Below are 72,089 nucleotides of genomic sequence, written 5' to 3'. Positions count from 1 at the left end.
CAAGAACAGCCGGCATTAACAACATATTTTGACTCACTCTTGTAAGGTGAAGTGAGGGAGTTTTCATGCTGAAGTTATCAGCAGCACGGCCGAACTCAACGTGCAATCCACAACATTCTCTTCTTAAACTCTACTTTCCAAAGCAACTACATTGTTATATCTTCTTTCATTTGTCTATAAACTTTCCAAATTTCTAACATTTGTTTTCTTGTACTAGCACATTGATTCTTGTTTTAACCCTCACCATGCCTGCACCCCTTCGACAATCCCCGACATCATCACCACGACGGTCCCCTCCTCATCCTCCACCTCCACATCCTCCCCCTTCACCACCTCAATCCGGAGCTACAACCACGCCAAACATGTCATTGTCACCTCGAGGACCAATATCCCTCCAAGCACCCTCTCAGAGGAAAAACCCTACTAAATCAAATAAACTCTTAAGAAGGGTACGCTCTGTCTTTAGGTCCTTCCCCATTGTATCCCCTACATGTCGGATTCCAATGTCCGGTAGAATCAACGACGGGCATGTCCATGGTGGGACCCGGATAACCGGGACACTTTTTGGGTTCCGAAAAGCAAGGGTAAACCTAGCAATCCAAGAAAATCCTAGGTGCCTCCCCATGTTATTGCTAGAGCTAGCCATCCCAACCGGGAAGCTATTGCAAGACATGGGCTTAGGCCTAGTGAGGATCGCGCTAGAGTGCGAAAAGCACCCGTCCGACAAAACCAAGCTCATTGAGGAGCCCATATGGACAATGTATTGTAATGGTAAGAAAACTGGGTATGGCATAAAAAGAGAGCCAACTGATGATGATCTAAGTGTAATGCAAATGTTGCATGCTGTTTCAATGGGTGCTGGTGTACTGCCTAGTGGTGAAGGTGTTGAAACCCCTGATGGTGAGCTTACGTACATGCGCTCGTTTTTTGAGCGTGTGATCGGATCAAAGGATTCTGAGACTTATTACATGATGAACCCAGATGGGAGTAATGGTCCTGAACTTAGCATTTTCTTTGTTAGGATATAGGTCACAAAATTATTATGTGATCAAAGATTGTATTGAACTAATTAGGGAATGCAGGAGTTGTTCTAGATTTTCACTTGTCCCTTTGTTACATGTATTTTATGTCTTCATGACCAAGTGTTACTAATTTTAATGTTGTGCAACAAAATTATGTAGTAGTGTTTTACATTGTTATGATCTACAGAAATTTGTAGATATGAATAACTTTATTTGTAGATAGTAATCAGCCTTGGGGTTATTAATAAGTTATTTCATAATTCTAATGGGTGTTAGTTTTATAATTGCGGGTTGTTTAATTTTACATGTCCTTCTTTTACCGTCGCATTTGCCAATGATGAACATTGATCAATAATATATTTAATTATTAATAATATAAATTGTAAAACGTTAGTATTTGAACATTATACGTTGAGACGATGTGCACTCATAACTATGTTTGATCTTATGCATAAAACACAAACTAGAGTAAAAATGGTATATTTCCTCCCTTTTTTAATACTTGCAACTTCGTTTATGTCTTTCATTCAAATATTATTATACTTTCTCCATTTTCTTTTAAATGCAACACACTTTCTTGACACACTTTGAGGAAGAGATTAAACAATGTAAACGGACAAGTTATACAAAATTATTTATACACATAGTTACTAATCCTTCTCTAATCTTGATGCTCAAATTATTTTGATAAAATCGCTCGTTTATTTACCCTAATCAACTCCTAAAAAGCGTGCCAATAAAGTTTAAAAGAAAATAGAGGCATCGGTATTTTCAAAATGTCTAATATATGACTTTTTTTTTTTTTACTTATTTTATTTTATACTTTTAGGTAGGTGGTAACGTTGTTTTTTATAAATAAAATTACTTGGCTATGACACCAATCTTCCCTTTGGTCTGCTGGATTAGACTTGGTGTTTGATTTAATGGATCCTGGGTTCGAAGGTTGGTAGGTGATTATGATGATGATGATGATATGATAATGGAACTAGTCAAGGTATTATGAAATACCTGTTTTTTTTTTTTTTTTTTTCCTTCTTTGTAGTTTGTACCTATAACATTGCACATGTTTTAAAATTGGAGACATGATAAAATATGTGTTGTTTGACTTGTTGTCATAAGAAAATAAAATGTCAAATGATACCTTGTTATTAAGTCAATTTGTGAACAAGTACCTTTTTTTTATTTTATTTTTATTTTTTTAATTTTTTTTTACCTTGAATTTAAATTTTGTTTTAAAAATAGCACCTTAATGACATATTCCGACTAAAAAGTTAAATTTTCGGTGTTTAACATATGATTAGCATTATCTATGAGATTATTATTGCTCGTATTATAATTGTGAGATTATATTTAGTATGATTGTAATTTTAGGTATTATGGCATCTATTAGCATTAGTTATTTTATTATTGATTTGATTGTAATAATATTCTAAGCATAAACATATGTGCAATCTAGTTCTTCAATAATAATGCAAACTGAACTTAACAAAAAGCAAAATTCAGAAATATGCATGCCTAGTTATTCAAAAACAAAAGAGAACGAAGGGGAAAAAAAAAAGCAAAGAAATCATCTTAGCTTAACAATCAATGAAAATTTCCTTAAAAATTGGCCGTACTAGTTCTGCAAGTATTGCTCATCAATTCATCCCACTATTGGACCTCTTAGACGATAAACTTCCAAAGCTCCAAACTAACAATGGAAAATAACGAAAAAAAAATGATAGTGTGATCAAAAGAAGAGATGAAGGCCAAAATTGAACACATCAATCAAACAACAGATTACAAAATCATACAAACTAATACAACCGATCGACAGGATTAGCACTTGTATTTCCACATACTGAAAGATGCAAATCCTAAGTCTACAAAAGCCTAAAGAATATCATCATGCTATTGTCGCTACATTACCAAACACCATGCTACTGCTACAACAACATTGAGGGGATCATCAGAGATCAGGAAACGAGTTTCTCTTGAATCTTGTGTTACTTCCAAATATTATCTTGGATCAAAAAAACCAGGACCAGCCTTTGAAAGAAGCTCCTTTCCAGCATCTCTTCCCATCGCTACCATATCATCGAAAGCATATGAACCCCTTCGAGAAGTCTCAATTACTGCAAGATACCATAAAAATAATTTAGCTCCCTCTGTCCAAATTATTTGGGTACTAATCTATAGTTCGCTATGATGCTTTTTGAACTTCTAGTAAGTCAAAATCTGAACATCCATAATACCCTTGTAAGAATTCTACAGATAGACTACATTGCTAAATTGGTTCGGATGTAAGTTAAGAGTTATAAAATTAAAGAAGTGAAGAAAAGTTATGATACTCTAGCGAGAGTTCCTTACAAATGGCCCTAAATCAAATGAGGTATGTCATAGAGCTAGGTAAGTATGGCTAATGCCATCCCCATCTATCAAAACAACCAGAAAGAAAATGGACAACCAGTGAAATAGATCTACCTTTCTTTCCGTCTGTAGAAGCCACAATTCCCCTGAAAAAGCAGTCCCCATTTTCATCTCTGCAAGCATAACCAGCAATAGGAGTACGACATGACCCATCCAAGGTCTCAAGGAATGCTCTCTCACAAGCAACTGCTAATCGAGTTTCTTCGTGATTTAAAGAGGCTAGGTAGTTTGCCTGGAAAAAAAAAATGGTTCAGTAAACAAAAGAGAGCATTAGTTTGGAAAAAGTGGGATGGAATTTAGCAAATAAATGACAAAGCACTGAAATTATTTGCATAATCACCGCCTGTTATAAAAACCAAAGTAGCTCAAATATTGAGAACATGAAGAAATAAAATCATTCATCTCCATCTAAGAAAAATCGATTGCAGATTTTATAACTTGAAGCATTGTAAATTCAAAACAATTGACAATGAATTAAACTTTAGGAGCCCTATGGAACATATTAGGCAACACATTACTCCTCCAAGGCTCCAAGTATGTGATTGATATAGTTCACGGTTGTGCATTCTCTCTCTCAATTTGATAGGGTACTAAATCCAAATTAACGGGAGTATTGCAAGAAAGTATGGCTTACACGAAGCACAGAGAGCTCAAGGAAACCTGAGTTTATCAAATTATAGTTTCCACCACTGTACCCAATAATTTGGTCTTTAATCAAAACACTTGCAAAAATGTATCTTTTAATCAAAACCTATAAGTCTTGAAATCACATCTGAATGACAAATTTTATATAATTCTCCTTCAAGTCTAACTAAACTCACCACAGAGCTTCCCCACAGAATTCATGTAATTCCAATTGCTTCATCATTCATTTAACAGGTAATAAACACATAAACTCACACAACATTTTCAAAATCATTTCTAGAATTCAAACCAAAAGATGAGAACAAATAAGGAGACCTTCTGATGTGCCTCATCACATTCAATTGCTTTGCACAGGATTTCATCATCAAGATAATTAAGTTCATTATACAAGACAAATCGTATTCTAAAATGATAGTAACAAGTAATACAGACTAGTCCAAGATTAATCTCTGCCCCACCATAAACAATAATTATTACACTTTCAACCAAACAAGGAAAATTCACACATTCCGGATCAATTTTAATTTGAGCATCCCATTTGGACAAGTAGAAAAAGTTTAAGAGTTGATGAGTGAACAAATAGTATGGATAAGCATCAGTGCCCATACTACTGATTACTTGGCATATTGCCCCATTCATGTAAAATCAATGTGTATATATGCTAAGGAATAACTTGGAATAATCAAACTTACCATCTTTTCATCATGATTTAGGCAAGCAATTCCAATTGCTCCTTGAGCAACAGCTGGAAGCATATCATCAATAGAAAGAACAGAAGAAACATTCTCAGTCATATTTAATCGCTTTAGTCCAGCCAATGCCAAAAGTGTTGCCTGCACTAATCCTTCGTTAAGCTTTTTCAAACGCGTCTGTACATTGCCACGGAAGTTATCCAGTACCTGCATAAATATATAAACCAAATCAGTAAGTACTGTCTAGTCAATGAAATTTAAATTTAAATGGATTTCCAAATTGTGAGTAGTCCCCCTCTGAAAAAAGTGATTTAAGAGAAGAAAACATCCATGTCTAAATAGAAAATGCCAGCACGACCAGCAATGAGTACAATACCCAAAGGTTCACAGTATCATTATAGATTAATAAAGTATACCAACTGCAGTAATTATGTTCTGTACCAGAACAGCCAATCAGTATACGGAGTAATAAGGGATTCACAATCCGATCCCAATTTTGTCATATTAACATAAAAAAAGCTTAACTTAATGTTTTCTGTTATTAGTCACAAGTTCTTTTAAATGCTGACACAGTACTTTCGGTAATCTACATTGTATCGATTGAGAAGCTGGCCCTTCAACACAACAAGCTAATTTTGTTACTGGACAGGATTTTATCACACAAAATTACTGCTATCAAATTTGAGCTTACAGCTTAAAAGCACATAGACAAATAATTAAATTATTATACGAAGTACAAAATTTGCAGTCTGCCTTGTTTATTTCAGTACCACCCTCAATGAAACTGGCAATATGCTTTTTCATTTGTGCATTACTTTGTTAAAACAGACGACACCAAAGTTTTTTCTCAACCACTGTAAAAGCCTTTAATGGATACCAAGTTTAAACACTCCTCCATTGGGTTTTGTAAAAGGTGGAAAATCCATGCCTAAACAGATCATAGGAAATATTGTACTAGCTCATTCTCTTGAGGTACATGAGACTATAATGGGAAAAAGGGGTTGTTTTTCAAGCACTGTATTAAATAATTAATTGTATCACTCAGCTATAACAAGCAGGGTATATGAATTTCCTTTAGTTTTCAAGGCATCCTTAGAATGATGGAGAAAAGAAAAATAGTAAGTAGACTTACTTCAAGGGATGGATATTTATGTAGTAATTGAGATTTCCTTCTCAGTGACGCGGTACCAACAACACTACCAGCAGGAAGGTCTGCTAAGGAAGTTGCAGTGGTAGAAATAAAGGCATCACGAACATCCTCACGCTCAAGGTTGCAAGGTAGAACTATTTTGTCTGGCAAATATGTTGGAACATCCTTCATGGAGTGAACAGCAATATCAATATCATTATTCAAGAGGGCCTCATCAATTTCCTTAGTAAATAAGCCTTTCCCACCAATGTCTGCCAATGGTTGAGTAAGTATCTTATCACCAGTGGTTTTTATTATCACAATTTCAATCGCTCCCTCCTCGGCCAGCTCCTCATGAGCTGCAATAAGCTTGGATCGTGTTTCATAAGCTTGAGCAAGTGCTAATGGACTGTCCTACACATACAAATAATGCATATAACTCCAGTAGAAATATGTTGATGAGACTACAACATCAATAAAAAATAAAGCCTTCTCACGATATCATACTATGTAAAACTAACAAGGAGAAGAGAATAGAATTAAAAAAAGACCATCAATTAGAGGATCAACATGGGCACTGAATTGCCAGAAGAACTGATGACCAAAAGATCCCTAGAGCAATTTGTGTTACAGGATATTATATTGATTTCCAGCTTAATCTGGAAGGGCATTCTACAAGTTTCATACATATGACTGAAGAACTTGGCAATGATCATGTAGTTTAGAGGAAAATGTGGATATCCTACAAACCGTGAAACTGCAGAAATTAAGGCATTTCTAGTGTCTGCAGTGATCAATGAGAAATGGACATATTTTTTGTGTATCCAAGGGGGACCAGGATAGACTAAATCCTGGTAGTAGTCATGTGATTATCAAAAAGGATCTAAAAGCTTGTAGAATCCTGCAATCCTTAGTTGTAAATTGCTCCCTCTGCTTGGAAATCATAGTCATGCTGATAATGTTTTGAACTAATAATGTTACAACAAAATCTTGATGGAGGGAGCCACAATTACTGATAACACATAATGCATCCAATAGCGAGGATTCGTTGATTTCCGAATTTCAATCAAGCACATTAATTATTCAACATCCAATGTTACCTATTGACGTCAATGTACTACTTGAACCAATATTCTTTAAATGAAAACAAAGCTCAAACTTATAAACAATGCAACCAACATGCCCCACGTATTGACTTAATCTAATCCTACACATAATTCATTAAGTAAGCAAAATCTTCAATTTTCCTTAACCAAGCCAATTTGTACAAATTTAGCAGCTACATACATCATACAGACCCCCTCTCCCCACTTCCTTCCCTCCTGCCCCAAAATATAAGGGTAATACACATCGTTTTCGTGGATGTCAACTAGCCTAGCGGGTTAAAGTCTTGGGGACGACACCCAATACCTCGAATCGAATCTCATCTACATCATTACCCTAGAGCTCTCGATACACTAAAAAAAACACATATCTCCATCCAAACATTAAACACAATTTCCGGTAAGTGTCAAACAGAACCCAAATCAGATCAAAGACATCAAAATCGAAAATAAAAGGTACATTTTGACAAACCCAGAAAATAAAACAAAAAATGGTACCTTCCTCGAGTTCCAATCCTAACAAGAGCAACTTTAGATTGTGGGGTTTTTTGTTCAACAGCAATGGAGGCTCTGGTAATCATTACCCGTTGTTGTCTTCCGAAATTATGCTTCATAGTTGGGGGTTTTATGCATGGAAAATAGATTCTAGAACCTGCTAATGCCTCCATTGTTGCAGCTTCAAGAATTGAATTGAAGTTCTGCGAGTGAGGAGAGAGAAAGAGAGAAATGAGACAAGTTTGGATTTGGTTTGATGATGGAAAAGATAAGAACTTTGATCTTGAGAATTTGGGAAATTTAGACTTTTGGCATTGGTTAGAAATGGCAAATGGGTATAGGATTCGGATATGGGTCTAATCCAATAAATTAGATTGGATTATTTTATAATTGTTTATGGATCAACCCATGGAATATAGATAAGATACTTAAGATTTTGTGAAATTAAGCACAATAATATGAACATAGTAGCCCATGTATATTGGTCTTGATTCTTGAACCCCCATTGCCCAATTGGCAATATGTTTCACAAATCTTGTTTTCAAGAATTAAAGCATATGATCCAATCTTGGTGTTGGTGATTTGCTTTTAAAAGTATAATCGTTAGTCTAGATAATAACGATAAGGTCTTGGCAAAGATTGAGGGCTGGTGTACAATAGGTAGAGGGGTCAATTTAGATGACTTGGCTAGGTTTGGTTATGTCGGATCGGGTTGGGTTTAGTTCAAGTTTGATTAATGCTAAATTATTGCGCCTGTAGATGTCGAAATATGGATTGAGTAACTTTAAGTCACATCGAGCGAGTTTTGGACATCTCAAATGATTTGTTGAAAGCCCCACTCTTAACAGAATCCCACTAATCCTAAAACTTCCTCCACCCCAAAACCTGCCTAATCCCCACCTTACCATTGAACATGTAAGACAATATTCAAGTTTAAAAAAACCTTGATGCCAATGTCAATGGGTGAAAGGGAAAGAGAACTCGGGTAAGGGGGTGGGGATGTGATAGTTTGGCAAGGAAAGGGGTAGGGTTGGTTTTGGTGAACAAGAACGAAAATGAGGTAGGGTTGGTTCAGGCGGGGGATCGAGGAAGATGGAAAAGAAACATGATGAGGGAGCTGATTTTTTTTTTCAATTATTAAAAAAATAATTAGGAGGTGACATGTGGCAAGTCACCTTCTTTAACTGATTACCAACCCAGTAAAATCGACCAGGAGTTGTTTTGAGCAGATTGATGTTCAAGATGGGATTATTTCCAAATTTCGTGAAAGTGAGATTATTTTAAGCAGACTGCACAAATGTGAGAATATTAGTTTCAATTTTTCCAAAAGATATTAACAAATGCATTATTATGGCACAATTTGTGGTAGCAAATTAAAGGTAGGGCAGCATTAGTATCTAAATTAAATTTTTTTTTTAAGGAAAGTATCTAAATTTGTTTATAAAGGTAAATATGCTCAAAATTATGTCATACAAAGATGTTTTTATAACGGTTGTTTGAAATATGAATAAAATATTATTTTAATGTTAAAATAATATATATGATCGGTTCATTTTTTCACATTATAATATGAAAATAATTAGTCTTTTAATATCTACAATGCAAATATAATTTTTGAAATTTTAATCCATCATAAAAGAGAAAAAAAAAACCCAATTTTTTATATGTGGCTGGCCTGTCATCTGTGTAGTCGGGATTACTTGTAGGGGGTTACTTGTTTGGTCAGGGGTTATTTATTCTAGGATTACTTATTCAGAGGTTACTCGTTTGGTCAGGGGTTACTTATTTAGGGGTTACTCATTTGGTCATAGGTAAATTATAGGGTTACTTGGTCGGTCAGGGGTTACTCTCACACTGAAAACACGCTAACCAACTGAATAAGTAACCCCTACAAGTATATCCCTACAAGTAAACCCTGAATAAGTATATAAATAACCCCTGCCACACAAAAAGTTGAAATGTTTTTCGAGAAATTATAAAATAAAAATTAAAATTACATAAATGAGACTAAAAATTTAATAAATAAATAAAAAATAATGTTAATGGTACTATTTTATACAAAAAATAAAGAAGTATACTTTTAAAAACATTATGATGATAGTCATATTTCAATCGACCACCATAAAAGCTCCAATCATACTAATTAGATATATTTCAAATAAAGCAATTATTTGTCTTGGTTTTAGAGTATCAAATAATTGCTACTAGATCATATTTCAAGTGCTAGATTAAGCTCAATGTCTTATGAAGAGAACGCTAGTAATGCTACAACAAGTATAGTAGAAAGGTAGGAGCTAAAATGGAGAGCGTTATTTTATTTTATTTATTTTTTTGAGGAAAAGTGTTATTGTAGTTGTTAAGTTGTAGTAGTTATATATTTTTTGTAAAACAAAGATGTAGTAGTTATATAGCCTAACATTATATTGTAATAACAAGAACAACAACTACAATAACAATTATGCAATAATAATTGATGTTAAAATCCCAATGTGGATCTTACAATTTAAAAATATGTCACTAATTCCAACTTATTATTTGTAGGACCATACTATCCCAAATCCAACTAGGGTTTAATTTTGCGTGATAGGATTTTACTACGACCTACCAATCCAATCATGCATATAATGATGATTTTATGTAGTTATAAATCTATATTCATTTTACATTCTTTAATTACTAATTAGCTCAACCACATAATTATTCGGTCAATGCAGTAAACAAAATAATTGTCGGTATCCATTAGACTATGTAATTAGGTTACGCTCCTTATTGTTGTCTTTACTTGATTTTCAATTATGATAAGAATTTAACTCAACTTTTGTTACACCTATAAATATTTAAAATCGCTTTGTTATCTTATACAAATTCTTCAAAAAGGCGGGTGTACGTTAATTTATTGTAAAACATGTTAAAGTTATGTTAAAAGTACATATAATGTTACCCTTTATATTGCTAAAGTTATTATTTTTCTATTAATAAATTTTATCTTACAAAAAACTTATAATGTATTAAATTAATCATATTAATCTTTATATTATGTAATCACGTATCTATAAGAAATTACATATTAAAATAAAATTCAAAACAACGACAAATTAAAAGTTACCCTTTAAGTGGTTAAAGTTACCATAAAAATAGTTAAAGTTACGCTCAAACCGATCGTTTTACAATAAAATTAATGTACACCCGTTGTGTACAAACTTAATTAACCTGAACTTATTTACTCTAGATTTATTGTATTTGAATTTATCAGCTATTTATTTATATTATTATATATATGTATATAATAGATTTTATATATATATATATATATATATATATAAAAGTAGTAAAACTAAGGAGATACATATATGTCTTCAAAATGAAACAGTGTGGAACAAATTTGGTCCCAATCAAAAGTTGACAAGTAGAGTGTTAATGACTAAGGTCTAACAATTGTTCTAATTTAACTTTTTTTTTTTTTACAAAAATAGGAACCAGCTTTATTAAGAAAGAAGCAAAATATCACAGTTTACGTCCTCTAAGGCACTCATAGGGAGTTCCTCAATCCATACCCTCATTACATCATAATCCTTACTAATATGCGCAAGCTTATGACCCTCCACGGCCTTAAAAGATAACTTCGACTGAAGCATATTTTGCTTTTCTGGCTCAACATTTCGGCTGAAGGACACCTCAGATTTTTCCATTTTCAATTTCTGACCCGAAGCAGACTCATAAGTAGCAAGAATATCAAGAGCGTTCTCCACCTCCTTATCGTTTGCTCGTATGAACAAAAGACTATCATTTGCAAAATATACCAATTTTAACCCCATGAATTAACTTTTTCTGCTCAGCATCTCTAAGGAGAGTAGAAAGGCCCTCTCCACAAATAATGAGGAGAAAGAGGGATAACAGATCCCCTTGCCGGAGTCCTCTAAAGGGACGGAAACCCCGGGAAGGTTGGTCGTTAACTAAGATGGAGAAAGAAGCTGATGTAACACATTTCATGATGTTCTCCACATAGGCACTTGGGAAGCCTAATTTCCTCATCATACTCTCCAAAAAAGACCACTCTACCAGATCATATGCTTTGCTCATGTCAAGCTTGAGCCCAAGATGACCCATTTTCCCCTTCTTTTTTCTCAAATAGTGAAACACTTATATGCCACCAAAATATTATCAGAAATAAGTCTTCCCGGAACAAAACCACTTTGGGACTCATGAATAATATCTGGAAGAACTAATTTCATTCTGTTTGCAAGCACCTTGGTAACAATCTTATAAAGCACATTACACAAACTAATTGGTCTATAATCCACAAGATTTTCACAAATTTTCTTATTTGGGATTAACACAATGAAAGTATGATTAATAGACTCAATTTCACCAACATTTCAAAATATTCAAGACACGCTTAGCACATCTAAACCAACAATATGCCAAAATTTTTTATAGAAGAGAGCACACATACCATCAGGACCCGGCGCTTTCGTGGGGTGCATTTGCTTCAAAGCCGTGTAAACTTCATCACCTCTAAAAGGTTCAGCTAGCAAATTTTAGCATTGGAGCAGTTAAGCGAGGCTCCACCAAATCAATGATCCTTTCCGAATCAACATGACAAGTAGAGCCAAAGAGATTCTCAAAGTAACCAGCAAGAACTTCAGAGATTTGAGCTTCATCCTCATAGCAATTACCCGCCTCATCCCAAATAGTCTCGATATTATTGCGATGAGCTCTTTGTTTAGCCTTGGCATGGAAGAATTTGCTATTTTTATCGCCATTCTTGTCTACTCCTTTGCTTCCAATATATCTCCTCCCTCTCTTCCTATTCATCTAAACCTTCGTCAATGGCTCTCATTAGAGCCAAAAATTCCGGAGTTTGCTCTTCTTCCATAAGCTAAGACATATGCAGTTTGCAATTTCTCATTTCTTTAACAATTTTTTTGAATTTCCCTTTGCTCCACGAACCCAAGCTACTAGCATCTAGTTTTGGATAAATTTGTCGCAACATCCCCACCACCATCCCATGTATCACAAATTATATTCTCACAAGACACATCCTTAAGCCACATTTCCTCAAAACAAAAAAAAAAAAAATTCTCTTCTTATCTTTCACCTTGTACACACGATTTTCTTCGTTCAAGGTGTGTTACAAAATCCCCAGCAAAAATGTCCTTCCATTCGGTAATCGCGACAAATCGATCAATTCTTTCTTGATCATTCTCATCCCCTCCCCTATTATTATTCCACGTGAAAGTCACAGAAATTGCAAAAATTCAGAGTATCACGCAATATGGCAGCTTCATGAAACTTGAAATCAGCTCCACCTTTCTTTTCATCGGACCACAAAGCCAATGTCCCTGGTAATCACTCTTCAAGTTTTGTAGCAACTCATTATTTTCATCTTGTGGATAGCCATAAAGCCCAGTGAATTGCCACTCGTCCCAATAATCACATTTAACCAGACCATCAATGTGATTAAAAGAATAGGATAGAATGCTTATGTCCCACTCAGCTCGCCACAATAGAGTCACTCCCCCGCTTCTTTTCCTTCCTTACCCACTACATCCAATTGCTAGCAAGCCACTAAACTTAATCTTATTTTTAACCCTCTCCATTTCACCAACACTAAGCTTAGTTTCTTTTTAAAACACCCACCCGAGATTTTCCGTGATAACAATACACCAAAGCGCATTGACTACCTGTGGAGTCCCTAACCCACGACAGTTCCACGAAAGAATGTATCTCGTTGATCACCTAGAGCCCAAGTTGTGGGGCTCGCCACATTTTCAGTCATGATAGTATAGGTATCAAGGTTGTCTATTCCCTCCCTTGGTCCTAACATTCTCTTCTTTTCATTTTTGTTTACCTCCTCCTCCAATAAAGCATTATCCTCCATGCATCCTTCTCCCCTCATTGTGGTTTTTCTTGTCACATGCTCTGTGTTCCTGCTTATATTTCTCTTCTCTTTCACAACTTTACTTTTTGTATTTTTCACCGGGGTTGAAGTTAGAAGAGCAGAAACTTCTTTTATCAGATTTTGGATAGCACACCCCTCGTGAGATGTGAAGCTTTGGTTTTAAGAAAATTCCTCCCCAAAGACTTATCATTACTTTCTTGTGTTCTACTTCGAGTTTGCTCTTGTCGCTCCCTGTCTCCCACCTTTCTCTCCCACTTCTCTCTCCTTTTCTTCATGATTACTCACAATGGAACACTCATTAAGTTTCCCCAACACTTCAGATATTTGGTTTTTTTTCTTTGCATCTATCGACCTAGTGACAAATAAACTACAAGCACAAGCAGAAACCGCCTCACCTTGTTCCACATTCTCATCTCTTATGTTGTTTTTACAGGGAGAAGCCTTTAGTGTTGAGCAATTAGGTTTTGATGATTATAAACTAATGATGATTATCTATCTAACGTGTATGTTAAGTTGTGCATAGAAAAAGCAAATTATGCTTGGAACAGGATACAAGGAACCTGAGTAATGACAGGTATATATGTAAGGAACTTGAGCAATATAGGATAAGCAATAGAGGAACAAGAACAACGATAAGTGTTATGGTTGATAAGCATGATGATGGCTAAGGGACCATGAAGGTAACTATGTAAACATGTGTTTACATATGTTAGCTTCATAAGGTAAGTATCCTATACATATATAGGTTATGTATGTGTAGGAGTCTTTTAATTTAGTTTAGTTTTCTTTATTGTTTTTATAAATAAAAAACTAACCTTCTGTTTTACTTTGTTATTCTCAGAAGTTTGCTCAGTTCGTCATCATCAAAAAGGGACAACTTGTTGATCCTTATGAGGTTTTGATGATGATGTTAAGAATTGAGCAAACTTCCATTTAATAAGGATTTTCTAGTGTTGTGATGTTTGCAGGTTCAGTAAGCGTTGAGGGCTGAAGTAGGAATTGAAACAGAGGAACTTTAGAGGATCCATGAGGATACAAGTAAATTTAGAAGAAGAGTTCCAGAAATGGAACTTCCAGAAGTTTCTTAACAGGAACTTCAAAACGGGTTGTAACGACCTGGTTTCGGTGTAATGCTGGGGAAAACCCTAAGATCCAGAATATATCAAGACTACAGGATTCCAGAACAAGAGTTTCAGAGAAGCAACATGAAGACAGAGAAATAGAAGTATATTGCTCTAGGATTCATGTAAGTATGTTGGACATAAAAGTCGGTCTGGAACAAGTCTATATAGAACCAAGGTGAATTCCAAACAGTCAATGAAATTAGAGTAACTGACTTGTCAGGAACTCAGAGACTGTCAGAGTTCAGGAACCTAATAGGAACTTAAGTATGAACGTCGTTAAAAGTCGGTTTTAATGATATATATATTTACCTTATACGTGCATATCTTTTAGGGATTTGGTTTTACTGAATAAAGATATTTATCTTCTAATAAATCCCTTTTGGAAAAAGATAAGATTGTTTAAAAAGTATTTTAAACAAAAAGATAAGTTTTGAATAAAATCTGATTTTATGCTAAGTTTATCTTATTATTATTGACAGTTTTTATTCTTAACAAAAAGGTATATTTTCGGAAAACTGATTTTTAGAAAATATCTTTTAAACTTATCTTTTCAGAAAATCTATCTTTTTCAAGATGAAATGAATAATTCGAGTGTACTATAAATATGCTCATATGCATTCATTCAAAGTTGAGGCTGACGAAGTGTAGTGGTCGTGCTTAATGGTTTTATCCTTCACCACGAAGCTAAGTCAGTCCTCCTGGTCAAAGTTCCTATCAGGTTTTTGGTTACAATACGTCTAGTGAGTTCCAGACAGATCTTGAGTGTTCAACATATTAGTTTTATACATTATATCTTTTATATGTATTTGAGAGTTGTTTAAGGGTTTGAGTGAACTCGTGTAATGGGGAATTAATAAGGGTTTGAGTGAACTCTTGTATTAGGGTGAGAACTTGAGTGAGTTCTTTGTATGTAGAGAAGGCTTTGAGTGAAGCTTGAGAGAAAGAGAAAGAGTAAGGTTTTGAGTGAAGTCTTGAGTGAGAAGAGAGGTCTTTGAGGGAAGATTTCAAGCTGCAACTATTAGAGGGAATAGTTGTTGGGGATATGAGTTCGTTGAGGAACTCGGTAGAGGCTCAAGTTCCTCATAGGTTGTAACAGAGTCGTTGGCCTATTTTAGTGGAATGTTTTGAGTCAAAATCCCTTTGGGTCGAGGTTTTTCACTTCCTATTTGGCCTAGGAAGCTTTCCTCGTAAAATCTCTCTCGCACTATTTCTCTATTGCGTTAAGTTTCTTTTAATTCCGCAAAAAGTGACTAGCAATCTCCATACTACAATTCACCCCCCCCTCTTGTAGTATATCATCCGAAATAACAATTGGTATCAGAGCCGGTGCTCTTGATAAACCGGGCAACCCCGAGGAGCAAGTTCCAGGCTAGGATGGATACCTACAAGGAATGCAGCGAATGGAACTCAACCCTAGAACGTTCCCAATACCACGTGAAGACCAAAGTCTGCTTGTGAAGCAGATTTGATTCAAAGATGAACATCTTTGAGGTAAGTGTCTCGTCTTTGAAGTCTTGATTATATATGTGTACAAGTTCCTTGTAGTATTTCTAGTTAAATTTTGGATTTTGTTTTGAAAGTTTGCAAATCAATTTTGTGTAACCTCAAATCTGATTTATAGAGTGAAAAGTATTTGTCAAATTTACAAATTGATTTATTTTTAAAGAATCGGTTTACTGGAAATAGTTCAAGGAACGTATTATGTAGAATTATGCATATTTGGTCTCTTGGAACCTAGATTACCCCTGTATGGAAACTTAATTCTTTGGGCAAGGTAATGAACGTATATTTTGAATATTTGCCAAAGAATGACCTTATCATGTGTATGTGTTTTTCTGAATATTTATTATGTAGACATATGGTGTTTATTGTTAGTAAAGATAGTTGGTTTAACCGTAGTTGTTTTAATTATGGATTATTGATGTCTATTACTAACATGAAGGTACCTAATATAAATTGGGTAACCAAAGCCAAAAGATGACCGATTTTGCAGGCTAAGTGAGTGGAGACAACTTATTAATAATGATGATCTTTGGTTGTTTGTATATAAGCAATTATGTGCAAATTCCTCTCACTAGAAAGCCTTTATAAGAGGTTTGTAGTAGGTGAAGCGACAGTGGATAAGTGTGTAAGTCGCCTATACATCTCTCTGTAAATATTGGTCATGTGCTTTTAGTATGTATTAATCCTTCACAAAGTCCTATTGAAATTCAATTCCCTAATATTATGAAGGTTATTTGTGAATGGATGAAAAGAGAAGTTGTTTGGATGTTTATAATGTATATCATGACAAACTAACTTCTCTTCTAGCTTTGTGCAAGTTATTAATGATTGTTTTGTAGGTTTGTCCATTGAGACAAATTGGTGCGCAAAAGTTTGTTCCATTAGGAGCTCAGTGCTTAAATTGGTTGGAACTTGGTAAACTTGGAATGATAAAACGAATTAGGGATACAGGAATAACAAAGCTTCTATATCAAGGTGCTATAGGAGTTAGCGTATACGTTCCTGTAAAGATTCTTGTTCAAGTTCCAGTTAAGTTCTTATTATTCAAAGTTCCTTGGAACAAAGCATTAATTCCTGTAGCAGACTCTTATGAAGGATGATGAGCTAAGATGATTATATTTGACTTCGTGTTAGAAATTCATCATTTCGTTGATGGAACGACATCTAAAAGGGAGTATTCTTACAGGAACTTTATGTTTTAACACTTTTATGCTTTAGGTTTTATCTACCTCTTTTGACTAACCTACTGACATTTTAAAGGCACAAAGGAATCTCTTGGGTTGTGAACTTTCATGTTATATCTTTTGAATGATAATATGAGGGACTTTGACAAGGTGTTGAAGAATTTGAGATTTAATCAACACGTTCCTCTACCCAAGATACAATGGTCTAAAGGACCAGAAGGACATGTTCCAACTTTATGTCAAAAGGAACATGGAAGAGTCGAAGGTTTATAATAGGAGGGAACTCGCATTATCTCGACAGCGAAGTTCCAAAAGAGATGATGATAGCCAAATCAAGGTATCTCTTTCTATAAACCTACAATGGAAGAACTTTGACTTATAATACTAACACGAAAGGTAAAATTTCTACAGAACAGGAAGTTAGTAAGTCAAGTTCCTATCCCATTGTGAATATCTTTCTTGTCGAGTTTTTAATGCACATTCTGGTTTTCAATTGCTTGTAACTCTAGTTGTTTCATGGCTTCAATAAGACATCATCAATAAAGAGTGGAAATGTCACATATGAAGGGAATCAAAAAGGGAACACATCATTTGTGGATCTCAAGGTGATTCCTAACAACAACCTGACATTTCTAGGTTTTATTGAAGATGAGATACTTCTATGCTTCAAACTGTGAACATGTAAACCTTTTCATGCTTGATAAACCTAGTAGGAACTCGATAATAGGTATATGTATATGTAAGTTCCAAACAGGTTAAGATCGAGAAGCATGAGAATCAAACACATGTTACATTCTCTTTCAACATCAGGTATATGGTAAGCAACACTAATCCATTGGATCTTAGTGATATGAATATGTTTACCATGTGATATGTAGAGACTAATTGAAAGATATGTCTTGTTTATAAGTAATGAAAGCAAATGAATACTTGGTTAATTTTCTTAACAGAAGAGATGATGAACTGTTTGTTGAAAGTCTTTTCTATCACAGGGTATGTGGCTAAGCGTTCATCATTTATGAAGGTATAGATCTAAAAATGGAACCTAGTTCCAGTAATTGTTGATGTTTGTTGCAGGAACACAGGATTGACAACAAGTTTCCAACTTTGAATCATGAAAGACACGGAGAAAACAAAGTTATATGCTAATGGTCTTTGCAGGTTCTTTGGAATAGTTTTCAATGTCTCTTGCTACATCATCAACACTGAAGCAATAGATCTTTGATGAACAAGACACCCTATGTTCCACTTAGGGATGTTTGATGATATAAGTTCCAAGGCGATTTATCCATAAACGCCTAGACTAGTAAAACATAAAGAGTCTACACTATCATGGTTAATGTGCAATAAATGAACATATTTTGAGACTGACAGGTTTGTTCCCATCAAACAGGTTATAAAAGATGAACTCATGTGTTCTTGAAGAACTAACGGAGTTCCTAATAAAGAAATATGTCACTAAGGATAACAGCAAGGGCTAGCTACATATGTTGAGGAACTTTGAGATGTTAAGTTCAAACTCATGCAACAAAGGTCAATGAACTCAATACAAGAAAGCAAGTTCCAACAAAGTTCCAGAGCTAAGATAATATTTGTTCCGACCAGCAATATCTCAACAAACTATGGAACTAAAGTGTTTTTCATGCATATATATAACCAAAGGGAAAACCTCAACAACCAAGGATCTGAGAAGAGCCCGAGATATCAATCGAAAAGGATGGACTTTATAACTCATAGTTGTATAAAAGATAAGTCTGTTTTTAAGGTTGATGTAAACATGTAATTGGTTGTTATCAGGTTAGATGTGCAGCAGGAACTTAATAAGCTTAAAAAGAAGAAGATGCATGTCATATCCTGAACCTATTCTAGAACACCTAAAAAGGTTCGGAGATTAAAAAAGGTGTTCTGGCAAAAGCTTGTTGAGTAAGGCACGTGAATGGAACAAGGCCAGGTTGGTTCTTAAAAGAAACAACCAATACAAAGGTATGTATTGTCTTTAAGGAACTTGTTGCGTGTGTAGCTAGACTTGAAGCAAGTTGAATAATATTTGTTCTTGCTGTTTATATGGGATTAGAGTTGTACCACATGGATGTCATGTATGTCTTGATATGAATTTTTGTAGACGTCTATGTGGAACATACTCTAGGATAGAATCCTATCCAAGTTCCTTCTTGAAAATTGAGTTTTAAAAGTATCAATTTTTGTTTTCAAGATTAACTGAGTTATTATTAGTACTTGTTTACATTGATATATCTCTGGTACTACTAACGAGCCATTGTGAATTGGTTTTTGCTAATTTATGATAAGAAAATATATTTGTAAGATTAACCACTGACAATGGAACTTGAGTTAGAAGTGGAAGTTCATATTAGATTCGAGATCATCAAGGAACATAACAACCACTTCAAGAACTCCAAGGTAAGCCATCATACTCAACCAATGCTTTAAAGTTATATTTTTACTGGTAAGAGACTACATAAGATATAAGTTCCTTTTCACATGTCGGCATTAGATGAATTGAATTGATATTTTTTTGGTATGAATGCAATATGTGAATTTGTGAATTGATTCTCTTATGGTCTTGTCTTGATTTGTCATATTCTTGTTTATTGCTTAATGGAACAAGACTTGATGAAACATAACACGAGTATAAAGTATTTTTTCCCATAAGTTATGTCAAGCTGGGGTTCCTATGTTATACTTAAAGTAAAGAATATGCGCTTATTTTTTATGTGTCACACTTAGTTCTTGTGTTGTAAAAGACATACTCACTTGCCTAAGAGTATTAGAGGTCTCATAATAGAACTATGGGTGCTGTCAAACACGAAGTTCCTAAGTTGTCAAAGGAACAATGGAAGAAACTTTGATGGAACAAGACAGGTAAGTTCCCAGACCGTTTGTAACTCACTTGTTTAAATTTCAGAGGGAACTAACCTATCTTTTAGCCAACTTTCAAGCATCTACGCCATATATCTTCGATCGCAACATTATTCTACAACTCTAAGTTGTGTGTCCGTGTTGCATATACTTTAATTGTCCCATATTTAGAAAATCGAAGATTCTTATTAACCCAATTCAATTTCCTCTTTCCGTTCACACACTTTTACTTTTTATTCTTAATTCCCATGTGCTCTAAGTTTGTTCACCATCTTTTTATGGTTCAATGAAACGTGAAAAAGGGTGATTACATGTTGAGGGGGAAGTTGAAGAAAAAGAAAGAAGTAAGTACTTGAAAAGGAAGAAGAATGGTAAGGGACTCAGGGGGAATAAGGTAGGAACCAAGAATTCAAAATGGTTCAGAACTGGTTGTGGAACTCAAGTGTATGAGTAAATATTCTCTTCATTAATTTAAAATGTGTTATACTAGGAAATCATGCAAAATTTGTGTAATGACACCCTTTGAAAAAAAAAAAAAAGAGAAAGAAAAGGAAAAAGGGTGGTCAAATATTTAATTTCCTAGATATCTATATATGAAGAATGTTGACTATGTTGATGTCGTGTACTCGTATACTTGGTGAGCTAGTGAAGAAACAATAATAAACGATGAAGGAACTTGATTATGATGAAACTGAAATCTATTTAAGTTCCAGCATGGAGAATGTTCCTCAAAGAAGTTGGTGGTTAAGGTAAGGGAACTTGGTTATCAATTGGAAAGATGAATATGTGTTGTGTTCAATAGGAGATTCAAGAGTTTGAGATGAAGTACAATGTGGCGGTTCTCATCTCAAAAGGTCTAAACGAAGAGCACAAATTCCACTTCACGTTCCCTCTACTTATTTTGTTCCATATGCTTCTTTATATATCCTTTAAGCTTGCGCTTTAATTGGTCTATTCATGCAATCCATTTCTAACTTTTTAGCTCTGATCTTTACTTGAATTTTAACTTCTTATTTGTCAAGTTCAATTAAGGGTTTTGAAGTTGGGCCTTTGGATTGTGAGTTGGAAGTTAGTGTGGAAATGGTATCCGTGTTTGAAAAGTGAGTACCTTGAGGCTTTTAGGAACAACAAGTGTTTAACTAGTATATACTTACTTATTATATGGTGGTAGGTGTGACATATGACTTTAAGTGCATATAATTTACGAAAAACAAACGTGTGGAACAATACCCTTTTTGATAATGACAAAAGGGGGAAGAATATGTATGATGCTTATGGTATGCAGTAATTAAGTCTAAAGTTATTACATCATGATTGTTGAAAGTATTTATATATTGATAAATGATGTGTATTGCTAAGTTCCTAACTATTAAGTTCTTGTGTATGTTCTTAACTTGTTTAAATGTTATTTCCTTGAAAAACTAAGGGGGAATAAATGTACAACGATTATCCTTTAATATGTGATGAGCATCAATAGTTTGTCATCATCAAAAAGGGGGAAATTGTTGAGCAATTAGGTTTTGATGATTATAAACTAATGATGATTATCTATCTAACGTGTATGTTAAGTTGTGCATAGAAAAAGCAAATTATGCTTGGAACAGGATACAAGGAACCTGAGTAATGACAGGTATATATGTAAGGAACTTGAGCAATATAGGATAAGCAATAGAGGAACAAGAACAACGATAAGTGTTATGGTTGATAAGCATGATGATGGCTAAGGGACCATGAAGGTAACTATGTAAACATGTGTTTACATATGTTAGCTTCATAAGGTAAGTATCCTATACATATATAGGTTATGTATGTGTAGGAGTCTTTTAATTTAGTTTAGTTTTCTTTATTGTTTTTATAAATAAAAAACTAACCTTCTGTTTTACTTTGTTATTCTCAGAAGTTTGCTCAGTTCGTCATCATCAAAAAGGGACAACTTGTTGATCCTTATGAGGTTTTGATGATGATGTTAAGAATTGAGCAAACTTCCATTTAATAAGGATTTTCTAGTGTTGTGATGTTTGCAGGTTCAGTAAGCGTTGAGGGCTGAAGTAGGAATTGAAACAGAGGAACTTTAGAGGATCCATGAGGATACAAGTAAATTTAGAAGAAGAGTTCCAGAAATGGAACTTCCAGAAGTTTCTTAACAGGAACTTCAAAACGGGTTGTAACGACCTGGTTTCGGTGTAATGCTGGGGAAAACCCTAAGATCCAGAATATATCAAGACTACAGGATTCCAGAACAAGAGTTTCAGAGAAGCAACATGAAGACAGAGAAATAGAAGTATATTGCTCTAGGATTCATGTAAGTATGTTGGACATAAAAGTCGGTCTGGAACAAGTCTATATAGAACCAAGGTGAATTCCAAACAGTCAATGAAATTAGAGTAACTGACTTGTCAGGAACTCAGAGACTGTCAGAGTTCAGGAACCTAATAGGAACTTAAGTATGAACGTCGTTAAAAGTCGGTTTTAATGATATATATATTTACCTTATACGTGCATATCTTTTAGGGATTTGGTTTTACTGAATAAAGATATTTATCTTCTAATAAATCCCTTTTGGAAAAAGATAAGATTGTTTAAAAAGTATTTTAAACAAAAAGATAAGTTTTGAATAAAATCTGATTTTATGCTAAGTTTATCTTATTATTATTGACAGTTTTTATTCTTAACAAAAAGGTATATTTTCGGAAAACTGATTTTTAGAAAATATCTTTTAAACTTATCTTTTCAGAAAATCTATCTTTTTCAAGATGAAATGAATAATTCGAGTGTACTATAAATATGCTCATATGCATTCATTCAAAGTTGAGGCTGACGAAGTGTAGTGGTCGTGCTTAATGGTTTTATCCTTCACCACGAAGCTAAGTCAGTCCTCCTGGTCAAAGTTCCTATCAGGTTTTTGGTTACAATACGTCTAGTGAGTTCCAGACAGATCTTGAGTGTTCAACATATTAGTTTTATACATTATATCTTTTATATGTATTTGAGAGTTGTTTAAGGGTTTGAGTGAACTCGTGTAATGGGGAATTAATAAGGGTTTGAGTGAACTCTTGTATTAGGGTGAGAACTTGAGTGAGTTCTTTGTATGTAGAGAAGGCTTTGAGTGAAGCTTGAGAGAAAGAGAAAGAGTAAGGTTTTGAGTGAAGTCTTGAGTGAGAAGAGAGGTCTTTGAGGGAAGATTTCAAGCTGCAACTATTAGAGGGAATAGTTGTTGGGGATATGAGTTCGTTGAGGAACTCGGTAGAGGCTCAAGTTCCTCATAGGTTGTAACAGAGTCGTTGGCCTATTTTAGTGGAATGTTTTGAGTCAAAATCCCTTTGGGTCGAGGTTTTTCACTTCCTATTTGGCCTAGGAAGCTTTCCTCGTAAAATCTCTCTCGCACTATTTCTCTATTGCGTTAAGTTTCTTTTAATTCCGCAAAAAGTGACTAGCAATCTCCATACTACAATTCACCCCCCCCTCTTGTAGTATATCATCCGAAATAACATTTAGCCATCCTCCAAACTTCAGTTTCAGTTCATCATCATCTCTACACCCGTCATAATCTTTCACCCCATGGCCTAGCTTACCACAGAAGAAGCAAAAAAGTGGTGGTTTCTCATACTTTACATAAAAAAAAAACTCTTTTGCTCCCCCTCTCATCTTTACCTTTACCTTCAAAAGTAAGGGCTTGTTCACATCAATCAGAACCCCAATTTTCACTGACTTGTTCATCATGTACACGATCCCCAAGTGAACTGGATTCCATAGCCATGATCAAAACAAAAGAGCAAAAGAAAACCCTAAAAAACCTAGGCAAAATCCTCCCAAGGAAACCTAGAGGGAACTCGATTACTCACTCTATCTTGTGAAAACTGTTCTAATTTAATTTCTAATAAGCATGTTTTAGGCAAATTTCATATAATTAAATAGCTTTGTAAATTGTAACCTTATCTAAATTATAATCTAAACTTATTAGATATTTGTTTATATGTATATGTATATCATATATGTTAAAATAGAATTTTTATTTATTTATTTATTTTTATTATTTTCTTATTTATATATATGATATAAGTAAAAATAAGGTGATACATAGGTGACTTTAAATTGAAACACCGAAAATATTCAAGTACGAAGCATAAACTTTTGCTAGTACTTTTGCGGTCGACCATTACTCTAGCTCTGGTTGGGCCTAGCCGCCTAGTTACGTGCTTGCATATGTATTTTGTCAGCAAATTTAGCCTCATGCAAGCCATTAACATATTAAATTATTCAATTATCAATATTAATAGGGGCCAATTAAAATGACCGATTTTAAATCTCCACTTAAGCAACATGCCTATCTCAATAATTATTTCATTGTTGCACATTGAATACTTTCTATATGTGTGTTCATCTAATTGGTAAGTTAAAATAGTTTTGGTGGTTTTTTACTGACTTTTAATTATTTATTTATTATTTTGGGGCCGACCAAGACCCTTAAAGTGCCTTGCCTTGATAACTACTCCCTCGTTTATTTACATGCAACACTTTGACCCACGCAGAGTTTTATGTGATTGAGTTAAATTTATTAAATATTATGTTATATTAGGGTTTTTTGAAGAGTAAAAATACGTTTTTGGGATTCACCTTTCATACTTTTCATCATTTAAAGACTCACTTTTTATTTTTCATCATTAAGCCACTGTTGGTCACTGAAATTAAAAACTTCGCCCACTTAATTACAAAACTATACTACTTCCTAAATGTGTTTTAATTACAACTGTCACCACAGGGAAGTGTCTAATAGCCTCCAAAAATTCTTAACATATAATTAATGAAAGAGTTATTGGCTCTACTAAATAATTACTTTGCTTTAATTTCCAGAGACATATTTAATTCTTTTTCACAAACAAAATACTCAATCTTCTCCAACTCGGATTATTTCAATCTTGCCTAAGTAGAAAAAGAATTAAAAAATTCTACTTAAAGCCTGAAAAGTTCAGAATTTCTTTTAAAAAAAATAATAGGTGTAATTGTGTGAGTGAGTAATATGAAATTTTAAACACAATAGACCAATATAATAGTGGAACGATTTTCATGGATAATATGAGAAGAGAACAAAATTCCATAAATTCGCTATATTTTAATAAAATTTCCGATGTATCGTCCATGTCAGAAAGTGTAGTTATTAAATTTTTTTTGCCAAATGTAAACCAAAACCGCAAATTGAAGTAGCGATTTCATATAATGTTTTATGTACTGTAATATTGATTGGCTTGCTCGAGTAAATGGGTGAAAAAATAAACCGCTAATTGAATTAGCGGTTTAGTTTAATGAACCGTAATTAGCGGTTTCAAGCTTTTTATTTTTTTTAAAAACATCAAGTTTACAAAAGATGATGTGGACAATACGCCGGGAATTTTATTAAAATGTAGCATATTTATGGAATTTTATTTTCTTCTAACATTATCTATGGAAATCGCTCTAATAGTGCTTTAATTAAAAAAAAAAGAAATTATATTGTAATACATATTCAATTACAGTAGGAAAATAAAAGAAATAAAACATATGAATAACACAAATATACGTATAGAATCTTTTATCATAAAATTAGGAAGACACTTTTTAAATTTCAATATGTATGCATATTTAATTTTAATAGTAATAGAAAAATTTATATGTTAAGCAGAGATTATAGCTGAACTGTGTAAATGACATCAAAATATACCGTAGCCTTTTTTAACGAACCCACATTAACATTATCAATGATGCCGTTGTAAAACAATAATAAATATTAAATTAAAAAAAAAAAAAAAAAAGCAATTTCTTCACCAAAATTCTTTTAATATCCACGGATAGTCCTGAAAAATGAAAGGTGAATCCGCGAATGATAAAAACTATGAAAGATGAGTCCCTAAAAATGTATTTTACTCGTTTGTTGGGGAATAAAAATGATTAAAAGTGATAGTGAGTGAATAGTTTATGTAAAAGTAGAACATTAAAAAAAAAAAACTTCCTCTCGTTATTTTTAGTTGCCACCTTTTATTTATGACGCTTGCAAATGCACAATTTTAACGATTATATCTCTAATTATCAATATTGTAAATTATAAAAAGTGAATATTTATAAACGTGAAAGAACCACTTGACACTAAAGTATAGTCGTGTCGTATTGATTCATTTACTTAAACGTGTAAGAACCACTTGACACTAAATAATCCCCTTTTTTCGTGCTCGGTTGATGTCTTACTATATGAAAAAGTATCAACCTCATTCAATATATTTATCATGAATACTACATATTGTTGTTTTTTTAAGGGAGCTAGGTTGCGTGTTGAAAAATCTCAACACTAATCAACCTGTTTAATAAAACGTATCATGTCGTGTTGACCCATTTAATTAACTAATGTATCGTAAATCCTTAACACTAATCTAATTTTTTTCGGTGTTCGATTTGTGTCATATTGTCATATCGTGTCAACTTTTGCCGATTTTACCTTCAATGAGTGATTTTTTTTTTTTTTTTTTTTAGTGTTCCTTCTAAAGTTGTTAAATTTATCTTGATTCTTGATACATACTACCAAATTACCAATACCAAACATGTGTTCTCAATGCAATAGATTCGACGTACCATGTGCTAAATGTGATGACAAGTTGATAACCCTACTTTTTTGGAGCTAGTTATTACTTACTAAGTTACTAGTACTCTGATTGGGCCTACGTACAAAAATTTGTCTTTATTCTCTACATACTCTCTATATAAGAGAACTATAAAACATCCTTTACATATAATTCTTAAAACCATTTTAAACTCATCTCAAAATATTGCTACATACTTATCATAAATGGATACTCTTAACTTCCAAAAGAAAGAAGAAGAAGAAGAAGAACAAGATGAAGAAGAGTTCCTAGGCATAACGCAAAATTGCAAGGAGCTACTTTTATCCCTTCCTAAAGTTAAAGGATGGAGAACTCCAATGCTCTACCTTTTTCAAAGTTTTTGGTGTCAACCCAAAGAAATTCAAGCCATAATCTCAGCTCAAACCCACTTTGAAGCTCAAGATAGTGATGTGATCGTTGCCACTATTCCGAAATCCGGCACTACTTGGTTAAAAGCTCTTGTTTTCGCGGTAGTGAATCGACGTCGATTTGATGTCAACTCCATAGAACATCCCTTGCAAAAGTCTAACCCACATGACCTTGTACCATTCTTAGAATACAAGGTTTATGCAAATAACCAAGTTCCAAATTTATCAAATCTTGATTCTCCAAGACTTTTTGCATCTCATGTCCCTTACAATTCCTTGCCTAAAACCTTGATTAAGAACTCTAATTGCAAGGTTGTTTACATATGTAGGAACCCTTTTGACACTTTTGTGTCAATTTGGCATTTTATAAGTAAAATTAGGCCTACTAATCTTGGGCCTTTCTCATTAGAAGAGGCCTTTGATATGTATTGTATGGGTCAAGTAGGATATGGTCCATATTGGGATCATATGCTAGGTTACTGGGAAGAAAGTCTAAAATCACCTCAAAAGGTTATGTTTTTAAAGTACGAAGATTTGAAAGAAGATATTAATCTTCAAGTTATGAGATTAGCTGAATTTTTAGGTTGTCCATTTTCAGCACAAGAGGAGAGAGATCATGTTGTCGATGAGATTACAAAGTTGTGTAGTTTTCAAAATATGAAGAATTTTGAAGTTAACAAAGATGGAAAATCTATACTAAATTTTGATAACAAGGGCTTATTTAGGAAAGGTGAGGTGGGGGATTGGGTTAACCTTCTAAGTGAGGAAATGGTGGAAAGATTGAGTAAAATCATGGATGAAAAGTTGGCTGGTACTGGCTTGGAATTTCCAAACATATTCAAGTCTTAGTGTTTTATGGTTTATAATTTGTGAGTGTATCTTTTGAAAATTTCCTTAATATATGTTTGTAATATAAAGTACATAGGCTGTCTTCTCTAATGCCCTATTTCACCTTTATATGAACTAGTTTTGGGTTCAAAAGATGTCATGTATTGTTGATTTGATTTTGGAATTAATATTTTGACTCAAATGCCAATCTATTTTACTTATGGTTGTCATGATCTTAGTTACTTATATGCATTTCTCTCTCTTTAAAAATAATGTAGTACTTTATTAGTTTTAGTAGAAGTATAATAAATATTTATGCCTTTAACTAATTATATTCATAACACAATCCAACATCATTGGTTTTACCCCAAAATAAAAGAAAAAAAGAATGTTACGACGACTTTCTCTTCTTTTCTTCTCTCGCCAAGTGGAAAGGATAAGATCGAACTTAGTACATGTTTATCTAGTCATTTTTCGAATGACCCAGAACTTTTAATGATACGAAATTTAAAAAGCACATTGAAAAGTTTGAACAAACAAATGAGTAGCAAAAAAATAAAAAAAAAGGAAAAAAAATAAGAGCATGAGTGTGTAATGAACTGTCATTGAAATAATACGTGCTTCCCATAATGTCATTTGCCGTACTTTTTTAATCTTTAAGGGATAAATTAACAACAATTAGAAGCTAGACTAGCTTAACTTTATTCAATTCTTTTCCCCTTTGTTTATGAGGATACATTTGCTTCCATGTTTCAATAATTAATTTGACGTATTATTGTTTCATCCACCAAATTTCCACAAAAATGGAAGCCAAGGTTCTATTATTCAGCACAATCTTGATCTTTGCCTATGTCTCTTTTCCAGTCTATTCATGGGTAAGAATCAAAATTTTTGTTTGTTGTTAGATGATCTTTCTTGTTTTTGTTCTCTTTTGATTGATTTAGTTGATCACGATTCACGAGTTAGCAAATACTTGGTATTATTTAGTTGATCTTTAGGGTTGACAACATGCAAAAAAGATAAAGCAACAAGGGTAACAAAAGCAAGAAGTAGAGATAGAAAATACAACATTTTTTTCACGAAATTAAGACTAGCAATAACTTGTTATTATGATAAATATTGATAATTTAGTTACACTCCATAATCCAATCTAATTCAAAGTTGCAATAATTACTAACGTTGATCTATGTTAGTGGACTGGTTGAGGCCCGTGGATATGTTTTTATACTTTACACATTTAATTAACCTAAAATACGTAATTTGTTCAATTCTTTCAGGATGATGATGAATGCACCTACGTAATTTACGTGCAAACCGGCAATGCAAAAAGCGCAACAACGTATGCTAAAGTAAACCTTGAATTACGTGACAAATATTTCAATCGTTTAAACATCACAAACCTTCAATCTTGGGGGATTATGAGCAAGTATCATTACTATTTTAAAAGAGGAAATTTGGATACCTTTGCTGTGAAAGGCAAATGCTTAAAAGGTCCAATTTGTAGCATGACATTGAGTCATGATAACACCGGCGTATCTCCCGGTTGGTACGTGGACTATGTTGAAGTTACGTCTATTGCACCAAGTCGGGGTTGTCGAAAGATTAATTTTCCGGTTAATGCGTGGTTGGCCATCAATGAGCCACCGTTTGGTACCGCTAGTCGGGGTGTGTATTTGTGTGATGATATTATTGGTGATGATGGTAAATGCTCCTAGCTAGAAGATTTTGATCCTCTAACTTGGTTATGCTACAATTAATATAACTTGTAGTGCATTATTGCTTAGTTATTGATTGAGTTTTACCCTTTGGCTGTTATTGGAATGTGAGATGAAAATGAGAAATTTGTTGTCTTGGGATATTTTTCTATTTCAAGTGACTAGATTAATTTGGTTATTTGACACGCATAGTAATTTTCACTGTTTATAACTCTTTATGTTCAATTTAATTTGTTACATTTTTGAATCCTCAATTTGAAGAGAGAAAATTTTACATATAGAAGATCTATAACCAATAATTAATTTATAATTTATGAGCTTTTATCTAAGAACTTGCTAGATCAGATCTTGTTGTGTAGTTTTAAAATATCAACTCTTTTTATATATATTTTTTAATAAAGTGTTGTTAAAATATATATAAATGATGGATCTTATGAAATCAATTTACTAAAAACAAAACACGATTTTACCATACTTTATAAAATTATATCCTTATGAAAAACTATTCACCCTTATAATATGGGGCCGACCAAGGGCACAGAAATACCTCGCAAGATTCTAAAAATTTCGAAATGCCAGAAATTAGAATTCTTAGCGTTGGTGCTCGCTCCCTAAAGCCATTGACCATCAGTAATGGAGGAGAAATTACTAAAGGTGAGACAATAAAAGCAGGGGACTATTAAATTTTCTGGCTATAAGAGTTTATAGAAAAAATTCAGTTTAATAATCCCAACTTCGAGTGATTTACTTTTAAAATTCCAACGTTGATGTGTTTTTTTAAAAACTATGTGTTAGCATGTGATTGCTCTAAATTTTTTTTTATTTAAAAAAAAATAAAATAAAACCCATCCCAGCCACCCCCTCTTCCCCCCACCGTGAAACCCTAGCCCATCCCTAACCCCACTGGAAACCGACCGGCCGCCCCCCTCGTCCCTCCCCTGACCCCCCAAAACCATCCCTCCCTTCCCCCACCCTCGAAAACAATCCCCCTTCCTTTCCCCACTGCCAACATCGCCTGCCAAGCCGAAACGACCGGTTTGGGGGATGGGAAAGGGAGGAGGGACGGTTTCATAACACAACATTTGATAAACAAATGATAGAATAAGTGAGAATAAAGGGAATTTCATAACACAACATTTGATAAAAAATTCCTATCAAATATAATTCCCTACGCACGTAAGAAACTGTATTTGTACATGAATTAATGGAAATCAAATAGACGGTAAATTCACTAATAAATCTGAAAAATTAGAATCTGTATTGAAAATCCAACTTAACGGAACTACCCAACAAACAAATAATACAAAAGGCTCACAATTTGTACAAAAAACCCTCTAAAATAACACAAGTTATGAGGGTAGTTTAAACAGACTATAAATTACTTGAAAAAAAATTAAAAAAGAGACTAGAATTAGCAGTGTATCTTGGTCACACTGTTGCTTAATGTATAAACAAGGTTGAAACTTTTAAGCTTTGACAAGCTTCTAGAAGGGTAGAATCAATATGATTGTCACCGAAAATATTTGCCAAACTCTGCTTGAATGAATGTCTGAACTTGGAGAGGCTTTCTGCAGCTCTAGAAGGGTAGGACCAATATGTTTGTCACCTGATATACGAAGGTATGTGCAATGCTATTAGGCTAAAGATTTTATATGCCATTGTTTTTTAGTCCAAACGCGCAATAAAATAAAGTGCTAGATCACCAGCTGAATCAATCATTCTATCAACATATGGGAAAACATGATAAATAAGTGAACATAAAAACAGAAGTTTATTGTAAAAAGATGAGAAAGCATTTACTCATAATTCATTGTCCAAAAAAATGCAAAATGATAAAACCTGAAAATCATAGAATACCTAAATGCCTATAAACCATCTACTATCAGTATGCAGAAGCCAACTCCATTGTCCTTCATTCCGTAACAGATAATAGTACGCAATGCCACTGAATTTTTCATCCTTCATGTATAGCTTCTCGCATAAGCAATCCGAACATCTCATGTAGTCTTCTCAAGAAATGTCAATAGTTAGAATGTGGATGTGTTGCAATTAAGTTTTAAGTAATGTTACATAAGATTTGATGATCTTTCAAACGAATAGTTAGGCTTATCGGTTCAGGGGCGTAACCCACATGATTCAGAAGTGCCTGGCTCATACAAGGGGAGAAAAACACCTTAACAGTGTCAAAATTTTGCTGGTTCAAGATAAGTACAGTATACTGTAACAAGAAGGTGAAATCAATTCATAATGTTCTTCCTCTTTTCTAATCTGAACACTCATCTGATCCATAATTTCAAAACTGCTATACATGATCAGTTTCTATTCCAGCTCATATACCCTAGGGGCCAAGACCAACTGAGAATTGTCAAGTTTTCGAATATAAACAGCAAATATCACATGTAATTTCTCCTAGAAAACACAGCAGATTTCAATATTAGTTGTAAAGCCAAAATGATCAACACATACAAGCAGTATACAGCTTAAGCCTCCTGCTACAGATTTCACAAAGTAAAAAAAGCAAAAACATCATAAAGATCACAAATGACAAAGTAGCCTCAAAGGCTCACACAGCAATGTATATAATAATATTTAAATGGATGCCACACATGGAGATAGATGAAGCATTCCTATTTCTCAATCACGAGCATGCAACAATAAAAGAAAGGCCAACAATTCCATTCTATTTCCCTACCAAGTGATAGCAAGCAGTAGTTTTAAACTTGTAGTTGGAATATCTCTGATTGTATTCACGCTCTTTTGAAACCAGATGTGGCAAGTTTGTCTTCCATTATTCAATTTGAGCCTCGCAAGAACTTCTTCATCTTCCAATTGAGCAAGTATTCTAAATATAAGCAAAGCAGCTACAATCATTAGTTTGAGCCGAAAAAACAAAAGATAATCAAATTAAAAAAACAGAACATGCTTCTTAAAAAATTAATGTGCATTTCCCACATAATTAAACACCAAAAACATCCTATTTCTAACCCCCAAACTCCTAATAAGCAATCATCACCCCCATTCTACATTCTCCGAAATTCCCACCCAAATCATAATCAATAATTCTTAGAAAACGCATAAAATCTACATTATTTCAGCAGTAAATCAACACACATCCAAAGTCGAAAACACATCAAAATCTACCCCCGATTCCTTCCCAAAATATAAATAAATAAAGACTACCAGACACTTCAGATGGAAATGTAACAGGATATCAATATTAATGAATTGAATTTAAGCCTCTAAATATATACCTGTTACATGAGTTTCATCAATGTGATTTGTTTAAGCCTCTAACAGGATATCAACTCATGTAACACACGACAGATTAACAGATTTGAAGCCTCTAAATATATACCTCCAAGTTCTTTAAAATGAACATCAAACGCAATTAACAGAGAGAATTTAACTACAATAAAAAATAAAAAAAATAAAAAGGAAATTTAAAGTCTTCTGTCGGCGCTGCAGTAGCTGGCTTTCGGCCTGCCCGCGGCGGCAACGGCAGTGAAAGGACATGTCAGTTGGGGTCGGGTAATGAATTATTTCATGGTAAGATGTTACCATCATTTATCAAAAAAAGACAATACTTGTATATATGATGCTTCTTGGTACTATAGCACTGTATGTTGGCCAGAGTGTTACTTAATTTAATGGAACTTTCTAGCTTTAACAAGCTTCTACTTGGTACAATACTTGTTCATGTGCAGAAAACCCTCACAATTGAGAAGGGCTTTAGCATATTATAGGTTGATACAATACTTGTTTGATACCACTGTGACTTGTTCTTTTTAATGCTTCTTTAGCTAAAGGACAAGGCTTGGGCCTTTACTGTTAGAGAAAATGGTTGATAAGAAGTAATTACCAAATTAAAGAACAATTAAGAATCCGATCGTTTTAGTGACTCAATCAAGTAAATTTATTATCTGGAATCTGATTAAACACTTGCAGACATTGAAATCGGTCCAAAGTAACTTGCCTAACCAAAGCACGAGAGCTGCCACAAACTCGTGCAGATGTCTAATGCCAGTATGCCACCATATAATATATGTTGCTTCGTACTATAACTGTGTATCTTGCTCACCCAATTGCTTTTATTTGATATGTCTGTGGTGTAACTAAGAGATTATGCCGGGGTTGTATTTATCTGCAAATTACATGCCACCTCTGTAATCCTTGAATGAAAGTCAACAACTAGATTGAGCGATGGAGCGCCTGATAATTAAAATTACGAGCAATTTTAATAGGGGATTTTTATTTTTTACGTTACTTTCCAGTTTTCTTGTGTATACTTGCAACTCAAGTGCTAGCTAGATCATCAGGAGAAATTACTCTAGGAGAGATTGAAATGACAAAAAATAAATATTCTTAGCACTAGTGCTTCCTAAAGCTATTGATCGTCAATAGTATAGTGGAAATTACTAAACGTGTCGAGCAAAAGCAGAAATCCTGGTTGCTATTGAACAACAACCAGATGAAAAGTCAAAAACAGATGAAATGCATATACATTGACAGTGAAAAGCAAATCCTCAATTTATGTCTCTCTAGTAATAAAAGGCGCATCTTGATGACTTGTCTCTGAATCAAAAATGAAAAATGCCAACAATTTAAAGCAATAACAAACCTTGAAGTTGTAACATATAGAGTGGTCTCAAGTATATTGGCTAAACAAAGTTGCTATCAAGCTCAAACAGAGAAATGCCAATTTATGCTTATCTGATGCTTCTTGGTACTATAGCGTAACTAAAACACTCTGCCCGGGATCTGATCACTTTGCAACTATGAAATGACATTAATCCTTGGATAAATGTCTGAACGTGGACAAATTTTCTGCAGCTCTAGAAGTGTAGAACCAATGATGTTTGTCACCTGATATAAGAGAGTATGTGCAATGCTATTAGGCAAAGGATTATATGCTATTGCTTCTAGCTTTCTACAAGTTTCTAGTGCAAACATGAGATGAAAAATTGTACAAATCATCTCATTGCTTAAAAGAATAAAAAAAAAAAAAAAGATGATACTTGAAAATTATAAAATACCTCGTTGACTATAAATCACCTACTAGCAGTATGTAGAAGTCAAATTCATTGCCCTTCCCTTACAGATACTCCGCAATAGGTTAATACAATACTTTGTTTGGTGCAGCTGTGAAATTTTCATCCTTAATGTATATCTTCTATTATAGTCATTGGCTACGAGTCTATGACTGATGATTAACTATAATAGCATAAAAAGGAGTAAAATTTACAACTTTGAAAGTGATTGTTTATTTTACAAAAGTTTACACAGTACATGACACAGAAGAAGTATCTTCTTACCAGTTATAAAAAGTGAAGAGCATACAATATCAGCAAAAATGAGTTTTTTTTTTTTTTTTTTTTTTTTTTTTGAACTATGCAAGAATGAGTATCGACAAAGTTAAGTGAACTAACAAGCATTATTCATGGAATACTAAGTTGGATACATGAATTAACACTACATTTCAGTTGGTGCTGAATAACTCAAAAGATTTTCGGAGGTTGAAATCATCAGTAGCCGAAAAAATGGGTAATGGTAGGAAAACAAACGGAACCAGCAGGAAGTTTTATCAACAGAGCAAAGAAAGAAGAGTATTAGTACTTAATAAGCTATGAGTGATTATACATCAGAATATACTAGTTTGGGATGATCAAGACAATGAATTAGCCAAGAGATTTTTGTAATTTGAGATAACTCTGCAATAACACATGCCTAAAGAAGAAAACCTGGTTGTTATTGAACTACTAGAAGTCAAGAACAGATGAATGGCACTTTAATTGTGATTAAAAAAAAATCCTTTAATTTTCTGGTAGACTGAAGAATATGTTACTCGAGTCCTTGAGGTATCCTTTAAACTAGAAGTACGGAATTGAAAGAGCAAAGGAATAAGTTCAGCAATAGAAGTTAGACACGAATAATGACAAGATAGCCAAAGAAATAACCCCAAAAATCTAAACCATAAACACATGCCATGAGTTGAAATTTCTATCAGGTAACGCAGTTTTTCAGATCACCATCAGCAGCACTAGAAATTACATCTTAAATTAAAAATAAATTGAAAGCAAAGGCAAGCTTAATTTTTTAGTACCTTAAAATTGTAGATGTTACTACTGTTAGGCTTTTCAGTTGCATGAGTTCTTAGCACCATAATATGAGCAAACAGTTGCATTTGAAGGTCATGTACCTGCTATAACAATATATATCAGAACATTGCACATTTATTCTATAATAACAGCTTCAAGATAGTAAAAATATTATTATTTGTATTTCATCTGAAAAGGTAAATTTGTAACAATCAAGTTAAATACATAGAAAAGGTATCTACAACTACAATATCCATTAGTTTCCACAATGACACAAAATTGAAATCTGATTTGAAGTTAAATTGTAGTATGTCATGAAAGATATGTAAATATGTACACCTAATTAGTTGATCAAGTTTTCCCTCCCGCGATTACTATTTGCAATATTTAGGAAAAGCAACATCGTGATAATGTTCCTTCACTTTTCTAGAACTCTATACTAATTATCTGTTTGAGAATGCATAATACAAGGGGAAATTCCCTGTTTCTCATATTGAGAAACGAAATTTGTTTCTCACATGGCATTTTCGTGAATAAATCAACAACTTTTTCATTATTGTGGGCTCCACAATTGAATAAAGTTGAATAAAGTTGTTGGTTTATTTACGAAAATGTCATGTGAGAAACAAATTATATTTCTCACTATGAGAAACTGGGGCATCCCCACTAAAAGTAGGCAAAAAGGTCAGGCAATATAAATGTACTAATGTTCTGGTCTATAGATGTTACATGGTCTTAGAATTCCTAAACAAAGTATCGCTTAACGAATACAACAACCAAGTTTCAACAGCATGTAATTATGCTGAAATATCAAGATCAGCTAGTTTATGTATCAATTAAGCCAGTGCACGGAAAACCTGAAAATAATAATCAGCTAAAGAATATGTCCTTAAAAGAAAATACCTTTATATATCTAAATTTACAGATCCATTGCATAAAAAATTTGTTATTCCCAATAAAAAAAAAAAGAAAAAAGAAAAAAACAATTAAAATATATTCTATGACTGAATGATTGATTAAACTCAAAACTGACAACAATTGTAACATAAAACGCATATACAATTAGCTTGAATTATGATTTTTTGCTTGAGTGAAGTTTTATTGATTTCTAGGATTGGTGTGTTTTAAGAAAAACCTTCATATATCAATGAGTGAATGATTGGTTAGAATTAGACTGAAAAGAGACAAAAATTGCAAAGTAAAATGCATAAATTAGCCTGAGAAGGTTGAATTCATGCTAACCAGTTTATAATCTGTTGTTTGAGTGAAGTTCCATTGATTGTTGAGTGTTGTATCAACAAGCTGTCAGAAGTGAAATATATGAAAATGTAAGTAAATGTAAAAAATGAAACATGTATGCTAATGTAAAACTTACTTGTTTCGGCTGAGCTTGGTAGACTTCCACACAGAGGCACCGAGTATCGTCCATTCTTTGTTTCTATAAGGCCATCGGGATCACTTGTCAATTGTTGTTCTATCATATCACACTCTTTAATTTGGACACGAATGTGTGGAGGAAGGCCATTGTCACCAAAGGATTCCAATTTGGGGCAAGAATTGATATCCATATAGCGTAGTCTGGGAAGAGTGGAACAACATATTGTTTTCAAATTTTGAAAACTCTTGATAGTTAACCGAAACAAGGAAGAGGGAAAGTCAGGATAGCTAATGGACTCTAGTGTATCAACACAGCTGCCTACATTTTCAAGTATTAGAAATTCAAGAGAAGTAAGAAGGTGCAATCCCCACTCTTTTATTGGTTTGTCTATCTTGGTTCCTCTGATTTCCAGATCCGTTAGGTTTGTGGGTAAACCTCCTTCGGGAAAGTTGTGTAATTCTGGGCAATCATCAACAGAAAGAATAGTGAGGTTTGGAAGGGTGTTGCCATTGAATGATATGGTTTTAAAATTTTGGAAACTCTTGATTGCTAACCAAGACAAGGAAGAATGGAGAGAAAGGTGTTGGTACGGAATACACTCTACTGAGTCTGTGGAGCTGCCTACATTTTTTGGCATAAGAATGTCATGGTAATGAAGGAGTTGCAATTCCCACTCTGATACAGCCTGCTTTATGTTCACTTCTACAATTTTAAGTGATGTCAGGTTTCTGGGTAAACCACCTTCTGCTAAGCTATGGATTTTAGGGCAATTTTTAATTATTAACCTCTGGAGGGAGGTAATATTGTGCAATTCACCAGGAAGCTTTTCCATATTTTCGCATTCATTTAAGCGAAGACGTTGTAAAGCTGGGAGAAGCAGGCTTTGCTGTAATGATATTAGACTTGGGCATCTTTGTATACTCAATTCGGTGAGAAGAGGAAGTTCCAATGCAGCCTTCGAGGAGACTCCTATGCTTTCTTCACTCCTTAGGCCTTTCTCATTGTCACTTCCACGAGACAACTTCGTAGATTGTTCATCAAATTCTACATACCCTAGTTTCTCGCAATTATCAATACTCAGCGATTTTAGAGTCAAGGGAATTTGACCAATAGAGACCATAGATTTGCACTCTTTAACAATGACTTTCTCAAGATGAGAAGTTGAGGAAGACGAATTCTTCAATTCCAAGGATTGTAGCTGCTCGACTCCATAGATTTCCAACCTTCTAATAGAAGGCAAATGAGGAGGTAGATCACCTTGTAATGACGGACAATCAATAATAGAGAGCTCTTCAAGGTTGGGGAATGCCTTGTTGTTGTCAACTACTGGGTGCACCCATTTCTCCCAGGATTTCACACTCCAAACACCTAGAGACTTCAAAGATGGAAAAGTAAGAGTTGAGCAATTCCCATAAAATTCAAGACCAACCTCCTTAATACCATTCATATCATAAATCAGAAGACTCTTCAATGAGGGTAGATTCCCCAATGGAGGCAACCATTCGCATTTGTGACACTTTTTCAACTGTATGTCCACCATATTAATGAAAGAGGAATCTCCCAACCAACTTGGGAATGTCAGGCCCATGTACCCATCCAACTCACACTCTTTGATGGAAGTGTGAGGCCGCAACTTCTCAAGCACATCTCTCCTTGTCTTGTCATCGACCTCATCACTACAAGTTCCCCATTCTAAACTCAACCCATCTAGATGCTCTTTCTTACACAACTGGGCTTCCTCTGCGTCCTCAACCTCTGTCACATTTTCTAGCCCGGATTTGATTATTAATCTTCCACGGAGCTGATTCAACTTCCCCAACTCCCTTATCTTGGACCCACCTCCACCTGCCAACACAAATGTTTCCAGAGTCTGCAAGTTTGTTAATTTCCCGATTCCAAGCGGCATCTCCTTTAAAAAGGAATCATTAATATACAAATGGCGAAGTTTCCCAAGCGATTCAATACATGGAACCTTCTCAAGATCAAAACATCTTTTCAAGCAAAGTGTTTGGAGATTCCAAAGATCGTTGATTGAAAGTGGCAACTCTTTTATTCTTCTAAATTCGAGACTAAGGTAGCGCAAGTGCTTTAAATCACCAATACATTCTGGCAAAGCTTCAATTTCATCCGAATATAGAAATAGAGTGCGTATGTAACGGATTTTGTTGAAGAAATCAGAATAGTCCATTTTCAAACCATATTTGCATAGTAAAGTACGCAACTGAGAAGCCATAATTTGATTTCCCAAGGTTTGAACATGCTTGGTGATAAACAAATGGCGAGTTCTTCTGAAATCCATTTGTGTATCCGTGCCATCCAGTATGTTGCATAGGTTACCTGCAGCAAATTGAGCCACATCATGGATGAGGTCATGCATGATGAACATTCCATGTCCATATGGACTTTTTTCAAATAATGACCTTGATACCAAATCATTGAAGTAATCATGGCCTATATCTTCCATTCTTTCATTTGTTGTGTTGTCTGGTAGGAAGCCCTGAGCCATCCACAGTCGGATAATCTCCATCTCCTTGAATTGGTAATCTTTAGGAAATACGGAACAATAAGCAAATAAACACTTCAGAAGAGAAGGCAGATGATGATAACTCAACCATAGAACAGGCAAAACTTCACACGTCTTGCTCCAAATATTGCTATCTATTATCCTTTGGCGCTGACTCTTCTCCACCGTCTTTCGTAGCAGACCACCAAGAGCTTTTGCAGCCAAAGGCAATCCATCGCATTTGCGGATAATATCATCCCGCCTCTCAGCAAGGTCTGAATGCATAGTATTAACATGCTGCTGAAATATACTCCAACAATACTCACCAGACAAACGTTCTAAATGGATGATGGTGTTGGGACAAAGATTATTCATCACCCTTGCAGTGACCTCCTTTCTGGTTGTGACGATGACTCTGCTTCCTCGTGGTGCACCAAGAAAAGGTATTTGTAGCTGGTTCCACTCCTCATAATTCTCACTCCAAACATCATCAAGAACAATTAAGAATTTATTGTCCTTTAGCACTTGCTGCAATTTTTCTTGTGCTTGATTCAGGTTGCTACAATCAAAATTGCCTTGGGTGGCCGAGTTGATGATATCGTTTGTTATGCGTTTGGCATCAAACACGTCTGATATGCACACCCATGCCTTAAGAGCAAAGTGAGTCTTCACCTCCTTATCATTGTAGACATACTGAGCAAGAGTAGTCTTCCCAATGCCTCCCATTCCAACGATAGGGATCACGACATAATTCTCATAACTTGGTTTATCTTCCAACAATTGACAGATGATATCTTTTTTCCTACCATTCCTCCCGTAAACATGAGGCTCACTTATCAAAGAAGAGGTCTCTGGCGTCTTTCGTTGCTGCACCTCTACTGCGTATGTTGGTAGCCTCAAGTTGTTGGATATGAGACCCAAAGTCGGAACCCGGGTTTGAATCTTGTTCAAGGCATTACTTATCTCAGCAATCCTTGATGAAAAGTCTGGACCAGAGTATCCGATTTGCCGGGTAGTACTACATCCACACGCCAAAACACTGCCAACCTGATTGATGCAAATGATGCGTTTAGACAATGCTAAAATTCTATAACTAATTTATTCAAGAAAAAAAGCAAATCGACTATTAAAACTAAACTTGTATTAAAATATGATAGAAATCCTTTGTTTTCTATGCATAAACAAATTATTTACTCTCTCCATGTTTATTTTTTAGTTTATATACTTTTCTATTTCACGGAAACCAAAAATCTGTACTAATATTTAATAGCAAGAATTTTTGCAAACAATATACATTGACACGTGTCTCACTCTTATTGTTACACTTTCATTTTTATTTTTTTCATTTAATTTTTTGTTCTTTCATTTTCAGAATCTTATTTCACTTAAATGTCACTTGTATTTTGTGATCCTCTTCACCTACATGAAGTTAGTTTCTTTCAAAAATATAATTAATTGTTCACTTACGTCTCTTGGTTCTATCAATTTCTTATATAGCAGAAGATAGTTGAGTCAAATATTATAAACACCTCTTTATATATCTTTTAACGTGGAAAAATAAAAAATTGAAAAATATTAAACAACATCACTAATTTTACTACTAATCTTTCATTATTTTGCTAATATCTTTGTATTGATAGACATATTTGGCTTAATTCCAATTAAAGAGCAATATCAATATACAATTGAACAACATGTCATATTCCCTCCGTATCTAATAAGTGTTACACTCACTAAACGCGGCTATATTTTAATAAGTGTTACACTCACTAAGTGCGGTTATATTTTAATAAGTGTTATACTTCTTTTTTTTTGACAAAAAATTACGTTTTTAATATTATATATTTATCTTTTCATGGTCCCGATCTAAACCCATTTCTACTTCTTTTTTTTTAGAAAAAATACAATTTAATAATCCTAACTTTGCCAAATTTACTTAAAATAATCCAACTATCAATTATTTTGCAATAATCCTAATTATCACCAGAGTTTTTTTGTACAATCCCAAACTGGTAAAAAAAAGTCAACTACCCTTTACTCTAGATTACCTAACACGTGTCAACACGTTATTAGTCCAAAAATTAAATAAAAAATAAAAGGAAAATGAAAGGGAAAAAAAAAAAGAAAAAAAAATTAAAAATCTAAACATCCAGCCACATAAGCACCAGTGGTGGCCCTTGCCGGATTTTTCCACCAAACCACTCTAACACCTAAAATCTGTCCCCCCACCTCAACCACACCTTAGAAACCGCACCGCCCTTCCAACGCCGCCACGATACCATTCCTATCCCCAACCCAAACCCCAAAATAGACCCCCTCCCTTCCTACACCACTGAAATCGGCATCCCCTCCCTTCCCATACCACCGAAACCAGCCCTCCCTCCTTTCCCCCAACCCAGAAACTGACTCCCTCCCTTCCCCCACCTTCAAACTAGGTCCCAACGGCTACGATTTCGGGGCTAGCTAGGTTGCAGTGGGGTAGTCTTGCGGGATGGGGGAAGGGAGGAACGAGAAATGGTGGTGGGCGCCGGAAATCTGAGTTGGAAATTCGGCTGGGCTGGGGAGGTCGTGGCCACCGGTTGTGGTCATGGCAGGCTTGGTGTTTTGAATATTTATTTTTTTAAAATCTTCTTTTCTTAAACAAGCGACACGTGGCATTTTTTTTTTTTTTTTTAAGTTGATGTTATTGTAGAATAATCAAAGGTTGGGATATTTAAAGTAAATTGGGCAAATTCGAAATTATTGAAGTGTATTTTTTTTTTTTTATTATTACTCCAATATTATATTTTTCCTCTCACATTTATTGCTTTTCAATAAATTATTAAGCATTAACCCCATTATATTTCATTTACAATTTTTTAATACTCCAACTACCCTCACTTATCTCTTATTTTTATAAAGTTAATTAAATTACTTAAAGCTACGTATCGTTCGATCCGAAGTCTAATAAGACCCATATATTCCGTAACTAAGTATTATTAGTTCACCTCCATTTTTTTTTTTTTTAAAAAGTGAGCTTAATAAAACATAGTTCACTTTATTTTTAGTTCATCTTTTTTTTTTTTCTTTTTTCATAAAAAATATAAATCTAGATGAGATCATCGTATTATATGCGATTTTCATTGCTAAATATCTTTAATTTTGAAAGTTATCAATTAATAAAATACACTCTTACGAATATAACAAGACCTCCACTTAATACAATTTTTATTTAGATAAAATGAGACAATCAGATCAGATCAGCAACTATAAATTGAATTAAAAAAGCTCTAAATCACAAAATGAAGTCAAAGTGGGTTAACACAGTCAAAACATGTTAGCCCGCTAAAAGAAGTGGATTAAGTTTAATTTATGCACATTATTTAGCACTACTATATCCTACTCTACATGTATCTACAAAAGTGTACGAGTAACACTTTGAATTAAAGAGCAAATATATACTTTAGAAAATGCAATGGAAAAGTCGATAGAAATAGAAGTACAAACCATATTATGGAAGGAAGTTGAAAGACATCCACGAGCATTCTTCTTGAAATGATGAGCATCAAAATCACCATTATTACCCTGATTCATTTTCAAGGCTTCAAGGGCAAAGTCGTCCAAAAGATCCTCCAAATCAAAAGCCAAATCTTGAAGGTTCTCCAGCCATAATCTGATTGCAGCTCCGTGTTGCTCATCACATTGCTTCCGTTCAGCATCGCTCAACACCGCTTCAATCATCTCCAGCTCATTCTTCCAATCTTCGATATTGATTTTATTTTTAGAATTCTTTCCTTTGTTGAGCAGCTTCATGAACTGCTTCACTCCTTCGGACACCAGTTTATCCAACACTTCTTTAAACATTGCTGAAACTACCATCTCTACAACTGCCATACTTGCTTTTCTTCTTTTCTTTCTTTTTTTTTTTTTTTTTTTTTTTTTTTTTTTTTTTTGAGAAATCAAGTTAAAAACAGCAGAAAGATAATATAGATGAGAATAGTTGGAAATACAGAAAACGTGTGATCGTGAATGAAATGTGGAAAGAAGTGGATAAGTGAATTATTATTTGATGTAAAATGTGGGTACTCACAAGGGCCAATTACTTGTATTACTTTATGTACGAGTATCTTGGAAAAATTTCCAAAGTAAGCGTGTATTTAAAAACAATTTTTTAAATTAGACGCGTGGCAAAACTATTTATCAAATTAAGCTTTCAGGGTAAAACGCCAATTAGGCTGGCGTTTTTGTCCTGGCCATTTTTTTAAGAAAAATTCAATGTAGGCAAAAGCGCCATCCAAGGTGGCGTTTTTATCCTGACTGAAATTTTAAAAAAAAATTGGCCAAGGTAAAAACGCCAGCCTGGTTGGCGTTTTACTCTCAGCCATAAAGCGCCAGCCTGGTTGGCGTTTTTCCTACAACACCCAGTCTGCAAACTGCAGGCGCCACACCAGCCACAAACACAGCAGCAACAGCATCAACAACAACAATAAAAGCAACAACAACAACAATAATAACAACAACCACAACATCAGCAACAACAACCAGTTCAATGAAAAGAATGAATGCGTATGGTGAAGTTGATAATAGACAAAAGTCAGTAAAATTGATAATATTTGTTTGGATACAACTTACTAGAGAATCCGATTACAACAAACTAACAAAAGAATTTCTAAGATCCTGATTCATCTATTCGACGTAATTGCTATCTATCAACTCGCGGTCTCCGACGACGATAGTACTGAGATACCGTTGTGAAAGGATCTCGGGCAGAAGTCTAGGGAGGAGTCTATTGGCTGGATTATGGTCCCTCCTGTGATGAGTATGGCGCAGACATGGGTATCGCGAAATCCTCCTGAATGTCAAAAAACTCCGAGGACGCTGTAGGGGACGTGTAAGTCTGTCCCCTACTATTCTCTCCTACCCACGTTTTGAACGCTGGTGTGATTGGTCCCGCCCCTGGATAAGATGACCATGACCATGTTTCTGTAAGCTACTCACAGTCATTGCCTGAATTTCATCTATCTGCGGTATGGTGGGATATGATATGCTCTAGACTCCTAGTGCATCATGTATAGCAAGCATATCAAACGCTTGCATAAGTTAATAGTCAGTCAATTTAATAATTCCAGAAATTGTAAATTGATAAATAATAAAAAAAATCCATCTAAAACTCACATATCCACTGATGTCTCCAAAGCTGGCTGATAATGAGTTGAGGGTGGGGTGTAGTTAGGGTTGATGAAGCGTCGGGTAATGCTCCTGTTGTAACACCCCAATAATTCTCTATTAAAACCTGTAAATACCTTTAACAATCTGAAAGAGAATTACTAACGTACTACCGCCACGTGTTCAAACGTTAAGGCTAGTTCAGAATTTAGCAGCGGAAAAAATAACTCAGTTATAAATAAGTTTCAAATCCAATAATCAAAACCAAAATTTAGTCCTATAAGTTGGAACCATTAAGGCCCTTATTCAAAACCCAATAAAATTAGTAAATAAATCAAACCATAGTTAAATTAAATCCAAACTTATGAAACGAAATAAACTGTGGAAATATCTAACACTACATTCCAAATCCCACCACCTTGATGCAATTTCTTATTACGTAAAAACATGTGATTAATATGCTCCCCAATATTACAAGTGTAAAAATTGGATCATTACAGGGTCATTGAAGGGCGAAGGCCATGACCAAGAAAAAGACACACAAAAGCACGCAATCAGCAACGCTGAGTACATACAAGATGCCAAATATAAAGAGTCCCTAGAATGTTACTAAAATCAATCGGCAAACCCAATTTAATTATTGACTATAACACATGCCTCAACTACTAACATTACTAAGACTTCACTTATTACTAACAATAATTCATTTCATTCATTGATTAGATTAAGCAATAGACAAGATTGTCTCCCCATGCTCTATTTCGGAACATCAATAAAAGAAAAACCCCATGCCTCCTTTCGTAAACATCAATAAACATCCAATGACAGACGGGCACAACTCCGTGACCATAACTAGTATAAGATCTCATCTAACTCCTTATAATTTTAAAAAGCATTTGTAAACAAGAGGCTCGTAGATCAGACGGCCTCTAGAAAGTACACGGCTAATACCCCGTGAACCCCAACCCCTGATTGTCAATACTCTAGATGTGCACAAATCCATAGTTTTATTGCTCATCCATCTTGCACTTTACATGATTTACAAGTTTAAACTTGGTGATGACTTAAATGCAAAACAATACAACCAATCATACATCAATTCTTCAAACAATTCAAGTTTCCAATTCAATTCTTAATTTATTAGTGACAAACAATACTTTTTATTAAATCCTTTAACTACCTCGGTGTATAAACACCTTAAGTGCATAAGACACCTCAAATCATTAACCTCGTCTCATAAGACTTTAATTCTCCCTTTACTCATTCCAATTCATATGCATGAACGAGTAATACGATAATTCATTTCACGTATTTATGTACCTTAGCCTCTTAGCTCATCTTGCAAGTTATTGCATAATTAAGTTACACTTACAAGAAAAAAAATACACATTTCTCATACATGAATCAAACCAATCATCAGATTAATCATCAATCAAACTCACTACCAAACAATTTCATCCAATCTACAAGTTTCCTAACATGATTCTAAGTTTTCCCAGTTCTTAATCATGCTCCTAAAGTCAAGGTTTTCGTATCCTTGTACATACCTTGAGTAAATGAGTTGGTTAGCCACTTTAGGAACAAGAAATTTCCTTCTACAAAGTCCTCTCCTAACCCAAACTATAATAATTCAATCAATACCCAAGCAATAATTTACAGCAATACTAACTTACTTTAAAACCTTCAAAATTCAATTAAACAACTCTTTAAAACCTTCCCTTTAATTAAAATCAAAAGGTTATATATAGTTCTTTAAGTTTCCTTCATAATAACCTTGAAATACATACTTATTCATGAAATTACAGCTAGTTTAGAGCTTTATAAAAATCTGAAAAATTTATTTTACACATGAAATCTTAAAATTATAGAAATCTTTATCACTACATACATTATATAGGAAGTTAGTACTTAGTAGAATTTAAACCCAAAAATACCTCAATTCAATGTAATTAAAGACTCCAAAAACAATAACCAAAAATCGAAAAATTTATTCTTGCAATTAAACTTTATAATCATAAAATAACCACAACCTTTGTTTAATGAAATTAGAAATTTGAAACACATAAAATAAATACAATTTAAACCCAAGATTAAAACTTCAATTATTTAAAAATTTATTTTAAACATTAAACCTTTATTAAAAATCAAAAACTGCCCGAAAACCATATTTAGAGGCTGAATTTGGCCACCAAAGGGTGGTGCACAGGACCAAAGATAGTGAGTTTTGATTAAAACGCCGTTTACAAACGAAAAACACTAATTTTTTTTTTTATAAAAATCGGACGAGTTAGATCTAAACGTGATTAAAACGTGATAAAAAAAAATAAAACGGAGATCATAAGTTGATTACGGAAAGCTAAAAATTTATTTTTATGCTTAATTAATCATTAGGAATTCAATAGGAACAAAAATCCCAAATTAATTGATCATTAGAACCCTAAAATCCCAATTAAACTAAATTAAAACCCTAGGTTTAAAATTACAAAATCTGAAAATTAAACAGCAATTATAACCTGAAACTATTAGTTTAAACTAGGGGTGAGCATAGGTCGGTACCTGTATCGTTAACACTATCGGTTCGGGTACTCGATAATCAATAACACTAAAAATGATATCCATTACCCGAACCAATAAGTTCGGGTACCCGAATTTCGGGTACCTGGATTTTCGGATTGGTTATCGGGTACCTAATATGATATCCAATAATAAAAATTAGACTTTATAATATAGTTATTATGATATCATTCAACACTAATCAACAATAATACCACATAATCATGACCAAATTACTAATAATTACCAATCATATAAATTATGAAGTGATTACGAAGTAAAGTAAGAGTTCAAATTTTGGATAAATAGATTTAAGTAGGAAAAAAAAGAAAAAATTGCTTATCGGATCGGATCGGATTGAATAACCGTTAATTTTAAAATGATACCCAATAACCGTGGGATTTGTTAAACATCGCCCACAGATTTCTACATAATACCTACAATTTTTTTTAGCTTGACACTTTTGCCCTTTTTTCAAATTTTTACTGAAAACGTAATTTTCTCTCTCGAAAAATGTGGAGCCAAACTGGATCGCCGAGGGATGACGAAGAGCCGAGGGACACCGGAGAGTCGTCATCGTCGCCGGAAAGCGAGGTACTTTTTAGTTAGTATTGATGGCTTTTATACCTTTGATATATGGAGAAATTGGGCCTTAGCCCAATTGGCTTGCCTTGAGGACCGATCTTTGACTTTAGCACATTTGGAGAGTTGAACCTTGACCTTGGGCTTTTAATTGGATCATTTAATGACTAGGCCCGATTGGACTAAATTGGACCCAAACACTTGTTTTGTTCAATTCAGTGTTTTCAGCCTCTTTTTTCAATGGAATAAACTCTTCCAAAACTGGTTGATGAGCATTTCTTGTTTTGTATTGTGATGAGGTGAAAACAATGGGACCTTGTTGAAGGTCTGATGAGGTGAAGAAGACTGGATTCGGTCCAAGTGATGTTGGGCCGAAGGTTTCCTGCACAGTAAACACACGTAAACTAGCCTCGGGGGTGTTGCCGAGGAAGGCCCCTCCGATGCTAAAGTCAGTACAGTGTGTAGAGAGAGAACACTATGCAAGATAATTAATTGCTTGAGGCTTTGTTGAATTAATGTGTGTATGTCATACAAAATGTAATATTGATGGCTTTTATACCTTTGATATATGGAGAAATTGGGCCTTAGCCCAATTGGCTTGCCTTGAGGACCGATCTTTGACTTTAGCATATTTGGAGAGTTGAACCTTGACCTTGGGCTTTTAATTGGATCATTTAATGACTAGGCCCGATTGGACTAAATTGGACCCAAACAACTTGCCCCCCAGACCCGATTTGGAAGGATGACGGGTCGGGTTTGATTTAATCAGAAAAGGAGGGAAGTGAATGATTTAATTAATCCAAAAATTTGAAGTCTAGGAACTTCCCGGGCTTCCTCCAAGGTCTGCGGGGTATGCATGACCATGAAGTCTAGGAACTTCCCGGGCTGAAGGCCATTCTGCATTGCAAAAACGGCTAGCCCCGGTCCAGCTGAGAGACGCTGGATGACTCGTTGCTGAAACGGGTCAGATAGTCTCGGAGGCTTTCGGTTTCCCCCTGTTGCAGACTCATGAGTTCTGCAGTAGTCTTCTCTCGGCGGTTTGCCGTGGAAAACTTGCTCCTAAATTTGGAGGACAGATCATCCCACCCTGTTATGGAGCCTTGCTTTACTCCCTTGGAGATCCATGCTTGCGCGACCCCCTTGAGAGTGGTTGGGAAATATTTGCACCAAGTCGCTTCGGATCTGGGGCAAAGATGCATATGAGCCTCATACGAGGCAATGTGGTCCTTCGGATCCGAAGTTCCATCATATGTGATGTGCGACGGCATTTTAACCGTGGGCACGTGCTCTTCCAGTATCCACTGCTCGAATGGCGAACTGTCGGGTAGCATAACGGCCTTGCCCTTGTTCCTGGCCGAAGGGACCGCGCTCCGCCCTCTTAGAGAGGTAGGAGTGGTTTTCGTCCCTGGCTGGGAAGTCTGGGCCTCGGCCGCAGGGAACGAGAGGCGACTGTGCACGCTCGGTTCCTTGCCGCCGAGTCGGTCGAGGACGCTTCGGCGAACAGTCTCAGGTTGTTCTCGGTGAGCAGATTCTGGCCGAGAAGCTGAACTGCTGCTCTTATGCGTTCCTGATCGGGAGGTTGAGGATCCTTTGAAGAATTGAGGGTTCTTTTTCCTCTCTCTTTCAGTTTTCCAGGTATCCTCTTCCCACTCTTCCAGTTCCCGGAAGGAAGGAAGTTTCCCACCATCATGGTCTAGCTTCCTCCGCTGATGCCGGGTATGCGGGGGAGTTCGATCACGAGGTGGTGGCATATTTTGTGCCCTCATTGCCTCCATGAGCACCGCCAACGCTCTTGCCACCTCTTCCGAGCTGGGCCCCGTCAAAGGGGTCCTCGGCTGAGTATGGGAATGAGAGCGGACGGTCGATGGTTGGCTTTGGGGCACTGAATGCGTCCTATGATCGGATTGACCCCTGCTAGACCGAGAATGACTCGGCCTATGATGAGAATTATGAATTACGGGAGAAAGGGAATCCTCCCTGTATGATCCTCGCCCCGAACTGGCACCCTTGGGAGAGTTCCGGTCCGGTGAAGGTGATGGTGTAGGGGTTTTAGGCTTTTCACCTGCTCCTTGACGGAGGCCTTTGCTCTTGCGGTTCTTAGCCATTGCTACTAAGATAATTGCAAGATGATCTTGGTTAGAAATTTGGCTTAAAGATTTTTTGAAAGTCTTCCCCACAGACGGCGCCAAATTGTTTCGGGTGAAAACAATGGGACCTTGTTGAAGGTCCGATGAGGTGAAGAAGACTGGATTCGGTCCAAGTGATGTTGGGCCGAAGGTTTCCTGCACAGTAAACACACGTAAACTAGCCTCGGGGGTGTTGCCGAGGAAGGCCCCTCCGATGCTAAAGTCAGTACAGTGTGTAGAGAGAGAACACTATGCAAGAGAATTAATTGCTTGAGGCTTTGTTGAATTAATGTGTGTATGTCATACAAAATGTAATATTGATGGCTTTTATACCTTTGATATATGGAGAAATTGGGCCTTAGCCCAATTGGCTTGCCTTGAGGACCGATCTTTGACTTTAGCACATTTGGAGAGTTGAACCTTGACCTTGGGCTTTTAATTGGATCATTGAATTTACGAAAAGCTAGCCGGCGGATGCCCTCACTGCCTGGCCACGACGCCACAGCCGCATTTCAATTTTTTTTCTTTTATTTTATTTAAAGTTTTTGTTTTCTCTTTTTTTGTGTGGTTTTTTTAACTTTGATTAATTTGAAATTAAATATGTGTTAATAATTTCAAAAAATAAATATATTATGTATTAATTTTGTATGTGTTAAATATTATGTAAATTTATGTTTTAAATAAGTGTTAATAATTTTTAAAAAAAAATAAAATTATGTTTTAATTTTGGATGTGTTAAATATTATGTAAATTTATGTTTTAAGTATGTGTTAATAATTTAAAAAAAATAAAGTTATGTTTTAATTTAAAATTATGGTTTAAATATGTGTTAATAAAATTATGTTTTAATTTTTTATGTGTAAATTAAATATGTGTTAATTATTTCAAAAAAAATTATGTTTAGTTTTGTATGTGTATGAATACTTTTATACATAATTATGTGTTAATTTTGTATGTGTATAAATACTTTTATACATAATTATGTGTTAATTTTGTGTTAATTAAATTTAGAATGAAATTAAATGTATTATGCGTAAATATAAAAATGAAATTTACAAATAAAAAATTTAGAAATTACTTATGTGTTAATTTTGTGTAAATGTATTAATTTAATCTTCATATAATTCTATGTATTTAAAATTTTTTAATTGTTGTAGGATTTTGGTGGAGATGGTGTTGATTACACTGGGATTTTTGTACATGATGGTCCCTTCGAAGATGCTCAACAAGCGATTGAATGGGCAATAGAGGTTGCAATTAGATCTGGTTTTTGTTTAGTAGTAGCAAATCATAAATATCAGCGGGATGGTAGAATGGATCGCATTTTGAGATGCGACCGTTATCGCAAAAGGGAGGAACGAAATTTCAGAAAAGCGATTCGGTTCGATACAAAGCGGAAAGGTTGTGATTGTGAGTTCAGAGTAAAGGTTCGGCAACACTTAAGTCGTGATGGTTGGGAAGTGAAGGGTTACTCTAAATGGGGGTATCACAACCATGAAATGATAGTATATGAAGTGGGTCATCGACAGTTAAGTGGTCTTAGTCCTGCTACAAAACTAGTTGTCAAAGAAATGAGTGATGCTCAAGTGAAGCCTGCTAAAATATTAGCATCTGTGTTGGAGAAATTTCCTAAAGACCAGCCAAATCGAAGACACATCTAAAACGTCAGACAGAAACTGAGGTTTGAATGGTCAGAGGGAAGAAACCCTATTCAGCAGCTTCTACACCAGGCACAAGCATGTGGTTACCTGTTTGGTTTAATTATGATGAAGAGACATCGGAGGTGACTTATTTATTCCTTGTGCATCCTGATTGTGCTGATATGATCAAGTCTTGGCCATCTGTGATTTTGATCGATTCAACATACAAGACAAACAAGTACAAGTTCCCACTGGTTGAGATGATTAGGATGGCTCCAACGAACCAAAACTTTCTGATTAGTTATGCAGTCATCAAGGATGAAACTGCTGCGAGTTATTACTGGGTGTTGGAGAAGTTGAGAAACTACATCGGCCCTAATGTTCAGCCATCGGCCATCGTCAGCGATTGTGAAGGAGGTCTGTTTGCCCCTATAGCAGAGCTGTTTCTAGAATCGAAGCATTTACTGTGCACATAGAACATCAACAACTGTGTGAAAGTTAAAGCCTACAACCTTTTCAACAAGAATATAGATTTAGCATAGAGATTGGTAAATGGTAAGTGGCGGAAGATCCTGCAAGCTACCTCAGAGGCAGAGTACGATTGAGCATTGGATAGCTTCAGGGATGCGTACCAATGGTGTCCGGCAGTGGTAAACTATGTGATGCAGCAGTGGATACCTCATAGGGAAAAGTTTTTCAAATATTGAACAAACCAAGTTTTTCATTTTGAAAACACTACAACATGTAGAGTTGAGAGCGCTCACAACAGAAAGTCGTTTTTCCTCTGCGTGAATCCCAAGGATGGCCTCGACGTCATGCCGCATGATCGTCATCTCACCGAACGAAAGGTGGAAAGAGTTCGTATCCGACTATCATCGCTCAACGAAAGACGTGATCAGCGTTGAGTCAATCTTATCGTGCATGGTGGCAGGAAGGTGACTCACTCAAATGTCCTGCAATCGGCCAAACATCTCGCTCTCCTCTGGCCAAGCCTCAGCCTAACTACACAAAAAAGTACAAGTCTTTTCCCGGGTTTGGCATTTCAAAATGCCCGTCTCCAAAGCCCTCTCCTGGTCCTCCCATAGACGGGTAGCTATATGTCTTAGAAAGCTAGGAATCACACTCCCGTCTACAGGTCCCCCAGCCACCTCACCTAGGGGTGAGCATGGATCGATATCCGATCCGAAATCCAATTTCGGATCGGATATCCGTATCCGAAATCCAATTTCGGATCGGATATCCGTATCCGAAAATCCAGATATTTGATATCCGGTATCCGATCCGAAAATTTCGGATATCCGATATCCGGATATCCGAAATTTTCGAATCGGATAACTCTGATATCCAATATCCGACCCTTTTTATTCAGTCTAAACAATCATACAAACAAAATATTCAATAATAACCACAATTTCAATCAAAATCACTCCCGATCTCCATTAATCAACAATAATCAAGCTAAAAACAATTATCAATTCGCACAAATTGTACGGAAAACAAGCAAAATCAGAAGATACAAACATCAATTCAATAAAAAAAAATGCAAAAACCGAAAATTGAATCTCCGATACTTCTACTACAACAAGATTAGGTCTCCAATACCTCTACTACAACATTTCTAAGGATCGGAGTTTGAACGATCGATAATGGTATCATCGGAGTAGACTGGAAAATTGGAAGAAAGGATCTCAAAAGAAAGCTGTTTTCCTTTTGATTTCAACACCATTGAAGAAATTGGCTGTTGAATTACTCAATTATTTGTTTCAAATCATCGAATTCTTGAACAGAAATTATTTCGAAAAGTGCAAGATGATCAACCAGAGAGAAGTGTCGAGCAATCGTTGGTTGGGTGGTGTGCTGCTGAGTACGAACGGTTGGCTGTTTGGCCAGCTTCGATCTACCGAATCTTTGCGAGCAACCTACAGAACAGAAGACGAAGAGGGAGATCTGAGAGGAAGGAGGAGGGAGATCTGAGATGAGACTATGAGAGAGGAGGAAGATCTGAGATGGGAGGTCTGAGATGAGAGAGGAGGGAGGAGGGAGATCTAAGAATCTGAGATGAGAGAGGGAGGAGGGAGGAGGGAGGAGGAAAGAGAAAGAGGCGGATTACTGATTAGGGACTTAGGTGAGTTAGGTCTTAGGGTTAATGGGTTATCCGGATTTTTTTAAAATGGTAAAAAAAAAAGTTTTTTTTTTCGGATCGGATATCCGATCCGATATCCGATATCGAACTTTATTCGGATATCCGAAATCGAAATTTTCGATATCCGATATCCGATTCGATATCCGAAATTTTCGGATCGGATATCCGATCCAAAAATGTTTTCTGATCAGTTATCCTAAATTTTCGGATCGGATGCGGATCGGAATTCCGGATTTTCGGATTATCAGATAGTTTTGCTCAGCCCTAACCTCACCCCTCACCACCCAAGAATCATTAACGCCCCTCGACCGTTTTCTGCTTACCGTTGACATAGTGGACGCAGATGATGTGGCAGATCTACTAACAAATCTACCATCTCTTCCCTTACGCACATCTACCCTATGCTCCTCATACATATCATCAAGCCTTTGACTGAATGGACCGTAATCATCATATGGTCCATTCTGATCATCCACATCCGCATCCTCATCTGCATCCTCCTCCTCCTCCTCACCATCATCATCTTCATCCTCTTCAGGATGGTGAACCCGTTCTCTGTGTGCCGAGGCCGAAATACCACGGGATCTAACGTGTCTGGGCCCCGAACTCTCCATTGAGTAGTTTCTACTTCTAATAACTTCCATACTCTTCCCCGCACCAAGTCGAAAATGCAATACCTAACTCCATTAAAAAATATTATAATATATATATACATAAAAAAAATAACTAACCAAAAAAAATACTAACAAATTGACATAAAAAAAATAACAGAACACTGAAAAAAATACACACAAAAAGAAAAAAAAAACAAAACATACCAAAAAGAATATAAACATAAAAACAATTAAAAAAAATAACTAACCAAAAAAAGTATCAAATAAACAAAAAAAATACTAACAAGTTGACATAAAAAATAACAAAACACTAAAAAACAAAATAAAAATAAAATATTACCAAAACATACAAAATAAATATAAACATAAAAAAAATTATAAAAAAAACAACAAATAAAATGTAACAAAATTGGAAAAAAATATAAAAATAAACAAAAAAACAAACAAATAATTGAAAAGGAAATATAAACACAAAAAAAACAACAAATTTGAAAATTACATATGAAAATAAACAAAAAATTTAAAAAATTGAAAAAAAAAATAAACAAAAAAATACAGAAAACTGGAAAAAAAATATAAACATAAACAAAAAAAAATACAAGATAAAATAAAAAAAAAGGAGGTGGAATCTTTCCCAGCCGCCGCCGCCGCCGCCGCCGTGAGGCTGGCGTCTGGCTGAGGCGCCACCACCGTGGCCCCGGCATCTTAGTCAGGTGCCCCTCCCTCTTTGACGATTTTTTTTTAATTTAAAAAAAAAATTACCTTGCCACCGCGTAACCGTCTTTCCGCCGCCGGTTCCTTGCCTTGCCGCCTCAACTTTGTCGTAGTTTGAAATTTTTTTTTTATAAAGAGAGGTGAGAGTAGAGAAAAGACGAGTTTTTTTTTATTTTTTTAAGGTATAAGGGCAAAAGTGTAAAGTCACCTAAAATTTGTGGGCTTTATGTAGAGATTTACGGGCGATGTTTAGCAATTCACATAACCATACCCGATAACAAATTATCGGATTGGGTACCCGAACCGTTATGGTTATCGAAACGGGTACCCTAATTTTCGGTTCGGTTACGGTTCGAATTTTCAGGTTTTCGATTTTTTGGACAATTTTGCTCAACCCTAGTTTAAACCATCAAAAACATGATTTTGATACTAAATAAACAAATTTCAAGCAATAAAAATCAAAGCCCAAAAATCAATTACATAAGCTTTATGAAAACAATAAGAAATAAAGGAGGAAGAAAATAAGACTAACCTTTTTGTGTGAGGGAAAATTTGGGGATTGATGGGATATTTAGAGGAGAGAATTGTAGGGTAGAATTGGGCCTCATGAAAATAATGGGCCAATTAAATAAATAATGGGTTAGGCTTTATTTTATGATAATGGATTGTAGGATATAGGTTCATAAAATAATTTTGCCTAAAATAATTTTTGACCCAAATTAATAATTTGAAACTTTTAAAATTAAATTCTGGAAGAATACAAATAAATATTATAAATAAAATAAATTTCATTTATAAAATATTTAAAAATACGGAGGATTACACCTGTACAATACCATGTATGGATCGTGATGCTCTATTCGGCCTTGGAAAGGCGCACCATCTGCGACGTGCTGCACCCGCTGATCCCACATGTCAATGAAATGGGCATGCTAAACTGCCCAGCTCACGTCCCCCCTTTCCTCGTCGGTCTGTCCTGTGCAAGTGGACACTCGTGTTACACGTGGCGGGGACGACCTGACGAAGGCCGGATTGGCGTATGACTCTATCGGGGAGGTGAGCCTCCACTACCTCAAAACAGATGAGGACTGTCATGGCACGTCACTCCATCTGATGATCACAAAGATATGGGGGCATGGAAGCGACTAAGTTAGGGACGTACATGTCCCACATCATCTGCATTAACACGTCGTCATTACTAACATCATAATTAACTTATTGAAACAATGAAAGAGGTGTTAAATTAATTTTTATAATGAACAATCACCTGAGACTCGCTCAGTCTGTCGAATGTGTCTCTGTAATACGTAGACCCCTCGCTGCATGCACACGAGTAAGTCTCCGCACCAGCCACCTAATTATATATAATAACTGCATTCATGAGAAATTATTAGCAAAATAAAGCGGCATGTGGAAAACTTAACAATAAGTCATACATACCTGCAACCGTATGCCAAGTCTGGTGAGGGAGTGGCGGAGCCTCATATGCATGCTCCTGATCGTCTTCCTCCCAAAGTTGAGTTAAGTCACTAGGCGAAAAACACAAATGGGCATCGCACAATGCACACAGGTTTTTAAAAGAGTTTTCGCACCGGTTTGAACCAAACCGGTGCGAAAAATGAGTTAATCGCACCAGTTCGAACCAAACCGGTGCGAAAAGCGAGTTAATCGCACGTCGTTCGAACCGGTGCGAATGATATGGAAAAAAAACCGGTCTTTTTTACATACTCCCTCCGCCCGGAGTTATCTGCAACAAAGGACTAAATTGCGGACTCCTAGGCAAAACTTTTAGGGGGTTTCAATTAAGTTTGGGTGGGTTTAATTAAGGTGGAAAATGGAGGGAAAGAAGAGGTCCCACCTATATATATTTGTTTTTTGGTGTGTTTTAGATATTGGGTAAAAAGTGGTGGAGGGGACCATTAAGCTCCCCCATTATTCTGAATTTCGGTAGGTAAAGGAGGGAAATCTGGTTCCATCTTTTTTTTTTGCCAAATTTTTTGATTCCCACCATATTTTGTTGAAATGGTTCCCTATTTCAAATTTTTGGTGGAAATCAAATTTCATGGCCAATATTTTTTATTTTCCACCAAAATCCAATAGTTGACTAAAACAAAAAATTTGACCAAAAAAAAAATTGACAAACTATTCAAACATAAAGTGCCTAGTATAAAAGGCATACAACTTTGTTCAAATTTGTTCAAAAAAAACCATACCCACCATGGTATTCAAAGCTTCCAACAAAGTTCACAAAATACCCCATAAATTACAAGCTTGTTAAGTCATAATATTTACTGCCTACACTACAATTAGTCCTACAACAAGGGCAGCATCGGGGTTTCGCTTCAACACCACTTCCAAAAAAACTAGCAGCCAAAAACTTCATCACCATCCTTCAAATCTGTGCAAGCAAAGAGAAAGGGACACACAACACATGGAGGAGTACTATGATCAAGATTTTTTTGACATAGACCAACTGCTAAATGAGGGACCATTTGAGTAAAACACAGATGATGACAACATGGATTAAGACAGTGAGGGGGATAGCAGTGCAAAGGAACATCAAGCAGAGGCACATCCAACAAATAGACAGCAATTAACAGTGCAGCACATACGCCAAATTGTTGATGACTTCCTACTACACATGCATGGTGGGGAACTACCCAGAGGGTGTTTGTCACAAATGGCAAGAAAATAGGGGATACACAAAAGCACATCAATGAGGGTCTGGCAGTTTGTAAAACAAAGTATAGCACAAGGGAATGTCATTGATGTCAGAAGAAAAAAATTGGGGAAAACAGGACCCAAACCCAGAATTATTACTAATGAGTACTTGCAATCAGTGCCTCTATACAAAAGGACAACAGAGAGGAGTTATGCAGCTGATCTGAAAGTATCACATGGATACCTCCATAGCTTGAAGAAAAAGGGAAGATTAAGAACACATACAAGCGCCAACCATCCAGCACTCACATCAAATCACAAAGTAGCAAGACTCAAGTTGGCATTAGCCCATATTCACCCTATCCCAGCAGTTGGAGATCCAACTTTCATTGATATGCAACAGGTTATACATATAGATGAAAAATGGTTCTATATGAACCCAGAAACAAGGAGGTTCTACCTCTTACCAAAGGAAGAAAACCTATACAAATGTCAACAGTCCAAGAGATACAAGATTAAGGCTATGTTCATGGGGATGATTGGTAATCCCTTTTATGACTTAAGTGGCAATATGCTACATGATGGTAAGTATGGAATTTTTCCATTCACCTACCAGCAAAGGGCAAAAAAGAAAAGCAAGAACAAAGATGCAGGGGTCATGGAGACAAAGGCTGTGCAAAATGTGACCAAAGAAGAAATCAGGAAAATGCTCATGAACAACATCATTCCAACACTACACAGGAAATGGCATCCCAGTCTGTCTAAGGACATATACATTCAATGGGACAATGCTAAGCCACATCAAATTCCAAGGGATGATGACTTCATTGCAGCATGCACAGCACATGGATTCAACATCCAAATGGTATTCCAGCCAGCACAATCTCCAGATCTGAATGTACTGGATCTTGGTTTGTTCAAGGTCATTCAATCCTTGCAATACCAGTCATTTCCCACTAAAATTGATGAGTTAATAGAGAAAGTCTATGAGGCTTATGAATGGTTTGATCCAGTACTGAACAAGTACTCATGGATCACTTTGCAAGGTGTAATGAAAAAGATCCTAGAGAAAGAAGGGGGGAATAACTTCAATCCACCTCACATGGGCAAGAAAAGGTTGGACAGCCTAGGTCTTCTGCCAGAGCTTTTGGAAGTTGAAAGGGGACTCATTCAACAAGCAGTTGAACACCTCAACACTCTTTTTATTCCAACTAATCAACAGAATGCAGACTACATGGAGACAGAGGTTGATGTAGACTAGGTACAACACCATCATTCAATGAGAACATGACTTCCACACATAACCAAATATGGACTCACAACTAGTTTTTGTGTTAAGTAAGCAACTGGTTTTTTTGTTGATGCTTATAATGATTTGGTTATGTGTATTTTGGTAGATAAAATTTCCTTTTTTCAGGCAGTCATGTAATGAATGATTAGGTGCAGGCTATGAGAAAATGTAAGTTTTTGAAGTCTATTGAATAAATTTTAGTATGAATGTTGAACAATGAATTCCATCAGGGATTTTCCTTTTTTTTTCAGTGGCATGGTGTAGGTTGTTACCTCAACAACAAGAGTTAAAAGGCACTTGTTGGAGCAAAACAAACCTACACATCCAACTCAAAGTGAGTCCCTTCATCATTTGGAATTTTTTCACACATAACAAACTTTATGGGGGACTCATACACAAACATAGAGGCACTGACTTGCAAGCACAACTAGGAAACATTCAAATGGGACTATACACAAACAACCATCCAACAAAACCCATCATCCATCAATTAAGCATTCCCTTGGCCATTCTAACACCACAAACACCCACCAAATCCAACAAAGAACATCCACCAGAATCTATCCAACACGAACCATCCAACAGAATCAATGCACAATTAAATAACCAGGCATACTTAATCAATAACCAGCAACGTACACAAACAACCATCCATCAGAATCAAAAACCAGAAGTGTACACAAGAAACCGTCTTTCACATAACTAAGCAAAATCCAAGATTCCAAAAGAACACATGCAAGCATCATAATCCAGCAACAAACACATGTAGGGACTCACACCCACACACATCACATGCGTTTCACAATGATATGCACCAACAACAACCATTTACACAAGGCAAAGTGAAATAAAAAAAAACTGAAAACAAAATTAGGGTTTAGTAATAGTTATGCTGCAACATCAGTTTGTGGGGGGGAAGTCATGAGAGTATTTTTCCCTTAGATAGGTCATGTAATCAGGGTCCCTCTGACTGGAGTCGTCGGTGAACACAGATCTGGACCTTTTCCCCCCACTACTGGAGCCAGAGGTGGCCGTAGCAGTTGGAGGGTCAGTGAAGACCATAGTCACCTCCACCGAAGATTCAGAAATGTCAACAACCACCACTGGTTCCTTCTGAACCCCTTTAAGTGGTAGATCTGTACTGGAACCCTCCGGAGAGTCAAGAATGACCACAACTTCCTTTTTCTCTGCAAATAGCGTCACACCCTCCTCCTTTTCTTCACCACTAGTGGTGTTCTCAACCAGTTTTGCCCCTCTTTTCCCATGACTGAATCTGGAAAAGGAGGAAGAGCACCGACGAACTGGTTTCAAGATTTCAGTACCTCGCTGCAACTTGTAACGAGTGAAATATGGCTCAGTTTGACTCTCTGGGGTCTTTCGTTTAGGGGACTCATTCAGATCTTGGAAGTTACTCATAATGCTAGAGAGATCTTAAGAATTGTGTATTTAGGGTTTCGCACAGAAAATACGAAGAACACCAAAGAGAGAAGAGGAGAGAGAAGGGGTGAGACAGGAGAGAGAAAAGGGGGATGGGAAAAGGCTTTATCTAGAAATCTGGAGAATTTGTGAAGAATTCAATGATTCTGGGCAGCATCTTCAAGGGAAATTCAATGAAGTTCATTGAATGTGGTGGTTGGCAAATGGAAGGATGGTGATAAGACAGTAGGGGAGAGGGTTATAATTTGGTGGGAATCATTAAGGGGGGGTTAGATAATTAGATGTTAAATGTGTGTAATTAATCAATTATAAAAAAAGTTAAAATTTTTAAGTAAGGGTAAAACTGACATTTTCATGGTAAAAATTTACCAAAAGAGGAAGAAAAAAATTTGTTGCAGATAATAGAGAGCATCCATTTTTAGTAAATGTTGCAGATAATAGCGGGCGAAGGGAGTATATCTTCTTTCTTTCTCTTTCCTCGACATCTCCTCCTCTCTCATCTACCTCTCTCGGTCTCTCTCATCTACAATAATGGAGCCTCAGCTCAAACTCCTTCTCTCTCCATCGATCTCCTTTTCCTTCTTTCTATTTCCCTTCTTCTTTCTTTCTGTTTCGTACTTGTTTTTTTTTTTCGCCTTACCTTAGCTTCTCTCTCCTCCTTCATTCTTCTTCATCTTCTATGAAGGCTGCGATTTTGAGCCTATTTTGAGGGCTCGAATCCCACCATTTTTACTATCTCTTCCTCTTTAATCTGCTGCTTTGTATTCTCTGTTCATCCAAGATCTGTTGATTTTTGTTTTTCACGAACTGATTTTACGTTGGGTTGCGCGGATTTGAAGCTTGATTCGGAATTGATTTTGATTTTGGGGGTTTTAACGTTTGTGAATCAAGTTGATTTGTTGTGTTGATATTCGAAATTCAATGAGATTTGTGGTTCCTCGTTATTGTTGTTGTTGTTCATCGTCTAGGGTTTGCGATTTTATTATGTTAAAAAGATTTTGGATCTAAATCTATGGTTGGTTAGTTTATTAATTAGGGTTTTTGTTGAACCTTTCATCTTCCTCTGGTCAGCCACCGCCGTTCAACTCGCCGTCTCTTGATTTCCCTATTTTATGTTCTCTTTTCTATCCTTAATTGCGAATTGTGATTATCAATAGTGGTCAGATTCTAGGGTTTATGTGTTCGAATTGAAATAATTGATTAGGGATCTCGAATCCAGTAAGTTTCAATTTAATGTAATTTGTTTTCGACTTGTTATTAGATTCAATTCATTTTCTTTGTCTTCTTCTTGTGTATTCAGGTCAGAAGCCGCGTTTTCACCTCTACTTTCTCCTAAAACAGGCTTGAGAAACATTTGGTTGGGGTGTTCATAGCGCTTATTTGGCGAACTTTGTTCCCTGAGGCACCGCAAATTACTGAATTTTGACAACAATTAATTATCAGTATTTCTTGAAATTATGTAAATCTGTGTTTCAGAGCTTTCAAATTACTGATGTGCAGTGGAGCGAACCTGGGTATGGGATATAACCCGGGTATTGTGGCGATGTGAAGGTTGGGTATGGTGATGAGTTTGATGATGATGAGGTAAAGGATGTCTCTTGATAATTTTTCTGCATTTTCATGATAATCTGACCTTAATTATATATACCATACAAAGTATTATCTGAGCTCAAATTTATCAAGTGTTTGTTGATGGAGGATTGTGTGTTGCTTGTTGATAAATGGTTGCCAACAACTTTGATCTGTTGCTAGCCAGGGGATGTATGATTGTGATATTTTGTTGTTGCTATTGATGTTGGTGTGTGGCCTGAGTTTCTTGGATTATGTCCCTTTTTAATGTCCCTTGATTAATGTTATTTGGAATATATCCCTTAATTATGTCCATTTTTTAATGTTGCTTGGAATATGTTCCTTGATTATGTCCCTTGATTAATGTTGCTTGGAATATACTCCTTGACTATCCCTTTTTAACTGACCCCTATCAACAAACCAATGCGTTGAGTCCCTTGGCCGTAAATAGTTACACTAGGATAATCCATATGATGAAGGGACTCACTTTCATCGTACAACTTCTCACTTTGATTTGCTCCGGTTTGTTCGTTGAGGTAACATAGTTTGAGAAGTTTTTGGATGAAAATAAAACCCCTGATGGATTCATAAATTATTTGCTTTATTTTGATGAAATTTGCAGTTTTTGTTGTTGTGTTTGAATAGTCATTGAATGCCAAGCTAACCAGGCGAGTGCTACCAGTGAAGAGTGTATTGTTGCTGATAAAAAAACCAGGATTGATGTTGCTGATAATAAGAAGAATCATGAATTTGGCTATTTGTCTATCTTGTTCTATATCACATTCTTAATTTAGTTTTAAGTTGCATTCATTGAGTAGTATAATCATGCTTGTGCTGACTATGCAAGACAGAAGATGTCAAAAGCTGATTTCAGGCTCGGACGCTCAGTGATAAGTCTCCTATAATTCAGTGTTGTTGTGGCAAGTTAAAGAGGTTACTTGAGATGGGTTTTGTGGAGCTCTCAATATGCGGGGAATCTCACATCATGCATCAAGTAATTAAGCCTCTGTTGATTGCCTCTCTTTCCTTTAAGTTTCATACTCTAATAATTTTTCATTTACTCATAGCCTGCACCATGTTGCAATATTAGATATTATAGTGTGATGAAAAAACATGGAAAAATATTGTAGCTTATTCAGTAATAGAGGCATAGGGGGATTTTGGATATCTTCTAATTGAGAGATGCATGCTCCAAGAAATGCATCTTAGAAGTTTGCTCCATTCAATGATCAATAGTCTTTGAGCAGGTTGTTTCTTGATAATCAGCATTTTGCGTTTTATTTATTTTTATTTATGTATCCTGATTACATTGATATAATTTCTGCTTTCTAATTCATTTCTGTTTTGCTTGTTCTGCTGTTCAGTGGTAGTCATACCTGTTGCCTATTGGTTATCTGCAGTCCAGGGGTTGTCATATTGCCTATACTTGCCTCATTGGATTATTTTCCCTCTTGTAGGTCATCTTTTATTGATTAAAATCATGCCAAGCTTACTCCTCTAACAAAAGATCATCGCCAATTAGAACCAAGTTTAGAAACATATTTGTGTGTGACCTTGTATTTTATTTTATATTTTTTTTTTGGACGAAAATTGTAATATTACAGCCTTTTTTAATGAAAAAATGTAGCTTTATATATATATATATATATATATATATATATATATATATATATATATATATATATATGTTAGTGTTTGTATATCAATTTAAGTGAAAAAAATGCAAAAAAAAAAAAAAATTAATTTTTTTGGGGTAATTTTGGCACCGATTTTGAACCGGTGCTAATTTTTTTTTGGGCCTTTTTTCGCACCGGTTCACAGCAAGAACCGGTGCTAAAATTTTTTTAAATAATTTTTTTGGGACATTTTTCGCACCGGTTCACAACAAGAACCGGTGCAAAATTATCTAAGTTTTCGCACCGGTTTTGAACCGGTGCGAAATCTTTTGGTTTTTGGCATCCCTCAAATAAGGACCGGTTCAAAACTGGTGCGAAATAGGGGTTTTGAACCGGTGCCCATTTGTGTTTTTCGCCTAGTGAGTGGAGTTATGGGGGCGTAACTCGTTTTCTTTAAGGGGGGTAGAGTGCGATAGAGTTACGCACTTGTTTTCCTTAATTTTGGCATTTTAAGTGCTTTTTCATCAGTTTTACATTGATTTTGTTGTTAAGTTTGATGATTTTACACACTAGGATGTGTAAGTTTATTAGCAAGGATGAATCTTACACAAATAATAGTGTGAGTTTGTTAATTAGTTTAATATTTTACAAAATGTTTTGTGTAAGTTTATTAGTTGAGTTGTTATTTTACACACTACATTGTGTAAGTTGTTAGGAAGTTCATTATTTTACACATAAGTTTGTGTAGAAATGAGTAAAAGAAATAGAAACTATGAGTCACAAAAAGTACAGCAACTAAAAGTATTAAGGAAATACCAATTTGATTTTAAGTATTTATTTGTCTTTAAAAAAAAAGTTTTAAAGTTTTCGTACATAAGTTTCGGGGACGAAACTTATTTTAAGGGGGGTAGACTGTAATACTCCATATTTTTATGTATATTATAAATTATTTAATTAATTATAAAATATATTTTAAGGACTCAAGTATTTTAATTAAATATTTAAAGGGCTAAAGTATTTAAATTATTGAGTTTTATAAAAAGAAAAATGTATTTTGGGCTAAACATTTATTAATTGTTTAGGCTCGTTTAAATAATAGTATGTAAACAATCCTTACATACTCCTAGTGGACCAACCCATTTCATTTAAGTAAGCTCAATTCTTTTATTTGAACCCTTGTGGGTCAAAGATTTTACAACTAAAGTCCATTTATTTATTAAGCCCAACCCTAATTTATACTCTCTACTCTATAAATATCCCCTAAAACCCCCAAAATTTTCCCACACAAAGAGACTCAAAAATCAAATTCTTGGGGGTAAGTATTGTTTTCTTTTTTCCCCTTATTTTTCTTTTCTTTTTCTTTCTTTTTCCCTTATTCTTTTTTTTCTTTCTCTTGTTTCCTTTCATGCTTCATACGTGAAACATCACCCAAGCAAGGTCACGCATGACCCAACTTGGTGCCACCCTTGCTGCCACGTGTCCTGCCAGCAGCCACCTTCCACCGGCAACCAGTCCGGCCAGCCACCCACGTCGGCCACCGTGGAGGTCTTCTTCTTTTTTCTCCTCTTGTTTTAATTATTATTCCTGTAATTTTGAATGCTTTCCCTAAATAATGTTGGGAAATTCTCTAATTCCCAAAATGCAGCCAATTTTTTTTTATTCCCAATCTACCGTCCACGTCACCGGTTCAGTGGAAATTATTTTTAAAACCGGTTTATAAGAAATCCGCTACTTGAAGTAGCGGTATACTGAATAAAAACCGCTAATTCAAATAGCGGTTTTCCTTACTATATTTTTCTCTCTCCTCTTTCCTCTTCTCTATGAAACTCGTCTCTTTCTCTCTCCTATCCTCTTTCCTCTTCTCTCTGAACTCCTCTCCTCTCTCCTTCTCTCTCCTCCCTCCTTCTCTCTCCTCCGCCATTCTCATCATTTCTATTTTCCTTCTCACTTCTCCTCTCTTCTCACTTCTCCTCTCTTCTCCTTCTCCTTCTCACACTTACAACAAAACCCACACCCCTGCGCAACCAACACCACCACCACTACGCAACCTACGCTCCTTAGTTATTCAGGTCAAATTCGACCATGAAACCTCTAGATCTAGAGGTTTCATGATCGAATATGGCCGTATTAAACCAAATTCGATGAGAAATTGACATCCAATTTCGGTGTTAAGGTATGTTTCCTTGATTTTAATTTTCTTTTTTTTTGTTTTTGTTTTTTGTTTGTTAATTTTTGGGTTGTAAGGTTTTCGGCAGTAGTGGTGGTTTTGATTGGTTTTTTTTTTTTTTTGTTAATTTTTGGGTGGTTGTTTGGTTAGGGATGTAGATCTGGGTTTGGTTTGGGTGTGTTTGGGTGGTAGATGTGGATTTGGGTGGGTTAAGGTGGGGGTACTTGGTGGTGGTAGTGGTGGTCAAGGTAGACGGTTTTCTGTTTATTTTTTTTTATTTTTTTTTATTTTATAGTGTGGGTGGTGGTCAAGGTAGACAGGGTGGGTGGGTACGGTGTTACGTGGGGTGGTGGTGGGTGGAGCTGCGGTAAGTTGTGGCGGTCACTTTCCCCTTCTCCTTACTGATATTTTTTTAAAAAAAAATTTGCAGCAAAACCGCTACTTGAAGTAGCGGTTTATACTCAAAACACCGCTACTTCAAGTAGCGATTTGTTGCTAGGCCGATAAAAAAAAAACCGGGTTTTTCCCCTAAGCTGACGTGGACGGTATAGTGGGAATTAAAAAAAAGAGTGGCTATATTTTGGGAATTAGAGAATTTCCCAACATTATTTAGGGAAAGCACTCTATAATTTTATACTATGGGTTTTATTTTAATTATTGAAATATGATTAGTATGTTTTATAATTGTATTTTGATGATTAATGAGTATAAATTTCATATTATAAAGTATTTTAAATTTCAGATTTTATAAAGTATTAAAAATTAGGGTTTTAACTATTAAAGTGTTGATTTTTAGGGTTCTAATGATCAATTAATTTGGGGCTTTTGTTCCTATTGAATTTGTAATGATTAATTAAGCATAAAAACAAATTTCCAGTAATCAACTTCTGATCTCCGTTCTTATTTTTTTTTTAAATCATGTTTTATTCACGTTAAGATTCTAACTCGTCCGATTTTTACAATAAAATAGTGTTTTTCGTGTGTAAACGACGTTTTAATCAAAACTCGAGTACCACCCTCTCATGGCCAAATTCAGCCTCTAAATATGGTTTTCGGGCAGTTTTTTATTTTTAACGACGGTTTAATATTTTAATATAATTTTCAGATTTATTTCAGGGGTTTAAATCTTAAAAAGTGTGCTGTAATTTTTACATAAACACCATGAATGAGTTTATACTTTGTGGTTTTAATTACCCACTTAAAGAAAGAGTTTTAAAGGTTTTAAACCAAAATTTCAGCTTATTGGAAAGATTTTAAAGTGTTTAAAAGTTGCTGGAAATTTGTGTAATCAAAGGAGTACGTAATTGAGTTTATGTATTTGGTTTTGTAGGAGACTTTAATTTGAGTAAAATTATAGCATTGCGGCTAGTTGGAAGGATAATTTAAGGTACGCTCGCGTACGTAGTAATGTTTAAGTGTATAGAAGCATGCTAGGCTTTGTTAAATTAATTCCAAGTAGTATCATGATAGATGTTGGATGGAATTTATGGATTGGATTGATGTTGGTGAATGATTTGTAATGTATGAATTATTTATGGTGAATTGGTGATTGGAATTAATTATATTGACATGTTGGATATGAACCACACTTTTAATATTGGCATGATCGAGAGCATGTTTAATTAAACTTAATGTTTAATTTGGTTTGGAATATGAAAAGAGAATTTTATGATGGTTCATATAATTTTTATTGATGCTATAAGCATGAGGAAAGAGCTAAATAAGTGTCTTTGTACACGAGGATTAAATTATATTGTGGTACCTACGTGCACTTAAAGTGTTTCTAACACCGAGGGATAGGATTTGAGGTTCCTTATGCACTTAAGGTGTTATTTTAACACCGAGCTAGTCTAAAAAGGATTCAACACTAAATTTATGTAGTCACTAATTATTCAAGAATTAAATTGTTATGTTTGATTGCTTGAATAAATTATAGTGCATGGTTTGTGTTGTGTTTGTGAGTCATCACCAAGTCTAATAATTTGTAAATAACGTAAAGTGAAAGAGATTACGCACCAAACTGTTGGAACGTATATACCTTGAGTATGAACATATAGGGGGCATTATGGGGTTTTATATTTAACCATGATTTCTACTAGGAGTACAGGACGCTGTATTTTCCTTTTTATTATGCGCAGGAATTCCGCCACTTACGAGATTTTATACTTTCGCGGTTAGCTCCCGTGTTAGTACCCCTTTATTGGGGCAGGTTAGGGGGAAACCCATTCGATGCGTAATCAAGCTAAATAAATGGCCTAGTTATTGGTCTAGTTAAGCGTTAAGTGTTTGTATGCTTGTTTACAGGTGCAACAAGGTAAGTTGTGTGTTGATAGGATGAAAGCATGTTAGTGTGTTTTATTACGCTTATGTAATCAGCATTGTTGATTGTGTGTTTGTATGTTTGTTTGGCCTTTGTCTTTACCTTGGCCCTACGATGACTGATTTATAATGGCGAGTAGTGGGGACAAGTAGAGAGAACCTTTCAGGTGATGAAGCATATCAAACATGATGGGGTTGAGCGAAGAGGGTTACATGTTTCTTTGTTTATTATTTATTGTATTAAATTATTTATGTAATTGTGGACACTAACATTAGTTGATGTTTACATTTCTTTGGTTTTAAAGGGCCTATAATGGTTCCAAGTTATTGTTTTAGTGCAAGTTGGTTTAAAAATTTGAGTTGATTTTATTAAACTTTATTTCAGTTGAGTTTTTAAAAGATAGTCTTCCACTGTGTGTCTTTGATATTTTTCTTAGCCGTTTTCACGGTGGCGGTAATGTCTTAGATTTTCTTATTTCGTATTTTGAAAAGGGAAAAATGGGTTATTAAAGAAAAGAAATTTCTAGGGTGTTACACTGGCGTTTTTCGTACAACGGTAAAACGCCATCCTGGTTATCGTTTTTACCTTGGCCAATTTTTTTTAAAAAAAATTTCAGTCAAGGTAATACGCCAACCAGGCTGGCGTTTTTTCCTAGACTGAAATTTTTTAAAACAAATGGCCTGGATGGCGTTTTACCCTGGAAGCTTAGTTTGGTAAATAGTTTTACCACGCGTCTACTTTGGAACATTGATTCTAAAAGAATCTCACTTTGGTCATTTTTCCGAGTATCTTTGTTGAATTATTCTCTTCTTCATTTTACAATAAGCCGAACTTGTTTTCATAAATAAAAAGATCTAGTTTGATTTTAAATTGGTGTGATTTAATTTATTAATTTGATTATACTTTGACCGTATTTATTTTAATAATAATCTACTTAGTACTCCCTCTGTGTTTTAATAAGTGTTATAGTTTGGCAAACATGCATGTCAAGACACAACTTTGACCATAAATTAATCTAATTATATGTTAGTAAAATCATAGTATGAAATTTTATAAAATGAACTTATACATTATAACGAATCCAACAATGTCTTATACAATAACATTTGTTTTTGGGTTTTTCTACACAGTACCCCTAAGGTATTCTCTTTTCCAAGCTGTGTCCACTCATTTTCAAAATTCCACACCTGTAACCCCAAGGTACCTTTAGAGTGTACGATGTAACCCTGCCCTAATTCCTCCATTAACCTAAGTTAACAATCTGTTAACATCAAAATAAATAAATTTAAAAAAAAAACAAAAAAAAAACCCAAAACACCCAAACACTTCTCTCTCCACCTTCACAAGTACCCACCACTACACCTCCCGCCGCACCTCCGATCCAGCCGCACTGCCGCACCACCGCGCCTCTCTCCTCGACCCACCACCGCGTCACCCTCTTCTCTCCTTCTTTCTCAACTCCTCTTCATGCCTAGATTTTCGACCATTTTTCGAAAAATTTTAGGCAAACGTTGAACAATTTCGACCAATTGAACCATAATTCGTGCAGATTTACATTGGAAAAATAATTTAAAACAAGTTTAGTGTATTTAATCTCAATCTAATTGAACCAAAATTGATGATTTAACAATTAAAATCAAATTAGGGGAAAAAAATAGGGTTTTCTATTGTTTTGAACTAAATTCTTTGATTTTAAAACGAAAACAACAATTAACAACTTAATTTTGCAATTTGAATCCAATGAAACAAAAGCCCTAAACCAATTTGTCGAAATTTCTATTCGAATTAAATTCCTCTATTGCATTCGAACACTTTCGTTGGTGGTGAACTAGGTGGTGGTGGGCATGCGATGGGTGGTGGTGGGGTTGTGATGGATGATGGTAAGGGTCCTTGGTAGGGTTCGGCTCGCAGGTGGGGTTCGGCGGGTGGCTTGGGGTGTGTTGATGGGTGGTGGGTCATGAGGGCTGGGTTTTGGTGGTAAGGAATATAAAAGTAACGGCAATAGCGAACGGCAACTTTACGGTAGGGTTACATCGTACATGAATTTTGAAAATGGGTGGACACAGCTTGGAAAAGTGAATACCTTAGGGGTACTGTGTAGAAAAACCCTTTGTTTTTTAAACTTCGTATATTAGTAAAATAATCAAGTCAAAGTCAATATGTGAATAGTGAAATAAAGTCAAACTGTAACACTTATTAGAACACGGAGGGAGTATAAGAAAAACATAATCAAATTGGATTTTATTGGATCGATTCATCTCATCATGAATTTTTCAAATATGTCATTTTTATAAATTTTTTAATAAGCAATTAACAATATTTAGCAAAAAAAGTGTATGATAATTAAAAGTTCTAATATTTGATATGATCTTAATATTCTTGGTCCGGTCTATCTGAAACAGGTTGAAGAGAACAAATCCGTTGTTCACACTCTTGAGACTTTTTGGATATTTTTTGTATCTTGTGATACAATTTTTTATCTAATTACATAATACATATGAAAAGCAAACTAAAGGATGCTTGGCAACGTATTATTAAAAAAATCCCTCCAAAAAAATTTATAAAAATAAAAGTTTTCAAAAAAAATAGTACACAAAGTTTCATATGTGGCTAGCCACACCGTGTGATCGATCGAGGTTACTTATTACTGACCAAGTAACCCTTGACCGACCAAGTAACCTCTGATCGACTCATGAGTAACCCCTGATTGGCCAAGTAACCCTTGACCAACAGAGTAATGCCTGAATAAGTAAAACTGGCCAAATAGAAAACATGCTAAATAAAAGTAAGGGCTGTATTTAAAAATAATACTTTTACTTTGTATAAAACCTCCCGAATTATCAACTTGCACATTATAACTAATTAACTATTACATAAGAAGTACTCATTGTATATATTTTCTTTCACATGTTTATATTGTTTTAATATATTCTATACGTTATAATACTTGGTGAACTGATTTATTACTATAACTTAATAAATTATTAAATAATTATTTAACATTCGTGCTTTGCAAGCGATTTAACCTAGTTAAACCATCACAATGGTTGTAATTAGGTCCTTGCTTCCAATTTTTAAACATTGGAGTTAGTAGGCTAGTAGCTCACCAATGCTACAAGGGTTGTAGATTTGGTGAAACTACATAGCTATACACTTCACCCAAAACATGTATTGCCGTCCTCTTTAAATGAATAAATTGTTTGTGATTTCGATTTGTTTGCATATATTTTCTCTTTTTTATTTTGTTTATATTTTGCAATAGGTAGAAGACTAATAACTTACAATGTACTATAGAGGTTGTATGTAGCTTAAATGATATAGTTTGAATATTAATGATGTGGTAATCCAAAGCTATAAAGGGAGATAGTTATTCATTATAGATACTTTTAGAGTATAGCATGAATACTACCTCTAAGATAGACTTGTTTAGCCAAAGTAGCAATTAGTTGCAAATAAATCCTCTAGTTTCAAAAGTGACATTTAGTCCCCTTAACTACGTACTTAACCCATAGGATTTAGCTTGTGTTCTCATAGTAATCAGCCATCAATAACCACCACTAATAACAGCCGTTCAACGACGAAAAAATTCCATCGGAATAACCCGAAATTCCGTCAGAACTGACCGTTCCGACGGAATTTCGTCGAAACATACCGTCGTATAACATTGTGTAGGAATATCGCTGTATTCCGTCGGAATAGTCAGTTCCAACGGAATGATGGTTGTCGGAGTCAGAATTAACTTAAATAGGAAATCCGTCGCAAGGTTCCGATGGAAAGATTTCCGTCTTTATACGTAACGTACCGACGGAATATTCCGTCGGAAATCGCTATGCTTCTGACGGAAATTCCGTCGGAAAACTTAATAAAAAAAAAAAACAGCCCCATCCACCCAGATCCACCACTGCCCACTCCC

General features: G+C 35.2%; 6 protein-coding genes across 9 annotated transcripts; 4 read left to right on the top strand and 2 right to left on the bottom strand.

Annotated features, from left to right (window-relative positions):
• Window positions 1–116: 116 nt before the first annotated feature.
• On the top strand, window positions 117–1,253 carry LOC110727001 (protein MIZU-KUSSEI 1-like). The gene has a single exon (XM_021906537.1). It carries the CDS (start codon window positions 246–248, stop codon window positions 1,026–1,028), a length of 783 nt encoding a protein of 260 aa, XP_021762229.1. The 5' UTR covers window positions 117–245; the 3' UTR covers window positions 1,029–1,253.
• Window positions 1,254–2,594: 1,341 nt separating this feature from the next.
• Window positions 2,595–7,802, bottom strand: LOC110727146 (porphobilinogen deaminase, chloroplastic-like). Its single transcript, XM_021906700.1, has 5 exons — window positions 7,499–7,802; window positions 5,901–6,306; window positions 4,769–4,975; window positions 3,486–3,663; window positions 2,595–3,136 (listed from the first exon to the last, which is right to left on the bottom strand). Exons 1-5 carry the CDS (start codon window positions 7,666–7,668, stop codon window positions 3,021–3,023), a joined length of 1,077 nt encoding a protein of 358 aa, XP_021762392.1. The 5' UTR covers window positions 7,669–7,802; the 3' UTR covers window positions 2,595–3,020.
• A 19,019-nt stretch (window positions 7,803–26,821) lies between these two features.
• Window positions 26,822–28,098, top strand: LOC110727000 (cytosolic sulfotransferase 15-like). Its single transcript, XM_021906536.1, has one exon. It carries the CDS (start codon window positions 26,897–26,899, stop codon window positions 27,926–27,928), a length of 1,032 nt encoding a protein of 343 aa, XP_021762228.1. The 5' UTR covers window positions 26,822–26,896; the 3' UTR covers window positions 27,929–28,098.
• Window positions 28,099–28,413: 315 nt separating this feature from the next.
• Window positions 28,414–29,800, top strand: LOC110726999 (PLAT domain-containing protein 3-like). Its single transcript, XM_021906534.1, has 2 exons — window positions 28,414–28,782; window positions 29,185–29,800. The coding sequence occupies exons 1-2, from the start codon at window positions 28,711–28,713 to the stop codon at window positions 29,620–29,622; spliced, it is 510 nt and encodes a 169-aa protein (XP_021762226.1). The 5' UTR covers window positions 28,414–28,710; the 3' UTR covers window positions 29,623–29,800.
• A 4,249-nt stretch (window positions 29,801–34,049) lies between these two features.
• Window positions 34,050–43,632, bottom strand: LOC110727145 (putative disease resistance RPP13-like protein 1). 4 transcript variants are annotated; one of them, XM_021906698.1, is made up of 6 exons: window positions 43,085–43,632; window positions 37,093–40,645; window positions 36,960–37,019; window positions 35,723–35,821; window positions 34,656–34,833; window positions 34,050–34,485 (listed from the first exon to the last, which is right to left on the bottom strand). In XM_021906698.1, the coding sequence occupies exons 1-3, from the start codon at window positions 43,469–43,471 to the stop codon at window positions 37,012–37,014; spliced, it is 3,948 nt and encodes a 1,315-aa protein (XP_021762390.1). In that variant the 5' UTR covers window positions 43,472–43,632; the 3' UTR covers window positions 34,050–34,485; window positions 34,656–34,833; window positions 35,723–35,821; window positions 36,960–37,011. The 4 variants fall into 4 exon arrangements, with proteins under 4 accessions (XP_021762390.1, XP_021762388.1, XP_021762389.1 ...); XM_021906696.1 differs by lacking the exon at window positions 34,656–34,833; XM_021906697.1 differs by lacking the exon at window positions 34,656–34,833 and having other exon boundaries at window positions 35,723–35,818.
• A 14,199-nt stretch (window positions 43,633–57,831) lies between these two features.
• LOC110726978 lies at window positions 57,832–59,037 on the top strand. The gene has a single exon (XM_021906519.1). The coding sequence runs from the start codon at window positions 57,832–57,834 to the stop codon at window positions 59,035–59,037; it is 1,206 nt and encodes a 401-aa protein (XP_021762211.1).
• Window positions 59,038–72,089: the final 13,052 nt, after the last annotated feature.

This window comes from Chenopodium quinoa, unplaced genomic scaffold, assembly GCF_001683475.1.
Source record: "Chenopodium quinoa cultivar QQ74 unplaced genomic scaffold, ASM168347v1, whole genome shotgun sequence".
NCBI lineage: Eukaryota > Viridiplantae > Streptophyta > Magnoliopsida > Caryophyllales > Amaranthaceae > Chenopodium > Chenopodium quinoa.
This window is presented reverse-complemented; position numbering and strand designations above follow the sequence as displayed.

Excerpts from the sequence above, each read along its gene's own strand:
- LOC110727001 (XM_021906537.1), top strand. The coding sequence starts at position 246 with ATGCCTGCACCCCTTCGACAATCCCCGACATCATCACCACGACGGTCC.
- LOC110727146 (XM_021906700.1), bottom strand. The coding sequence starts at position 7,668 with ATGGAGGCATTAGCAGGTTCTAGAATCTATTTTCCATGCATAAAACCC. Across the intron at positions 3,664-4,768 it reads TAAATCATGATGAAAAGATG|GCAAACTACCTAGCCTCTTT; the intron begins GTAAGTTTGATT and ends TTTTTTTTCCAG. Across the intron at positions 3,137-3,485 it reads TTCTACAGACGGAAAGAAAG|TAATTGAGACTTCTCGAAGG; the intron begins GTAGATCTATTT and ends GGTATCTTGCAG.
- LOC110727000 (XM_021906536.1), top strand. The coding sequence starts at position 26,897 with ATGGATACTCTTAACTTCCAAAAGAAAGAAGAAGAAGAAGAAGAACAA.
- LOC110726999 (XM_021906534.1), top strand. The coding sequence starts at position 28,711 with ATGGAAGCCAAGGTTCTATTATTCAGCACAATCTTGATCTTTGCCTAT. Across the intron at positions 28,783-29,184 it reads CTTTTCCAGTCTATTCATGG|GATGATGATGAATGCACCTA; the intron begins GTAAGAATCAAA and ends CAATTCTTTCAG.
- LOC110727145 (XM_021906698.1), bottom strand. The coding sequence starts at position 43,471 with ATGGCAGTTGTAGAGATGGTAGTTTCAGCAATGTTTAAAGAAGTGTTG. Across the intron at positions 40,646-43,084 it reads CAACTTCCTTCCATAATATG|GTTGGCAGTGTTTTGGCGTG; the intron begins GTTTGTACTTCT and ends TGCATCAATCAG.
- LOC110726978 (XM_021906519.1), top strand. The coding sequence starts at position 57,832 with ATGAGGGTCTGGCAGTTTGTAAAACAAAGTATAGCACAAGGGAATGTC.